Source organism: Adiantum capillus-veneris, chromosome 2 (genome assembly GCF_014529385.1).
Source record: "Adiantum capillus-veneris isolate H3 chromosome 2, ASM1452938v2, whole genome shotgun sequence".
Lineage (NCBI taxonomy): Eukaryota > Viridiplantae > Streptophyta > Polypodiopsida > Polypodiales > Pteridaceae > Adiantum > Adiantum capillus-veneris.
In genome coordinates this window covers 168,374,242-168,446,330 of record NC_140932.1, presented here as the reverse complement: position 1 = coordinate 168,446,330, position 72,089 = coordinate 168,374,242, and the positions used below count along the sequence as shown (strand labels likewise).

Sequence of the window (72,089 nt, the reverse complement as noted above, 5' to 3'; positions counted from 1 at the left end):
GTGAGTATAAAATGGCCCGGTAAAGAGAACTCGCTTCGTTGGTACCCACGACGGCGAGGCGGAAACAAGAAACGTGAATGGGAAAAGGAAAAGCTCCCATGGACGACCAAGTACCGGCCATCTCACGGTCCATTGACGAGGAAGTGGAGAATGTAGGTCACATTTTCATTCAAGTTGTTTAATTTAACATTGCATATGATAAGTTAGGAAAGAGCATATCCCTAACATGTAGGACAAATCCGACGGAAACCTCGGCATTTTAATTCAATTGTATATTAAAGTCTAAGTAGGAAAGAACGGTTGATGGATATACTGTTTGAAATAGGAAAGAATGTCTGCTAGGGAAAATTTAGCTCGGCATGTTCATTCTATTCCAATGTTGAACTAGTCCTGATCCCCCTACTGATCACAGGGGTCGGCTCGCGATGATTTCACAGTAGCTAGAGTTACTGCTTAGGGCCTCTACCCATGAGTTTCTTTCTATGCAGTGGGAACCCACGTCTTGCTTTCTATACAGTGGGAATGTCCATGTCGTGTTTTCTATGCGGTCGACATACCTAGTTGTATGGGCAGCTAGGCGACAACGGGAGGACTAAACTCTCGCTAGAGGGGGGATGTTGTACCTCCAAAACATTGGAATTTTAATGAATAAGTTTGAGTAGAATTTTTACTAGAATTACTGTCTTGGTGCCGCTTTGCAATATTGATCGAAGGGTTGTCTTAACGAACCTTGTGATTCGGAATCTAATCAAGGAACTTTTATGTTGAACAACCATTGTGGTAGTAATTAGGATACACAAGAAAGTGTGAGTGTGGGATGGAAAGTGGGGAATTAACTGAGGTTGTGAATGCCTATGAGAAGGGTGGTCCGATTGGTCGGGAACTCTCCGTCCCCATAGTGTTTAAATCGACACTAGTATTACTCATTGTCCCTAGAGTGGCGAAGTTTCAAGTGTACGTGCCTCTGAAACATGGGGAAAAAGGCACTCGGAATTCTCTCCTCTTGGAAGGTGGGTCTTAGGATCGCTAGATAAGTTAAACATGCTTCCCTGCGAGGTGGAGCTAGATCTCGTTGCTAGTAGGCTCGAACTCGACTCACTTTGTGATGAGAGATCGTCTACAAGATGAACCCTGAACCACTTTGTTTGCTTCCGCTATAGATCTAGTGGCCACCAGGTTTACCATCAGATCCACCGTTTGAGACGGGGGGGTGGGGACCTCACACCTGGTATCAGAGCCAAGGTTAGGTTAGAGTGAGAAATAAAGTCGTATAGTTTAATATTTAAAGGAACTAAGGGTATATAGGTATCTGATCCGAATTCCTTGCATTGGTTTTGCAGGAAGACCCGTGCTAGAATATAGAAAGTTCCATGTGTTTGAGCTTATTTACGAACAAGCTCGACGATCCCCAGTTTACCAATTCAGGCGAGATGTCATGGAGATGTTTCTAAAGGCTACTACACCGCACTCCACTCGCATCGATCAAGGATGGGGGCTTGACTGGACACTTGCAGGAGGGGTTTACTATATCAACGCTCGAAAGCTAGGATGCCTGGCTACCGATTTGAAGAAGATACATTGGGGAGAAGAATTGAGGGTGTTGCAGATATTCTACTTGCTACCTACATGAATGGACCTGACTGTCTCTGACAACACCAATCAAACCCTCAACGAGTGGCTTTTGGAGAAGGTCACCAATGTATCCCAACAAACATAGTTAGAACTTTTGGAGTACGTGGAAGGATGAACAGAGGGCAAGGGCATGAAGCTACCGCTAGAGTGAATGCCGCAGTGGTACAACCAACTGTAGGTGATGAAGCAGTGGAGAGAGCAACCTTGCATGCTGCAATTGACAACCCCAATGGTTGCGAGCAATACGAAGTCATTCATACGCCACGATCTCTCAGAGGTGAACAAGTTAACTTCCTTATAGATTGTGGTAGCACTCTTTCATTTCTTTCACCAGATAATGAGGAAGTAAAGCTAGACAAGTATCCAACAAGCAAGCTAGTTGTAGAGTTAGCAAAACGGCAAGGAGTAGTATTAAACACTCTTCTGCAGGAAAAATCGACTTTGATTTAGGGGGACACCCAACCTCTGCCCAATTTCGAACCCTACTCTTAGGATTCTTTGATGGGATACTAGGGATGGACTGGTTAAAGAAAAATAAGGCCCACATCCATTGTGCACAAGGGAACTTTACCTTTACAGATAACTTGGGTAATGAAGTCTTAATCCAGGGAGAAAATGGGAGACCTAGGGCTACTCTAGTTAAGGCCAGCAAACTTTTGAAGAGATTGAGAAAGGGGCAGCAAATTTATGCGATAAAGCTCAACAAGGTGGACCAATCAGATACCTCACTTTGACCAAATTGGTTGAGGGAGTATGATGATGTATTCCCTGAAGACCTCACCAATCTTCCTCCACATAGAGAGGTAGATCATGAGATTGAGACTATCCCTGGATGTGAATCTATCTCAAAAAGACCTTATAAAATGTCACTTCCAGAGGCCATCGAACTCAAGGAACAACTAAGGCAACTCATTGAGCAAGGATTCATTCGACCCAGTACTTCTCCTTGGGGTGCACCAGTTCTTTTTCAGAAGAAGAAGGATGGAACCTTAAGGCGATGCATAGATTACCGTGGACTAAACCAGAGAACTGTCAAAAATAAGTATCCAATTCCAAGCATTGACGACCTCTTGCACAGGCTCCATGGTGCCAAAATGTTTACAAAGATTGATCTAACGTAGTACCATATCAGGATCAAGGAATCAGATATTCCAAAGACAGCTTTCAAGACTAGGTATGGACCCTACGAATTCACAGTAATGTCTTTTGGTCTAACAAATGCTCCTGCAAGCTTCAATCGACTTATGCAGGATATTTTCAGACCTTATCTGGATGATTTTGTCCTGGTTTTCTTTGATGACATTTTGATCTATTCTAAGAACGAGGCAGATCATGAAGAACATGTTCGTAATGTATGATCTTTTTTTAGAACACCAACTTTACGCTAAAGCGAGCAAGTGTACCTTCTGCTCACCTAAGGTCATTATCTTGGATTTGTCATATCGGCCAAAGGGATTTCAATGGACCTAGATAAAGTCAAGGATATCATTGATTGGCCTCAACCATCTACCGTCAACGAAGTAAGAGGATTTCTTGGGATAACCGGATGGTACAGGATTTTTGTCAATGACTATGCACGTATTGCTGCGCCTTTAACGAAACTCCTGAAGAAAGGAATGAGGATCAAATGGAAGACCGAGCATGAGTTTAGTTTTGCTAAGCTAAAAGAATCCTTGGTCTCGGCTCCTATCTTAAAGCTTCTCGTTTTCAGTAAAGAATTTGAAGTAGCGACCGATGCTAGCAAGTTTGCCTTAGGCGGAGTTCTTACTCAAGAAGGAAGACCGGTGGCGTATACTTCACGAAAGTTGAGGGATCATGAGAAGAATTATCCTACTCATGATTTGGAACTATTAGCGGTTATCATGCGCTGAAGTTATGGAGACATTATCTTCTCGGGCGCAAGTTGCAGCTAGTAACAGACCACAAGAGCTTAAAATGGATTTTTATTCAACCTGTTCTCAATATGCGACAACGGTGATGGATAGAGCTTTTACAAGAATATGACCTTGACATAAAGTATAGACCAGGGAAGAAAAATACAGTTGTAGATGGACTTAGCCGAAAATCTTTTCTCGGAGCTATCTCTATTCCAAATAACCCTATCTGGGATAAAATCAAAGAAGCATCTTTGGTAGATCCAGAGTACCAATTTATAGCATCAATAGTCCAGAAAAATAAGATGCCTGAAGCTAAGGATTACTCTCTTATGGAAGGGTGTCTTTACTACAGACATAGACTCTGTGTACCCAGAGACCCAGCTCTAAAGAAGGCTATTCTGTATGAAGCACACGATAGCCCTACATCTGGACATCCAGGCTATGCTAAGACTCTTCATGCTGTCAGGAGGAGTTATTTTTGGTCTTGAATGAAAGGAGACATACTTCGCTATGTGAGGCAATGTCTTTCTTGTCAACGGATAAAAGCTGAAAGGATCAAGTTACCAGGGCAACTTCAACCTCTTGACATACCCCAGATGTCACGTGACATATCCCAACCCTATGTGTCCGTGGGCAAGCTACACCACAGCAGGGTTCAGTCAGTTTAGTCAAGTCTAGATTAGCAGTGATCTGGCACTTTTGTGAGTCTATTCGTAGACCGTACATGCCCAGTCACTTAGCATAGATGCATATCCGCCGGTTTCACACAGCATGATCATCTGAATTCCCATCAAAATCCATTAGCATCAGTTAGGGAAATTTTCCAGTGCATTTAGCCTATATTTCCTATTTATTGGTATTTTCACTTATTATTTTTAAGTGACTTTCCAACAAAAGTAGGTAGGCCAAATTTGCTAAGTTAATCTATAAGAAAACCCAAGTTAGCAAAAAGAGGCAGCAAGAGCTTCCCGCTCAACAGGCAACTTCTCAGCGGTACCCTCCCTCAGCATCAGATCCATCGCCATCACCACCCCTCCCTTGGCGTTTTTCATAGGATCAGTCTCGTCTTGAAGCTCCCCCTTCTGGCGACAGTTCCCCTTGAACATCAGCCCTATCCTCGATGTTTTCCCACGACAGAATCACCTCAGCCTTCAACATTTTTGTCATAGCCTTGCAGCGTTTTACTAACGCTAGGCCTTTGCATCAGATTAGCCGATTTCAGCCCTTCCAGAGCAGCGTTATTCAATAGGTGTTCCTCAGCTTGGGCATCGTTTTTAGCAGGTGCAATTCAGTATAAAAATGTAGCTTAGCAGACACAGCACTTCAGCGTTTTTGTCTCTAGCATGACCCCCGACACAAACAATCATTTTCAGCCAGTAAAGCAACAAGAAAAATAGTCATTTTCAGCCTCGAAACAGCCACCGAATTTAGCCCATAGAAGATCACAGTTTCCATCCACACGAAGTCGCCGTCGTCATCACCGTCGTCGTCATCGGCATAGTCCCATTGCATATGCATTGTACACCTTTGTGCAATCAAAGTTAGACCACTCTCGCCGACAAGAGTGGGGCCTTTGGAGGAGGGTTTTACAACCTCTCGGTGTCGTATCTCTTCTCTCTTCTTCTCTCAGTCTCATTCACTTGCACGCACAATATCCACTCACTTTGTTCCTGACCACAACACTCTACAAGACGGAAAGCTCTCTCTTTCCCTAAAGAACTAAACAGAACCTTGAGCAATAAAGATCACTAATCTTGAGAAAATACAACATTCATTCCGCTGCACCTAACATTGGTATCAGAGCTTTGGAAGTGTTCTGCATTACTCGAAGAAAGAACCACAAGAATTTTTTTGCTTGTTGCAATCGCACGAACCCAAGTTTACTTGGGCGTGGCGGATTCTTAATCGTGTTTTGTAAAAGTGTGACAGGAATCCCAAGAAAGAAGGGCTTGTCCAGCCTCCCCTTGTGTCTTTTTTTACTCATTGAGAGCGGACGGTGCACTTAGCACGGCCGACCAATCGATGTGAGGTGGGAAAAAGCAACCTTGGTGTGAGCGCAAGGCCGCCAAGGGGTGCGTCCGCAGAAAAGGGTAGAACTCGGGTGAAGAGAAGATCCTTCTCCAACGCGATTTGCAAGCGAAAGAAAACCTCAAGACCCTCAAGAACTCAAGAACCTCAAGAATCCAAGACCCTCAAGAATCAAGAACCTCAAGAACCCAAGTTCCTCGCGAGCTTAAGACCCCAAGATCATAGTGCATGGTCGTCACCCGAAGCGGAATGGATACTTCGCATACAGGTGATGAGCATGAGAGAGGCGACGGAGACTCGTCCCCACCCGAAGATGATTTCTTCAACCCTCCCCTTCGCCATCTACGCCAGACCCTGTGGAGTCAATGATGAAGCAAACGATGGCCATGATGGATAGACAAGAAGACAAGCGCCTTGCTTTAAAACGCGAGCGCTACGCAAGAAAATAAACAAAAGAACTAAGGAAGAAAGAAGCGGCAGCACAAAACGCAGCATTGGAGGCCAATCGTGCCGCTCATAGGTTGGCTTTGGAGATCGAGCGTGAAGTTCATAGATTGGCTTTGGAGGTCGAGCTTGAAGTTCGACGAGAGCTATGCACTCAAGAATTGATTGCCCAAGCCCTAGCCTCGAAGACCGAACCACCCAAAGATCGTGGGAGCTCGTCAAGTGGCGCAAGCCACGCCGCAGTTTCCAACCATCCAGTTATAGAAAAGTTGATTTTCAGTAAGTATGATGGTAAGATGGATGCTACTGTTATTCATTCTTGGTTGCATCAATTTAATGCTTATTTTGCGACAACTAAGAAGACAAGCAATAGCAAAGTTTTGATGGAAGCTATGTACCTTGCCGGTGATGTACCTTGCCGTGTGATGCCATTAATTAGTACCACACATGGCAAGAGGCACAGCTAGTTGCGCACCTAGAGGCAGCCGACGATTTCACTCCCCTCTCTTTTAGTTGGGCTGATTTCCAAGACAAGCTCAAGGCGCGGTTCATGCCACCTTAGTACCTTGCATGATTGAAGGACGATTGGCGTGCTCTCAAGCAAAGTGGTATGCCGGTTATGTCTTTTTCTAATCGTATTTTGCAGGTAGGTACCCAACTACGCATGTCGGATGATGAGCGCAAAGAGGCTTTACTCTTTGGATTGGACGAGTATATCAAGTACGATGTCAAGGTATTCGATCCAATCGATCTCAACAAGGAGGTAGCGATTGCTCTCGCACACGAGATGAAGCTCAACAAAAGTACCTCGCAGACTTCTCAGAACCCGCAGAACGGTAAGAATGGTAAGAATGATAACTCTTCTAACCAATCTACCAACAGTATCTCATCAAAGAATTCTTTCAATGAGTCTCAGGGTAAGGCTAACACAACTGCTAAACCTAAGCTTACTCCATATGAAAAGGTAGCACAAGGAATTGTAGGAGGATACATCACTTCAGAAGAACAAAGCACTTATTCTAAGGAAGGTCGTTGTTTTCATTGTCACATTAAGGGTCACATAAAACGAACATGTCCTAAGCTTGAATCAAATGAATCTAAAGAACCCACAGCACCCACTACATCTATCAATGCAATGAATGATAACACGGGTGTGCCCAAAGTTTCTCAGGACCCTCCCATTGATGATTCTCTCATTAAATGTTATGGTCGCACATTGGGGCACCTGTTTGTCATATTTTTTGACCCAGGTAGTATGCATGATGTGATCATATCCTCTCTTGTTGAGAGAGCCCGCCTCGAAGTTAGTCCGAGATCTCTGGCTTTCGTCCTAGTATGGACGCTCTCGTCATGAAGGAGTGCCTTGATGTGTTGTTTGCAATTCAACAGGCTGCCTTCACTAGAAGATGTGTTGTTTGCAATTCAACAGGCTGCCTTCACTAAAAGATTTGTTGTTTCTCCTATCTCAGGATGTGATATAATTTTAGGCATGAAATGGTTTTGTGAATTGAACCCTCTCATTGATTGGGAGGCTAACACTTTAACTCTCAATGACAAAAGTGATTCTCATACTGTCTTTCATGGAGAGGAGATTTTTCCTTCTCCATCTCTCATTTCTAATATGCAGGACAAGATTGAAAGGATTCGGGATAAGGAGATTCTCTCTGTCTCTCTTTCTCCACAGCATGACACACAGGACTTGCATGATTATGAGAAGCATGATAATTTCTATGAAAAAGACAAGCCTGATGAATTGCATGAAGATGATGTGATTGTTCACAAGGATGATGTGTTAGTTGATGATGTTCCTAGCGAAGCTAACCTCGTTGAAGATTTGATCAATCACCAAGAATCGATCTTGGATTTCGAGTCGAGGTCCACAAATCCCCCGCAAGAAGATTCGATAGATCCCGAAGAAGCGATCTTGGCTCTCGAGCCTTGGTCCAAAGAACCATCACAGGAAGTATTATGTGTTCGCATGATTGATACGCACGCATTGTTCGAGTGTTTCATTCGTGAAGGTTTCCTGTATTTTAGTCAGCATCGTTATGTGATTCCTTTTCCTAGACATGACATATTGTATGTTGAGCACGTTTCTCTCATCGATGAACACGAACGTATGTAGATTGTTCATGGAAAGGTGAAAAGTTTGTATGTAAGGAAGTCACATTCCATGTCTCTTCCTTGGCATGACACAGTTTTCGAAAGAGCACATGATTGTATGAGTACCACACATGGGCATTTCCATTGTGATTTGCCACAATTGATTGATTTCAATCAAACGGAAAAGATTTGAGCGCATTGTTTGCATGTGTTTGATGAACGGTTTTTCACTGCGTCTCTAGATTCATCTACATTGCATACACAGTCTTTAGAGAAGACTATTTTTTCCTTCACTTTACATGGAATGGGTATGTTCATGGTTTTGTGTTGGAGATGGTTTCAGGAATTTTCAGCCATGGAGATTCTTGAAGACGAAAGAAGCAGGACTCTAGACGAATTTGAAGCAAGAAAGGAGATTTAGAAGACTTTGTGTCTCTTTCGGCACGGCCCAAAGAAGCAAGCATTGCAGACCTTTATGAAGTTCAAGTACCACACGATCCACACAGCAGAGTGGGCCGGCGAAGAGTCCCTTCCAGGATTCCGGATGCTTTTGGCGATCTCCCTCGATGCCATACAATTCAGTACCAGTATCTCACTTTGAAAAGGAGGGGATGTCACATGACACATCCCAACCCTATGTGTCCGTGGACAAGCTACACCACAGTAGGGTTCAGTCAGTTCAGTCAAGTCTAGATTAGCAGTGATCTGGCACTTTTGTGAGTCTATTCATAGACCGTGCATGCCCAGTCACTTAGCATAGATGCATATCCTCCGGTTGCACACAGCATGATCATCGGAATTCCCATCAGAATCCATTAGCATCAGTTAGGAAAATTTTACAGTGCATTTAGCCTATTTTCCTATTTATTGGTATTTTCACTTATTATTTTTTAGTGACTTTCCAACAAGTAGGTAGGGAAATTTTTCTAAGTTAATATATAAGCAAACCCAAGTTAGCACTTTCTGGCAGAAGAGGCAGCAAGAGCTTCCTGCTCAACAGGCAACTTCTCAGTAGTACCCTCCTCAACATCAAATACATCGCCATCACCTCCCCTCCCTTGGCGTTTTTCATAGCATCAGCCTTGTCTTGAAGCTTCTCCCTTCTGGCGGGAGTTCCCCTTGCAGATCAGCCCTATCCTCAGTGTTTTCCCCCGACAAAATCACCTCAGCCTTCAACATTTTTGTCACAACCTTGCAGCGTTTTACTAACGCTAGGCCTTTGCATCAAATTAGCCGATTTAACCCCTTCCAGACCAGTGTTTTTCAGCAGGTTTTCCTCAGCTTGGGCAGCATTTTCAACAGGTGCAATTCAGTATAAAAACGTAGCTTAGCAGACACAGCACCCCCGACACAAACAATCATTTTCAGCCAGTAAAGCAACAAGAAAAATAGTCATTTTCAGCCTCGAAACAGCCACCGAATTCAGCCCATAGAAGATCACAGTTTCTAGCCACGAAGTCGTCGTCGTCGTCGTCGTCGTCGTCATCGGCATAGCCCCATTGCATCAGTCCATTGCATACGCATTGTAGACCTTTGTGCAATCAAAGTTGGACCACTCTCGCCGACGAGAGTGGGGCCTTCGGAGGAGGGTTTTACAACCTCTCGGTGTCGTATCTCTTCTCTCTCCTTCTCTAAGTTTCATTCACTTGCACACACAATATCCACTCACTTTATTCGTGACCACAACACTCTACAAGACGGAAATATCTCTCTTTACCTAAAGAACTAAACGGAACCTTGAGCAATAAAGATCACTAATCTTGAGAAAATACAACATTCATTCCACTGCACCTAACACTGGATGAAATGGGAATGCATCAGTATGGACGTTCTTAGAGGATTACCTTCTATAAGAGGTTATGACTCTGTTTTTGTGGTTGTTGATATGCTCACAAAAGTGGCTTATCTAATACCTGTAAAGACAACCTTTACTGCTTCGGATATTAGCCGGGTATTCATCAAGGAGATTTTTAAGTTACATGGTTTACCCAAGCGTATCGTCAGTGATAGAGATAGCAAGTTTACATCAAAATTTTGGACTTCGCTTTTCCAATCTATTGGGTCACAATTAGCCTTCAGTACAGCGCATCATCCGCAGACAGATGGGCAGACTGAAAGAGTTAATCAAGTTATTGAGGACATTCTCAGGGCCTATTGTTCGCAAGAGCCAAAGAAGTGGTTACAATATCTTCCTTTGGTAGAATATGCTTATAATTCTTCCGAACACAGAAGCATTGGAATGTCACCCTTTAAAGCTCTTTATGGACAGGACTGTTTAGCACCATTGAACTTCTCGAATCCAACCATCAGGATAGAAGCCTCTAGGAAGATGTTAGAAGATATGGAAGCTTAGACTAGAGCTTTTCGCCAAGACATTCGGGCAGCTCAGGATAGACAAAAGCACCTTGCAGATAAGAACCGTTCGGAAAGAACTTTCAAAGAAGGAGAAAGGTTTTTCTGCAAGTCCGACCGAAGAAAATCAACTTATCACTAGGCAGATACAAGAAGCTAAGCCCAAGGTATTGTGGACCATTCGAGATCGTTATGGTTGTGAGTGACCAGGCCTACAAGCTAAAGTTACCTACAAACTTGAAGGTTCATGATGTATTCCACGTCAGCTTACTCAAACCCTACATCCCTAATCCTGATCAACTCCTGGATTCAAATCAGATAGTCATGCCAGCACAAGGAGTTCTCGAGCTCCAACTGGACTATGTACTCGAAACAAGGGAAAGGAAGTTACGCAACAGAACAATCCCGTAGCATCTAGTAAAGTGGAAGGATTACCCAGAAGAAGATGCAACTTGGGAGGACGAACCAACGCTCATAAAAGATTACCCAAACACATTCTTGAAATGAGGACATCTCAAATTCTTCACGTTGGGGAGGTTGTAAAGTCTCTGACCCCGAACAGAAAGAGCACCATTGTACCATGGAATGAACATAATGAAAAAAGTTACTATTTTTGATAGTTTTTCAAATTCTGACAGTGCCATGATGTTTAGAATGTTCTAAAGCTTCAAAATGTGAATTGAAATAATTTTTGTGAAAATTTTTCAAAAATAGTAAGTTTTTGGTCACCCGATCCGTTTAGTTTTGACCGTCTCGAAAAACTACACCCGTACCCCGAATTTGAAAAAAATACATTTTCGGACCTCGAGGGTTGCTAAATATGATAGGTATTCGGATAGATACACCTTAGTTAGAACTTAGTATAGCAATTTACGACATTAAAATCCGACTCGTATGGCCCGTTTTAGCCTAAAACCAAAATTTCCTAAGGCTGTGCGTGGAGGCACCGGGGGTCGAGGCTGTGTGGGAACAGGTCCCAGGCCACTCAGAGCTTGCTTTAGTAGCTAGGGGGCGCCCTCTCTTCTTTTGGGAGTTGTGGGAGAGTTTCCATGCTTGAGAGTGAGTGTGAGAGTCAGTTACACTAGCTAACTGGAAACTTGGTAGGCATGTAACTGGACTTGCCATGCATAAGTGGAGTAGCTCTCAGATGCAAATAGCAAGCCAGGTCGATTTTCAGCATGGAGAGGCCTATTAAGAGTGTGCTCACACACACACACACACTTGTACACACACCTTAGGGAGATGCTGTCGGCACACATAGTTTTTGGAGAAGAAGCAAAGGAGGGAAGTGCTACCCAATTTTCATCTTGAGAACTCCATTGGATAAGAAATTCGAGTAGATTTTTCAACCCCTAATCACGATAATATCGATTTAATTTATGTTTTGCTTCAAATCTCTCCATCATTCTCTTGATTCCTCAACTATGATGCTTAATCATAGCTATATTTCTTAATAGCTGCTCTCTAATTCTCCATATCATTATTCTATTACATAATCATCATCCAATAGTTAATTATGCAAGCCATCAATCTCTCCTAATCATAGATAAATGCATGATTAGTAAGAAGAAATCTCCCGCTAGTCAGCATAGTAATTAATTGTCAAGCCAGTAATGATGTGGATTTGGTCAATTTCATTCTATCATAGATTAGGATGTAATTAAGGAATATTGATCCGTCATTAATCCACTAGGAAGGGAATATTCTCTCACCTATGCATATGATGATTTTACATTTCTCTACTTACTTTAGCAAGGTGATTAAGCATGTCTAATTCACCTCTCTAGTAATATAATTAGTAAAAATCTAAAATTCTTAATAACCTAAGCTAAGTATTTAAATTTTAGAGCCAGTTCCCATAGAACAAGTAAGGTGTTATCCCTAAAATTGCTATGTCTTAAAGAAAATATAACCCCTCGTACAAGAGTGATTGTTCAGTGATTCTAATCTGTCATCTTGATTGTTATGGTACTCTCGGACATTAGTTCTTTTCTCCAAGTTGTCAATTAATTAGTGAGTATAAAATGACCCCGGTTAAGAGAACTCGCTTCGGTGGTACCCACGACCGCGAGGCGGGAAGAAGCAACGTGAATGGTAAAGGAAAAGCTCCCATGGACGACCAAGTACCGGCCATCTCACGGGCCATTGACGAGGAAGTGGGAGGTAGGTCACATTTTCATTCAAGTTGTTTAATTTAACATTGCATATGATAAGTTAGGAAAGAGCATATCCCTAACATGTAGGACAAATCCGACGAAAACCTCGGCATTTTAATTCAATTGTATATTAAAGTCTAAGTAGGAAAGAACGGTTGATGGATATACTGTTTGAAATAGGAAAGAATGTCTGCTAGGAAAAATTTAGCTCGGCATGTTCTATTTCCAATGTTGAACTAGTCCTGATCGCGTTGATAGTAGGCTCGAACTCAACTCACTTTGTGATGAGAGATTGTCCGCTAGATGAACCCTGAACCACTTTGTTTGCTTCCACTATAGATCTAGTGGCCACCAGGTTTACCATCAGATCCGCCGTTTGAGACGGCGGGGTGGGGACCTCACAATATACTGCATATTCTAGTGGTATGGGACACTAGAATAGGTACTATATAGATGACGACATGCATAAATAACGTTGTTTGGTTTAATAATTTATTTATTTTTATTATGAGATGTTTCTAACACAAAATACTAATCACTATCTTTGACCAATATAGTTTGCAAATTCTTATCTTTGCAACTGGAGGATAGTGCTTCCCAACAAAGAGGTATGTAATGGAATTGATATTTTACTACTTATTGTAGCTGACATGTGGAAAAGACTTTAACAATCTATGCCTATGTAAACGGATATATATTTTATGTACATTCTATTATTCAAGTGCTCTTTTATAAGCTTTGGCCATTTATGACCGGTCGGCCAGTTTGTACTCACTTTGACCATTCAAGAAGTCTATTAAGTAAATACATGCAAGAGAGAAATGGTCACTCTTGCACCGGGGGAGATTGCACTCAGTATCTGCGTTATTCTTCATCTCTTATCTCTCGCCATATTGGTGTGGCACTCCACTCTAGGAGGTGTGTTGTACGCACCCTCTTGCTCTCTTTCCCTCATTGTTCGTATATAGCAACAATTAGTGAGCATAGGTTATTCGTCAGGTATAGAGTTTTATCAATTATGGCTTGCATTATGTTGTTTTCTTGCTATATTGCAGGGCCTTCCACGCCTTCGTTTGTAGCAAGTCTAGAGGTGCTCAAAGATCAAGACCACCGGGTAATAATCTGGTTTTTGATTTGTCAATGCCTATATATTAGGGTTTGACATAAGTTTGTTATTGAAATCTATTTGCGTTTTTTAAATCTATGTGCGCTATTGTAGTCCAATTGCGTTATTTTACTTCGTTTGTTGAAGTCCTTTTGCTGCTAACACTAAGCGGTTAGCCCTAAGCGTATAACCTTCAACGATCTAAATACGAAGAAGTCCGTCCTGAGCGGTAAGCGATTAAAGACCTAAGCGGTTACCTTTAAGCGGCGAGCCCTAGTAAATTGTTTGAATACCAATTAAACTTACACGACTAGCCCTAAATCGCTAAGTGACCAAATAACAAAACTAGACGAGCCGTGTGTAGGACTAAGCGGGTCCGGCTAAACAATTTAGTACATAAGCAACTAAGCGCTCTAATTAAGCAACGTCTAACCTTCATCGATCTAAATGCGAACCAATCCTAAGCGATGAAACCACTTATTACTTAAACGGTTAGTGTTAAAGGACTAAACCTAATTAATCGAATAGCCTACGATAAGTCTCAATTACAAAAATAGTAATATAATTTTTTAATTTCTAAATTTATTTATACAAAAATAATAAAAATAATTATAAAATAACATAAATCAAAATAAATCTTTCTTTTAATGATAAAATATCGTTATCTTTTTTAGTTGATGATGATTTTTAATTAATATTATTTACAAAATAACCAAAAAATTTGAATTAAAAAATGTGTATGCGTCATATATAGTGTGTTTATACTGCTTAATGTGCATTTTTATTTACTTGCGTGTATTTTTATGTCAATGTGTGTGTGTGTATTTGTGTATGCAACAAAAAAGAATGTTAAAGCACTCACATGCGGCCTATAATTTGAGCAAGAAACAATTGGCAAAATGTTCTCAAACCTGCAAACACACACACACACACACACACACACACTATGTTACACAAAACACAAAAGTAAACAAATCCACAAGGAAACTTGAAAAGAAGCTTACCTTGTTGATGGGGAGCAGCATAAAGGTGAAAATCTCAACTCCAACAAATCGTGAGGCAGCAGATCTGCAAAAAGTGAGGAGGAGGAGGGTAAGAGAGGAAGAGAAGAAAGGCGCAAAATACGCAAGAGAAACTTGCGGTTCTATTTTTGCAGGATTCATCTATGTAGATGTCAGTATGTGTATCGGTACAAGTGTCGGTATACGCACCGGTATAGACATCGACTCGCACATCGGTGTGCACTGTTTACACGTCAAAAATCTGAAATTAATTTAAGTGATCTCTTGTAGTGTGCTCAATCATTTATATCAATTAGTGCTAGATCAGATTGTTCCCTTTCAAAGGCCCTTGGTGCTTTCACACGGTCATGCTCAATAAGTGAAAATTGTATAATTGCATGTCCATTGTATTTGTACAAAGTATGGCCACTAGCTACAAATTGCTTTCTCTAAGGATGTATAGCTTTAGTGTATAGATTGATGCCTCTCAAGTCATGTTCAACAATTAATAGTTTTGACAAGATTTAATGTTATCATGGTCTAAAATGTCGAAGAATGATAGGCACGACATGCTTAGGTTGCAAGGTGAGGATACAAATAGGAGCATGTCTATACGAAGGAGAGAGATGAAATGTGAATTGTGAAAGGAGCATGCAAAGAACAATCTTAGCCTCCATCATTGCAAAGTTTTGTCCAACACAATTTCGAGGTCCAAAAGAGAAGGGCATTAAGGCCATTGGATTTTTGCAAGCTTTCGCTACTCCCTCTGAAAAACGCTCCGGCTTGAACTCATCAGCATCTTCTCCCCATATGGTCTTGTCATGGTGGATTGCAAGCACAGGTACCCACACCAATAACCCCTTTGAAATTTCAAGATCTCCAACCTTTATACTTGAGAAAGCCTCTCTTGCAAGAAGTGTGGCAGGCGTGTAAAGTCGTAGGGACTCCAATAGAATCATACCTAACTGCACATAAAAATACACTATGTTAGAAACTTTCTTGACCTCTATTAAAAACTTTGAGAAGCTTTGAGATACTCTTTCTTGAACCTGATAACACTCACCTGCTTCAAACAAAGTAGATATGTCCTCCAACTTACATCCCAAGTTATGTTTATACTCAATTAGCTCGATGAAACACAAGACTATTTTAGAAACACATTAGGTCATAACTTATAGGACCACAGCCATGTACTAGTACATGAGAAGAACTCTCTATGTATTTACTGTTATATATACAATATCAAATATCTATGACGTCCACTACTTTTGTTTTCGAGCTTTCAAAAATAGTTCCAAAGAACAATAGAGTCAGGCAGGCATCGTTGTCTTGATGCTTTTGCCCCAAGTCTTAAGTAGTTTTCTAATATAGCTGATGATCTCCTTAAAAGACCCACAATTCATCAAGTTTCTCTTTTCATTTTACAATATATAGTAAAATAGAACCCTTGGCCATATTTACAACCTTATGGTCAGAAGGCCAAGGGTTCACCTTAAAATATATAAGTGTGGCACGTGAGTTTGGTTGGAGGGGTTTTTATATTTCAAAGTGTTAAAAAATTGTATATACAAGAGGGAACGTGTAAAAGTGATTTTTTTATTTATTTTAAGTACAGGTTTATGGAATAAAAGGGGTCCTTTATTTCATAGTGTGTAGAGGGGTTTTATGAATATCTTTTGTCAAAGAAAACTTTCAATCCCTAGAGAATTCCCAGTGTACCTAATTATGTCATTCTATACCAACTTAGAGCAGACAAGTTTCCAGGATTTAACGTCAAGCATGTTAGATGTTTCATACCTTGCTTTAATGGGTACATCTCTCTCTCTCTCTCTCTCTCTCTCTCTCTCTCTCTCTCTCTCTCTCTCTCTCTCGGGGTCTAGGCTGTCTTCAAACAACTTATCCCTGATGAGCTTCCTAGGCAAAGCGAGACTGCAAAAGTTGTGCCCATCAAACAAAGCAGAGTTTCTGGAAATCCACAAAAAAGAAAGCATCCATACTCTGAGAAAACCAATACATATACAAGTCCAAGCCAGGGATGAAGTTTGGATTGCACCAAATAAAAGCATGAACTTTGTAACTTTAATCTTCCAATAAAAGATATATATATCATATAAACATCCCCACCAGGCAAGGCATGCAGTACAGGGCAATTCCGAAACAGGTGTTTAGTTGTTTCTAGTTGCAGACATCCTCTTCCTTGCTAAGTGCTCTCCAAGAGGGAGGCCCCCTGTCCAAATCCTCCAAAGGAAAACTTTATTCTTGAAAGCTAAGTAGACTCTCTCTCTCTCTCTCTCTCTCTCTCTCTCTCTCTCTCTCTCTCTCTCTCTCTCTCTCTCTCTCTCTCTCTCTCTCTCTCTCTCTCTGTGTGTGTGTGTGTGTGTGTGTGTGTGTGTGTGTGTGTGTGTGTGTGTGTGTGTGTGTGTGTGTGTGTGTGTGTGTGTGACAGTGCTTACCACTTTAAGCCTGCTAAGCATGTCGAAGTCGGGCATGTCGCCATGCTCGTGTAGGAAGAGCAGAGCCTCCTGGCGGGCACGATGCTGCCAAGTGGGGTTGGAGGCCAGGAGCATGAACGTCCATGTCAGCAACAGCCACGTCGTCTCGTGGCCGGTGAAGAAGAAAGTCTTGCATTCGTCCATTAGCTGCCGAGAGGTATACATCCGGCCCAGCTGCTGACGCCGACGACGCTGGCCGCACAGTGGAGGCGCAGCTTCTAGCTTGGCCGCTTCCATCTCTGCCAGCATCAGCCCTAACAGGTCCTGCCCATAATAATCATTCTTCTGTTGCCCATCCTCATCATCAATATGTCCTGCCATGGCTTGCAGTGCTGCTGCCCGGCGACCCTCTATGATTTCCATGAACAGCGACTCCACCTCCTCCTTCAACTTCCGTATCCTGCACATATAAAATATAGCATAGCATTCTCTATTCATCCAACCCCACACACACACACACACACACACACACACACACACACACACACACACACACACACACAGAACTTGTTTGAAAAAACGGTTCATGCGAAAGATCAAAATAGGACAATTAAAGCATTCAAACCCCGACGTATATATTACAAGAAGTTTTGGACAATTTCCCACATTGTGATTTATCTCAACATCATGAGCTTCTCTGAGGCTGAAGGTGTGAGGGAGGCGCCGGATACTTAGCTAGGTATGATTGGGGCAAGGGACCACCGGTCCAGTGTAGGGCCGGTGGTCCCCTACCCCCACTCGTACCTAACTAGGTATGCGGTCCTCGTCACTATATGGCACGGTTCTAGGCCAGAGGGGGGCCAGAGGGGATCTAGGGCTCAAATTTGAAAGCGCGAGGAAGCTTTAATCTCCGCCGTCGGATCATAAAGTGAACTAGGGGTGAAATGGAGATGCGTGAACTAGGGGTGAACTGAGGGTGAACTAGGGGCGGATAAGCTAGGGGTGGGTGAACTAGGGGTGCTTAAACTAGGGTGTGATCATGTGTCATGCCAACATGGACATCGACGCGCGCTAGCGTGGTGATAGAGCATTTGTGTGACAACCGAGACGTTCGAGGTTCGACCCACGCCCCGCGAGGCAGGTGAACTAGGCGGGGGTGAACTAGGAGTGAACTTGGGGCACCATTTTTGCCCCGAGTTCACCCCTAGTTCACCCCCAGTTCACTGCGTGATCCGACGGCCGAGATTAAAGCCACCTCACGTCCTCAAACTTGGGCCCTAGATCCCCTCTGGCCTAGAACCGTGCCATATAGTGACGAGGGTATGTATGCGGTGCCTCTTGAGCAAAAGCTCGTGATGTTATGCATTGTATGAAAAACAGTGAGAAAGACCGTTTTCCTACATGAGAAAATATTTAAATCTTCTTGTGATATAATTACGGAAGAACAACTCTCCTACTTCAGTTGTTTCCTAGCTGTGGGTATGACCAATTAGGGTATTAGGGGACAATGATTAGTTAAATGATGTATGACAACCTTCCCAAACCAAGGCACAAGAAGATTCATAAATTTTCATATGTAGGAAAACGGAGTCTTTTACAATGTTTTTCATACAATGCACAACGTCATGAGCTTCGGCTCGAGAGGCACTGCATACCTAGCTAGGTACGATTGGGGGTAGGGAGGTCGGGGACCCCCCCCCCCCCCCCCCCCCCCAAACAGGGCCAACGGTCCCCTGTCCCCAATCGTATTAAGCTAGGTATGCAGTGCCTCGATCCCTCACCGAAGCTCATGATGTTGAGGTAAGTCACATTGTAGGAATTATTGCGAGAATTTGTCCAAAACTTCTTGTGAGGGTCACACGCCCCAAATCTCTAGTGCCATCGCCTAGACATTTACTGGCCATCATGGATGTAATTGAAGCTCACTAATTTATCTAGTTGTAGTTGAAACTTTTTAATTGATCGCTCACAAAATACTACTAGGAAGTTCTCAAATTTATTAGGAAGCACTGATATAACATTTTTTTAGCTTCTAGTCCACAAACAGAAAAGGCTTATGTGAAGCTAAACTGAGTTTAATTGGAGTCAAGGCATCATGTACAACGTGTACAATGAGGGTGCCAAGTTGCAGAGTTCAATCTACATTAGAGACAAGACTACAATGTTTTACTAGATGCCTTTGCCTCTTTGTACAGAGGCATTTTCATGTTTGATTGTAGTCAGAAGCATCATGTGCAATGTTGAATGTGTAAGTTGCAGCATTCAATCCATATTGAAGCAGTGTTCGGGAAAAATGATTTCGGGAAAAATCATTTTTCCAAACATACAAATTTCCTTTCCTTGAGTTTGCCAAGATGAAGTTTTAGAAAATTAGTGGTATTTTTTGGGGTTTTACACTATTTTTCTCTATTTTGGGCCAGAATTTTTCCTTTTCCCCTTGCCATCAACCGGCATTATTGAAATTGAAAACGGCACGATATTAAGCTGAGACACATTTTTCCCGAACACTGCATCGAGGCATTATACAATGAGGATGTCAAGATCAATGCTTTTTTATGCTAGTTGGTGGACAATTAGTTTTTCAACCATGCACAAGCATAAAGCATGCAAAAAAATTTAACGGCATTAAATAGGTTAATACTCTGAGTTTGACAACTCTAAATTTAACGGCATTAAATAGGTTAATACTCTGAGTTTAATTGCCCAAGCACATGAGGCACCCTACCAACTAAATCTATCAAATCACATACATTAGACCTTGGCCATGAGAAAATCTTTGCTTGGGAATTTTATTCTAATGTATTTATTATTTTTACTATATTCATTCACATGTATTTACTATTTTTAGTGTGTTTACAACATTTCAAATTTGTGAAAACTTAAATCCACAAATTAATTATATATTAGTGTAAGTTTTTTATTTTGGTATAGAACATAACACAAATTAATAATTATGTGAGGATATCTTTACAAGTTTTAGGAAACAACCTCACCCCTAAGTGGGTTTGTGGTTATATTCAAACACTCTCCAAATTACATTACATTAAATGCAGTTATGAAAGCTATTGTGCATAAATGATTAATTTGCACAAAAATCAAAGAGTACATTCAAGCTAGCATGTTTATTGTCATGCCGTCACCACTAAGTAACACCCACATTTATTAAGGAGCGGTAAAGGGATCCACAATGGGGAAGTTCACGCACGAAAGCCAAGGTGATTGCAACCACACAAACTATTTAAAATCTAAACTCGGACACGAATTAAACCTCAAAAACCTGGGTAGCCTGCGTTAACTCACAATATAACCTCATAAAAACGTGAGGGGTTACACAACGTGCACGCGGGTGAGTTGGTCAGCCTTGTGACACAAAACCCGATGCGCGAGGTCATGGTTCAAATTTGGGTCGTGAGAGGGTAGTGGAGTTTCCATGCCGCCTTGATTTTTGCGCTCGCCAGGTTTAGTGTGCCTCGAGGTCGTCCTTCACTTTCCGCTTGTCGATCCCTTAACCCCCCCTAATAAATGCACGGTCCCACTTAGTGTCAAGGTTGTCCACTTGAGTCTTGAGCCAATTCAGTAATCTAGGTAAGGAAACTACAATGATGTATCATGTATTGCAAGAACATACTGGGTCTACCCGAGCGTTCATTAATTAATTATACGCTCAATCCCTACTCCCACTCTTCTCAAACTAAAGCCACAGTTTCCACCTCCGAATTTGCGTCGGTTCCCATGCACGACCTCTCCTGCTTCGCTAGTGCCACTCTTGTTCCCGTCCCAGATAGAATCCTAATTATCAACCTACTCTTAAGACTTTCTCACCCTAGTATCTGCAAAATTTAGTTAGGTTTTTCAAATTCTATAAAAACTTGGTAAGGTCCATGCACTCTAGCAATAGGTCCAAAAAGGGAGCTTGTTTTACATCCCAATAGAGGGAAGCTGATCCCATGGCTTCCCTCTCGCATGCACACCCATACACGTGAACTTGGAAAGGGTGTCCATGGTGCTCGCTTCCTTATCTTACTTGAAGGCAAATTGCATAGACATGACATTTGCTTCAAGTTAAAGAAGAAGATGATGCCCTGCTGTCACCATGCTTGCACTCAACTCAACAATCATCAATGTGGAGTCATGACGTTACAAGAGAGAGTGAGCAACCTCCTTCGCACCAATAGTATCGCCAATCCCTAAGGACTAAAGCATATGTGGACATTATCATACAAAAATTTAGTATCGAATGATACGAATACTCTTGTGCATCAAAGACATTCAAGACCAAAATTTTCTCTTGGATATGATCATACGGGACTAAAGCATATGTGGGCATTATCATACAAAAATTTAGTATCCAATGATACGAATACTCTTGTGCATCAAAGACATTCAAGACCATGAAAGACCAAAATTTTCTCTTAGATATGGTCATACTCCTATAGTATTAGAGAAGATAATTTGGTGATGTTCCATACAAACTATTTTAATAATAATAACTTTGGACATTAACCCAAATAGTCATGTGAATGAATTGTATATGGGAGTAGAATATCATAATGTTGGCTTGAAAGTTTTTGGTAGAATTCACAAACGCACTCTCTTTTTTACATGTGTCAAAGTATATGTTGTGTTACCAAGATTAGCATATATACATAATGTCTATAGAGAACCTATTGTTAAGTGAAACCGCAAGACCATACAAAGCTTCTATCCAAGAAAGTACTTGATAGCTATCCATAAATATTTTCTTCAACAAAGAAAATAACGTCCTGGAGGGGAGGTTTTATGTAATCATGTTAATGTATAATGTGAGTTTGAAAGGAGGGGCTTTGAAATGTAAAAAATTCAGGTAATTTAACAGAGATACATTAAAATAATGGGTTTTTATTCAATTTTGAAAAAAAAATCTAAAATAAAAAATCATTTTATTCATTCAAACATATTAAAAGAGAGATTATTTTAATACCCCATGAACGCACATTATATAGGGGGTATTGAATGATGAACCTCCGGAGATGACGTCATAGCCACATTAGAGCTAGGTGTAGACATACCAAATGTAAGTATGCTTTTAAGGTGACTTTGATTCACCAAGGGATCTAGGAAAGGGTTGAGACAAAGGAGACAATGGAGATGGCCTAGTTTAATTAAGCATTAGGTATGAAGGCTACCTTGTAAATTCTCTCAACATAAAAATCACTCCTTAAATTAGCCTATATCACATATGTTCAAGAGATTATTAATACCTTTGAATCATGCTTAATTTACACGATGGTGCACTCTTTCAAGAAACCTTACCCAATTTGATACATACACAAATAAAATAGATACAATCCTTTCCCATTAACCCACTTGATTTAGTACAAATTTGTGGAAATGATACCCTGATATTAAAGCTCTACATGATGAAAAACAACTATATCTTATAGAGTCTTCCTCTTTCAGAAAGATTACAATGAAGTCATAGCTTGATAATTTAAGGCTTACCCAAAGATAACTTTTAAGGTATATTCTATCTTCAAAATTTAATTAATAAATATATCTATTCACCCATTTTAAATAATTACAAGTCCTAAAAAGTATCGTATAAAAATACCAATTTTCAATTTTGATTCTTATCTGATATAAAGGGGAGATCAGATTGAATCTTTCATGGATGCTTTGATTCTAGAATAGTAACTTATAAATTGCATGGTGTACAATGAACAATTAGAAGCACTAAGATGACTAAAAAAGCCACAATTCATAGTATCGAAGATAACTACAATTTACATTCATAGTCATAGGAATCATGTGGTTGAATTAGCTTGGAATGGTAGTTTATCAAACCAAAAAAAGAAACATATCTCAAAAAATGCAAAATAACGTAGCATGGAAACTTAGAAAAAAATAAACTCTTACTAAAATAAAATTTTCTTATCATTAACTTGAAAATAGAAAAGGTAACAAATTTTGAAATGTACAGTGCTTAAAATCCAAGAAATTAATTACTTTAAAATACTACAAGCAAGTCAACTTGACGATCTCAATTGTGGGAGAAAAAGAGAATCAAATGTCAAGTTTATTTATGCTTTAACTTTGTTTAAGAGCAACAGTGAAACCATTTTGATAGAGCCACATGTCATTCAAAAATTTAATTTTCCTAGATTCAATTTTTGTTTCTAGCGTGTTTACTTCATTCACATTTTCTTTAGTATTCAATAACTTATCATTTATTTATTTGATGGTTCATGAGTCAAAATTTGTGTGTGTGTGTGTGTGTGTGTGTGTGTGTGTGTGTGTGTGTGTGAGAGAGAGAGAGAGAGAGAGAGGACCTAACACCAATTGAGGGCTACCCCTCCAAAAGAAACTATATTTATGACTCTTCTATATAAGACTAGAATTGAGTTCTCCAAGCTTGAAAGAGCATCAAATTCCTCTAGCATCTCATACTAATTATATTTAGAGTTTGATGACTCAATTGGGAAGCATCTCTCTCAAGGTGGATGAGGACATTACCACACTAATGCGGGAACTTTGCATGCTGGGTTCTCGTTTTCCATGTTTTTGAAGCTTCTTTAGACCGAAGGCTAGCCATTGATGATACAACTTTTGGAGGCACGCAGAGACACATTGAAGCTTTATGGTCTCTCAAAAGTCTTCATCTTCAAAAGCATAATTAAAGTGGCATAAAATTGAGGACCTTGCCAATGTCACCAAAGGTCCTATCATGGGAGAAAAAGGGTATTTGCCTTCCTCCATCCTTGAAATTCTTTAGATGACGAGCTCTCTTCCAAGCAATGTAAGAATGACGATGCCCTCTACACTTTCTTTGAAAGACAATTTACATATGTATGAATCACCGTCTGAGCTTTACCTTGGATGTCATGGAACTATCCTTGTCATCTACAAGAGAGAGTGCCAATCTTGCTCAAAAGAGTTTCCTTGTTTAGTAATTGGAGGATAATTTAATGATTCAAGGAGTCTCTTCCTACCACTGGATCACTAGAATTGACCGTGAGTCTCTTCCTACCACTGGATCACTAGAATTGACCGTGATTCTTGTAGATGTGGACTTATTTGCATCCCAAAGCACACAAAATCTATTGGAATTAGTGCCCAAGTTGGGGGGACATATCACTTATCCTAAATGAACAACCAAAGAGGTAGGAAGTGTTTCCATGTGCGTGAAGATCCCATTATTTGCATCCAAACTGGACACCTATGGCGAATCAAACTATGGTAATCTTTAGTAAGTGCTCATGGCAATACATGTGTCAGTCTCTCTCTCTCTCTCTCTCTCTCTCTCTCTCTCTCACACACACACACACACACACACACACTTTTTTGTAAATCAATTTGATTTAACTTTCTGTGGGAAACCACAAAGAGAGGAAAACCCACCAAAAAGATGTACAAGGAAAGTCTCTCTCTCTCTCACACACACACACACACACACACATTCAAGCCAGTTTTTCACCATCCGCACTCCTTTAGGTACAATTTCTTTAAGGGCCAAGAGGAGAAATGTACACACACACACACACACACACAAATTTATCAGAGCGCTTGAGCCTTGCATTCACCACTCGAAGCAAGCACGCTCCCTTAGCTGATTGCTCTCACAAAAGTAAGCATAGTTGTGACACAAAGCTGTAATTCTTTGAAACGAATTGGCACTGCAAGGTACATTTTCCATAGCTGAGCTGAATGGTTTATTGGCATGTGCCAGTAGCGCTATTAGGCCGAGAACTTTGGAAGACATTAACGTATTTTGTCCTTCAATGTAGCAGATATGAAACTTAGAAGCCATCTATTGTAAACCAATAAGATGCAGGGCTTGCACAAGTACTGTAGGCGATGGGGGGGAGAGAGAGAGAGAGAGAGAGAGAGAGAGAGAGAGAGAGATTGATTGATTGATTGCACAAACAACAAGGTGCATTGTTGAGATAAGAGAAATTCTCATCGGTTTCTCTACAATCAGCTCTTTTCCCGCATACTCTCACTTTGATTACTTACAAGAGTAGACTGATATTAAGTGCTCATAGGACTGCTGAGAGAAAGGGCTGCTTTTTTTATGAAAATGCGGCAGGTGCATGATAATGGGGCGTCGTCATGGTATCACAGCCTTAAATCTGGATCGATACGACACTATACATGTGAAGAAACCTGCATCAACATGACAATGTTAGAAACTATATCAAAAAGCAAAGAAAAAGTCGACCAAAACCAGTGAAGCCACCTTGTAAAGTGAAACTCGGCTTGGTGAGGGCCCCTGAAGTCAGGCTAGTTTGGATAACCAGCCGATCATCAAACTCATTCTACAGCATTGTATCGAAGCTCACAGCTTCCTTAATTCACATCTGGAAGCAGAATCTGCGCACCTCTCCAAGACTCTCCCTTATCTAATGTTATTGGAGAAAGAACTGTGCTGTAAGCGACTGATATGAAGGGCTTGTCTCCATCCGTGACTGGACTGGACACCACCAGGTTCTCAAACCCACGATTTTCAAAGAGTAAGGACCTTCGCAAACCCTGCAAAATTGTAAACAGCTGGGACATGGGCCTTATTCATTCATAACAGGCATTTCTTTAGAAACGCAGAACCAAACAAAGGAAAGAAACCTTAAAGCAAAGCAGCTCAGAGACAGCTCTCCATATTGATATCTTTCAATTCTCCAGAGACACTACTTGCTGGCCTGCCTGAGGCTTTTGTTAAGAGAGAAAATTTTTGCTACCCCTTCACAAGCTGCAGCAACCAATGATTGCCTTGCTTTGCATTGCAAGCTGTTGTCTCTTTCCTTATCAGCTAGACACAACTTTAGAACCACAGCATAAAAGGGGTTTTTATATGCCATCATCATGACACAGACTTTTACTAAGGTTTCTGCCATGTAAGCCTCAGATGTATATATTATATAAAGGAGCATGCAAACGCCCACAAACACATACATTATTATCACTGATGAAATGAAGTTAGCCTCTGTCCCGTTTCTGATGAAGCCTTGGCCCTGTTGTCAAAGAAAATCAGAGCCTCTTGATCTCGTACTTTGCCCTACGCTTGGAAGAGCTCAGTACTCTCGTCCTCTTTATCCTGTGGTATCCCCTTAAAATCTGAGATCAATCCTCCTTTAGTCTAACCCTTCTCTTCTTGTCTCTCCTCTACTGCCTTCGCTGTCTCCACCTTGTCCACTGGACTTTCTTCCTTTATCAAGCACTTCGCTGCAATATGATTGGTCTCTCTACAAGTGTAGCACTTTCACCACTTACTGATCCCACTCTGCCTTCTCTTCTGATGTCAAACAAGGAACTTCTTCACCTTCTTCCTACACTTCCTCAACTCTATCCAACGGCTTCTCCTTACTCCTCATCTACAAAAGCCAATGATCCCATGAGCAAAGCATAGCCGTCCTGTGCATGGGCCATCATCCCTTGTATGCTCGCGACCTTCTACTTCAAGCAATACCTTTCCGACTCCAGAAGCAGACCGCAACAGTATAGCTCCATCTCGAGAGAGACCATCTAAAATGAAGCGAGGGGAAGAAAAGAACTCCAAAACCTCTGGTTGTACAATAAAAGAGCGTCGGTCTTCTTCATCCCTGGGCGCTTCCAAACTGTGAGAGTATGTGCCTCATAAGCAGGTGCCAACCATAGGGCAGGCTGACGCAAACAACTGTTTGAATCCCACCCAAGTACCTGGTGCATGTCCATGAAGCAATAAAGTCAGCCACCACTGCCGCCCATTCCCCTTCGGAAAGAGGTAGCGTTTCTGATTTTGGAAGCTTCCCTGAAGTTGCCTCCTGAGAAAGCTGTGCCAAAGCTTTCGTTTCATCTCAAAAGTCCTAAAAAAGTATCCAACTTTACGTTCTGGCCTCCTTCCTTGAAATCTTTCTATGTCCCCCAAACCGTCAACTAATTGTACATGTTCGGTCTCAAAAGAAGGTCGCCTTCAAGGTTCAGTGGCAAAAGTAGCCCCAAAGGTTGGAGACATAACTCCTTATGCATCCTAGTACTCCCTAATCCCTCATGTGGGATATCCATAAGGGTATCCATGCATCTTGACATACCTCCATACATCCCTCCCATGGGTCTTGGCATCCCTGCTCCATCGGCACCAAACATCCCTGTGTTGTAAGGCCCAGAACCACTCTACCCATGCCATATGGTCCAAAGAGCACCAACACCAGTGTCATATGGTCCATATGCACCTCTACCTGCACCGTAAGGCCCAGAAGCACAGGGAGATGTCGCAAGGTAACTCTTGATCGCCATATCAAAAAACGTTGTATTCCTGTCCACAAAGCCTGCATGTTTGCATGTGCACATATGCATCATCTGCTGTTGCATTTGTTGCTGAATCTCCTCATGTATCTTCCTCTAACTAACAATTGAGTTGGATCCCTTCTTATTGCTGGAATACTTGGATGCTTTTACCTTCATCTTGGTCTATGACTTGGGGTTTACGAATCCTCTCCATTGCCAATAAAAACGACACCCCAAACTACTACCCATGAAAATCGACCTAATGGTACATTTAGCTATTGTAGAAGACATGGACATAAAGTGGTAGATGTTATTGGAGATGGCATGGTCGTCAAAAGAAGCAGATCGTGATGGCTCACCTCGAACTAGGATAACTTCTAACCTTGCCGCTCCCAATGCCTAGGCCGAGATCTTAGCGCTAGCACTGCCCTTTAGCCTCTTCATTTGCCCCTTTAGCACCTCCTATGTCAGTTCCTTTTGACTTGGAGTGTTGCCGGTTTCTTCTCAACCTAGGCAACCTTTCTCATTTGGTTGGAGTGTTATGCTTCAAAGGGTGGTAGCTCTTCTCCACCTCTCTCCGCCGGCTTCATAAGTAGCCAATGGGTATGATACGCTCATCTTTTGCACTTCCATTATCTACTTCCGCAATTTATTTTGCTATTTGGCCGTTATTTTCAGCTTCAACCTCCACTACGGTCATCTTCACTTGGTGTTGGACGGTCGGTCGTTTTTGAGCACCGGGTCCTTTCTAGCTTGGCGCTCATTTTGGTTCTCTAGATTTGTTAGGACTTTTTTGTTTTGTTTTCGGAGTCGGGTAGGGCATGCCCGACCGCTCCCCTCATACACCAAAAAAATATAGAAGAAGAACGACCAGGACTATGCACCCGGAAACCAAAGGTAGACACTTTTGTCACTAGTTTCCTCTGGACTACGAGAGGCCAGAATTATCTACACTCTTAGGGCCATGACTAATCCCTTGAGAGACCCATTTCGCCAACTTGATTTGGGCGTGACAACAACCAAGTACCTCTGTTCAGAGGCCCAGGTACTGCGAGACTTGCTTTGGTCTTCCCTTTGGAGTTGCCTCCTCCAGGTAACTTATCGCTCACCTCACTAAACTGCTTTTGAAACCCGACGGTTTTCCCCTAGGAAATGCCATACCCGTTGTTAGGTGCAGCGGAATGATTGTTTGCGCTTTGCTCAAGATGAGTGCTCCGAATTGTGCTCAAGGTTCCTTTTGTTCTTATGGAAGGTAGAGCCTTCCGTTCTTAGTGAGAGAATGCTATGATCACAACAAAGTGAATGGACACTGTGCATACAAATGTATGAGACTGAGAGATAGAGAGAGAAGAGAGATATGACACCAAAGACGTAAAACCCTCCTCCAAAGGCCCCACTCTCGTCGGCGAGAGTGGTCTACTTATTGATTGCACAATCTGGTACAAATGGTATGCATGTGACTGATGCAAGTCTAGGCTATGTCGACGATGACGACGGTGATGACAAAATCGACCTAAGGGCTGAAATCTGCAATCTTTCTACTACTGTCCAAAAACGCTATGGGCTGAAATCTGCAAATCTTCTATTTGCTGAATTCTGACTCTATGTCGGTGACAATGTTGATGGCGACGATGCGACGACGACGCGCTGAAAAATGAAAACGCTGATCCTAGGGCTGATTCTGTCGCGATAGATCTGCAAAACGCTGAGGTTGCTGGCAAATGCAAAAACGCTAGGGCTTAAAATGAAGTCAGCTTTTCATGAAAAATCCGCATACATTCGTGCTCATTCATGAGCGAAACGTGCTAAACATACAATATGTCATGCCTAGGAAAAGGGATCACATAAGGACGTTGACTAAAATATAGGAAACGATCATGAATGAAACATTCGAACAATGCGTGCGTATCAATCATGCGAACACAAAATACTTCCTGTGATGGTTCTTTGGACCTAGGCTCGGGAGCCAAGATCAGTTCTTCCTGAATGATCGAATCCTCCTGTGGGGGTTCTTTGGACCTCGACTCGAAAGCCAAGATCGGTTCTTCGTGATTGATCAAATCTACAACGAGGTTAGCTTCGCTAGAAAAAGCATCCACAAACACATCATCCTTGTGAACAATCACATCATCTTCATGCAACTCATCATGCTTGTGAGAAATCACATCTTTATCATTCAAATCATCATGCAAATCATGTCTATCATGCTTTGGAGAAGAAGAGACTGAGAGAGTCTCCTTTTCCTGATTCTCTTGCATCTGTGCAAAGATCAGAGCAGCTAGAGAGGAGGGATACAAGGCATATCACTAGGAAAGGTATTCTAAGTGATCAAGCAGGTTGTCCTAACTTATGGCTAAGTGACGAGGGGACCCCTAAGGACACAAGGAACTTAAAGCAAATGGCTGGCGTACAGAATCCCACATATAGCGCTGACTGTATGGATCTCCGCAATTCGCGCTGACTGTTCGTACGGCCTGCCGGAAATTGCACTGACAGCTTTTTGCAGACTTTGACGCCAAGTTGCTTTTGAACACTAACTGCTTTTGAGTTAGTGCTTTTGGGGCTTTGCTTTTGGGCATCCCTTACCTTCAAATAAGTGGGCAAGGCCTCACTTCTCAGAGCATTTGGACGCAGAGTCTGAGAGTGAGCACCTACCCACTCTCTTGTACTTTGAACACAGATTAATACAAAAAGAAATATGGAAAGGGGGTCTTTGGGACCAATACCTCTTGGCACGGAACTACGCCGGGCCGTGTCGACCTAATTGTGGATTGTAAATTGTCTCGAAGTGATCTCTGTTATGTCGAGGTAGAATCTTGACTTGATGTGTCCAAGTTTGTTACAGTGGTATCAGAGCGCGGCCAATTTCTCTTCTACCGGAAAATCCGATCCTTTACTTGCGGCACTTGTGGATTCCAACAGAAATCAATCGACTTCTTCTGCATCTGCGAATGCGGGAGGAGATCACGGAGAAGATTCTATGAGCAATCAGAGGAAGAGTACGGCCCACCTCGGCCTACTCAGTTCGAGATTGAAGAGATGGGACATCGACAATTGGTTGACGAGGCAACAAAGCAGATGATTAAAATTGCGAAGGATCCAAAATTTGCAAAATTTTGCCCCAGCAATCCCTCGCAGAAGTACACACCCAGTGGTGGCAGAAGGCCACAAAGCCACCCATCAAACCGGCACTCAAGAAACCTCCTTCTCCAAGGATGTTTACAAAGCAAGAATTAGAAGAGGTGGTTTACACACAGATTAGCCGACTTTTGGACGCAAACAAAAAATCCAAAAAGCACGATAAAAAGCATAAGAAAGGAATGGACTTCCCGGGTTGTTTGGGTCATCAATCTTCTTTTGCATCGGCGAGAAAGTAGAAGAAGCATGTACGATTTGAAGGACTACCCAGGTTCTTCTTCTTCTGACAGTCCTAGCTCTCCTGACTTGAGCGAAGAAGACAGAAAAGGCAAAAAGCGAAGCAAAAAGCAAAGCTTTGAAAAGGGCAAGAAAAAGGCGAAGAAGCATAAATTTCGCCCAGTTTCTGACAGTCCTATAGGGGACTCGTCCTCAGACAGTTTGGACTCCGACGATCACATGTTTTATGCAAAGAAGAAGCATTTCCATAAAGCCAACCAATATGACTTCCTCGAAGATAAAAGCAAGAAAGTAAGAGAATTCAAAGAAGGTGGACAATCAATTAAGTTTGACTCTTTTTCTGGATTTCGAGATGCTCCCAAGGGCTTTGGCCTTCATACAGCAGTTTGACATAGCTTTCTCTAGAGGGCATTACTCAGAGAACTCCAAGATTCGGAGGGCTACATCTTTCTTCAAGGGAAATGCTCGAACATGGTGGTCCACCCTTCTATTGAGAAAGGAAGCTCCAGTTAAATGGTTGAAGTTTAAGAGGCTTTTAATTTCTTCTTGGCTGACTCGGGAGTATGAACGAGATATACGAACTGCTTGAAATCATCTTCGAATGACCAAGGGAGATTCTTTGGACACTTATTGCGATAGATTTCGGAGCTCTTTTCTACCAGCCTCTTCATTTAAGAAGGTCTCGTTCAAAGAACAGATTGAGCGGTTTTGCTGCGAACTTCCTACACAGATCCGAGACTACTGCTTGGAACAAAAGTCAAATTCTATTCAAGAATTGATGGGTCATGCGAAACGGGGTTTTGCCACACATTCGAGCAATCTGACTTACCCCACTGATGAGATCGGAGAACCCAACAGACTTCTAATAATGTAAGTAGAAAGAGGAAGAGTTCCCAAGAAAAGAAAGACAAGGATTCACGACCCCGACTCACTCTTCGAGAGAGGGCCAACTACATCAAAGAGGGGAAGTGTTTTGGATGCGGGGAACATGGGCACGTCTCCACAAAGTGCCCTAAAAAGGCACAGCAAGAACAGAATGAAGACAGGTCAGAGAGTTCAAGAGCAACTGAGGAACATGGCAGAAAAGGCAAGATGAAAGCAGGACTGGTTCCAAATTGCATGGATACTCACCCAAGCACGATTGATGAAAGTAAAGAACTTTGCCGAGCTTGGGGCAAAGTGAAAGATCAAGAAGCTGTCACGAACTGCTGACGTGTCAAAGCCCTGAAGAATGGAGCCAACTTGCAGATGCCGGCCAAGGGGCCTATACCCTAAGAAGAACAAGTAACAGAAGAAGAAGTCCTACCAACTTATGGGGACCCCGTCCGAGGGGGCCCCAAGTGACATAACGGATTAAAATAAAGCAGGACCTACACACAAAGGCTTGCGCATGAGCTGATGACGTGGCAGTTGTACGAACACTGCAGATTTTTTGATGGCTGATGACGTGGCAGACTGTACGGATCTCCGCGTTTTGCGCTGACTGTTGACGTGGCAATTGTACGGATTTCCGTGATTTACGATGGCAGCTTTTTGGCATTGCTTTTGAACCAGAAGCTTTTTGAGTTTGAAGGCTTTTCATGTAAACTGCTTTTCATAGGCCAAAGGCCTTTAAATATGTGCTAAGGGCTCATTCTTTGGCATGCCTCCTAGAGAAGGTGCAGAGTCTGGAGTACCGGCTTGTACTGAGTTGATGCGATATAAAGAAATACTGAAAGGGGCACCAAGGTTTGGGGCCAATACTCTCTGGGGTGGAATTCCGCCACTCCATGTCGCGTGTCGTCTCTCTTTTTTTGTTCAGTTGTTATTTGTAGTGCTTAAAGTTGTTCAATCTGTTCTTTTCTATTGGCACACGGTGGCCGTCTTGTGACAACGGTATTAGAGCATCAGTCGTGTGCTTCTCTGAAAGCATCCCGGTCCTACCAAAGAGGAGACAAAGAAAACCAAAGACTGATGGAATTTTATTTTAAGTATCTTCGGCCCCCGACCCCGGGCTTATTTATTTGAAGTATCTTCGGCCCTCGACCCCGCACTTATTCGCCACTCCCACCCTTCATAAATCGCACATCAGGCGCGCTTCCGTCTTCACCGCTCATGTCTTACAGGGCATAAGCCAAAAACATCACTTGCAAGAGGACTTAAGATTTGTTTCGAGTCACTATTTTTCTCAAAAGCAGTGCCAAGCAGATGTTGATGTCTATGGCTACCAAGCTGCACACTTCCAAGGACTTGGCAAGCTTTCAAGAAAAACTTTGCCCAAAGTTATATGGTTTCTGACATCTTCCTTTGGAGTGCAACTTCTGGCAGAGTGGGATATCCTGAAATGCTTGCCATGGAAACCCTAGCAGATTATAACTTAAAATTCCTCCACATCTCTTTGTAGATGTCTCTTCACGAGCAGATGACCTTGGAGGTCCAGTGTGATTGCTATCTTGGGACTACCATCGCCGCCAAAGAAAACACTGTCTGTCCAAGAGCTGATGGACCATGCTGTGCTCGGCTACGACCTTATGGAATGAACCTAACCCTAATTTTTGGTGCAGGTTTTAGGATGGAAAGTCATTCGACTTTTTGAGCTCGACTGATGTTGAGAATGCTTTTTAAGTTTGAAAAATGTTTGAGAACTTGTTTGGTGATCTTGTTGGAATTTGTTTGAAATGGATGGTATCGGTTTTGAACCTGTTTTGGTGCCAATTTGAAATGTTCGACTTTGGTTTTACTACCATTGATTCATGATTTTACTCCCGGGTGGAGAAGTGAAAATACTGTTTTAGTATTGTTTGAACCTCGGAACGACGTAGGCCGATGCCTGGGGAGCGTTTCGTTCTATGTTTGAAAACCTCGGAACAACGTAGGCCGTTGTCTGGGGCAACGTTCCGTTGTATGCTAGAAAACCTTCGAACCAAGCAGGCTGGTGCCTGGGGAACGTGATGGGAACCATGAAACCGGCCTGTAACCTTACTAAAGGGCGGTAAAATTAGGCTTTCACCCAATCTATACGTGTTTAACTTTACCTGTACTTTATGACACAAAGTAATTTCACGAATAGCGTGACTGGAATCCACAACTTGGTAGCTATAGTGCTCCTAAGTAGACAATGACACCTTGTTGGCCCCAAAGCTTGGCGCCCCTTTTGGTATTTCTTTATTCCAATTGAACTTGGAGGAAAACCTGTAATCTTCTACAAGCTGTCCCACTTTTATTGGGCTGCAGATTTCCTACTCTAGTCAAATTTCGGCAGCATAACGACAATAGAAGGCTTCAGAGACAAAATCGCCATGTAGCAGGTGCCTTTCTACGCACATTAGAGCGCTTTTACAAACCTGGCGAGAAAATACAGCACGCTGAATTCTCTGTTTTAGCCTTTGAAATGCACTAGAACACCTATTTAGCAGTTCCCTAGCTTCCCCGAAGCTCCTTGGACTTTTAGGCATAAAAAAGGGTCAAAACCCTAAGCCTGCAAAAATTACAGCAACCTATAATTCTCTGTTTTGAGCTACGTTTTGCGTGCCGAACGCTACCCATGAAGTTAGCCATTGAGATCCTGCAGGTGTAGGCTACTTGCTCTTTGATTTAAATGAGATTTCTTGCGAGAAATCTCTCTAAATCAACTGTACTTGCTCTAGATTAGCAGTTAGCTAATCCGATACCTGTGCAAGAGGCTCTTGCCTCGGTAATCAAGCATAAATTTCGCCAGATGAATAGCCCTTGAGCTCGGCATCACGATTCTGTATTCAAAACGGGAGAGAGGTGCACGAGAGCGGAATCGTTGTGCTACATAAGACAGAGGAGAAGCCAACCTTTCCATTAAAGTTGTGATCACCTGCACACTCTACTCACACATACACAATAGCTCACAATGAACTTAAATCAACCTCTTCTCTTGTTGAAATCGATTTTGGGCGCTCCCCTTGCTGAGTGTCCGTGCAAATGGCTCACAGACTGCCAAGTGTCCATTTTGTCCATTTGGTTTAAATTCCTAGTACCCACCAACTTACGAAGTCTCGCCAAGGCCCAAATGACTAACTGAGCCTAGCCTCCCTTTTACTAGTCAGATTTCAGTGTTGATCGGCCCAGTCGTCTTGTGGCTGCCTAGCCTTGACTCTTGCGGGTGAAACTCTCGGCCATCAATCGTTTCACACTGGCCATGCAATGTTCGGGTATAGTGATTTCAAAAAGAGTCCCAAAAATTAAATAAAAATCAAAGGAAGGAAACCAACATATAAGTTAGTGTTTGTCACAATCTCGTGAAATCCCGTGCTGGGACTTTGCTTTTCTTCATCTCCCTGTAGACTAAGAGTTAGAGTGTTGTCTCTATCGGATTCATTGCAAGAACCCATGTGCTGCAGAAAAGGATCGGATCCTTCGGAGAAGAAGAATCGTCTGAGCTTTGATATCACTGTTACAGGCTTGGACACTCCAAGCGAGAAATCAGTCGCAACACACAAATAAAAATTGCAAATAACAGAACTTGGATAGAGAGAGACAGAAGAGGAGAGTCCACATGGAACATCGGAGTTCCATCCCTAGAGCCTTACTTGTGCCCCACAATTCAGCAAAAGGCAGACTAAGCATCTTTAAAATACTATTTTGCCTATAAAGCCGAGCCAAGATGTCAAAGAGCAATGAAGTCCAAGAGAAAAATGCCCAATAGGGGTGATGGAAACACAGATAAGGTGGCTAGCAATGAATTACACTACTATTCTAACTCCATTTCTAGGGGATGGGCGATACACCCACAAGAAACAGGACCCTAGAACACTAGCACACCACATTGCCATGAGTAAAATCACTTATACAACAATTCTGTCTCTTCAAGGTGTTCTTACATCCAATGGTATGCCCCAAATGGCATAACTGATACACTAAACAGATTTCGGTATAATAGCTGCCTGATCTGCATTGTGTACCTTGCACAAACTCACACTGGTCTAAAAAGCCTAAACTTTGTACATATCATAGCTTATGAAAGCTTGAGCTCTATTTCTGACCATCATAAACAGAAACACACAAGCTTTGATAATTAAACATACACTTCAAGCAAATGGAGATCACTGATATTGACGAGAGTTATCTACGTTGAGTGAAAACAAATTTTTCAATGCTTTGATTCAATAAAACAATGCAATAATATATCTGTTCAGGATTTTCATATGTAACATGGATACACTATCTAATAAGCAACTCTTTTGCTTTGCCCAATCTAAAGACAAAGCATAAGAATTTGCAATACATCCAACAAAAGGTACATGAGTCAATCCGTACTGAAGCCTTGACAGTACCACAAACATCAAACTCTTACCTCATCTGTTATTCGCATCTTATTTGGAGGATTGGAGTAGACTTTATGTACTCCATTGGTGACAGAAATAATTTCCCCAGGTTTCTCCGTAAACCAGTGCATCTGATCTTCATTTGAGTTGCCTTCACTGTGTTTTTGCACCTCACTTATGCCGTTCGGTGTCTCGGACTGTTTAGATTTATCCTGCTGAAATGGGACCACAAACCTTTTCAGCTTCTCAAAGAAAGACCCATTTTGATTGCCTTGAGCAGCCTTTAGAGCAGCTTCACTTGGACTAAAATACTCGCAACCATCCAATCCCACACAACAAACTGCTTGCGAAGACCTGATTGCGAATGCTGTTGAGACAGAAGCAGTAAACCTCAAAGGTCTTCTCCTTATTAGTGAGCGTAAGAGCAGATGCAAGTCCTTGATTAGTAAGGGTAATAATGTTATGTAGCTTGAAGTGACAGTCATCTCGATTTCATTGGCACACCTTAGAGTCACCTGCATGGCTTCAACCATGTACCTTTTGTAAATCACTAACCCAGAGAGGAAGAGAACACAGTAGAAACCCTCAGACTGCAAGAATAATGGCAACACACACGCAATGAAACAATTTTAAGTTGAGACATAGAACAACTCTAGTATTTGCATCCTATGAGCAGCTTTGAGATTCACATGATAGTCTTTGCCACTTAATAACAATATAAAGTCAGCAGCAATAATTCATATTATTTTATTTTATTTTTTTGTGTTGAAAAGATCCTTCTATGAGTTTTGAAATTGTCTAATGTGCTACATCTCCCCTAGCAAGAAGGTACACAGTACAAAAGAAAAAAAGGGGAGAATCTTGTTAAAGCGAGCCTCAATGTATTTGACATAATTTATTTGAGTTGCATAGGGCAACTTTCTGTGGGAAATATATAAGGGCCTTGGGCCTCTTACTTTGTATCTAACTGATCAGAGTTGATTGGAGCTCTCTCTCTCTCTCTCTCTCTCTCTCTCTCTCTCTCTCTCTCCTCTCTCTCTCTCTCTCTTCTCTCTCTCTCTCTCTCTCTCTCTCGTGCATGTCCCGGTGCCGAATGTGTGTCACATCTATGCTTCCGCACGCTATTCTGACATGGTATCAGAAGTCTTCGGCTTGTGATCCTCAACGATGGAGGAGGTCATTTGTGAAGCAGACGATGATAACACAGGCTTGGATCAGCTCTATCAGACAAGACCACAGGTCACCCCGAAGAGGAATTTGGAATTGCAGCCGACTAGCTCTATTGATGCCCCTCTAATAGCGTTTTGATAATGCTGACCCTCTAGCAACCTTGCGCTTTTATTAACGCTGCTCCTCTCATATTCAGCCTATCGATTTTTAATTAAAAGGATGCCTCCCTATCTCATAGCTTTTAAACACTAGTCCTGTAATTGGACAATCAACTTGATTGTCCTCTAATTGGACAATCTAGTGTCTTGTAAACACAAGCTTTTGCCTAACTTTGTGGTGTATGAAAAAAAAAAAGCCTAAAGCGAGGAAACCAGCATGAAAGTCTACCTTAATCCTCGAATTATGTTGCCAAGTTATGTTCCGGCCAATTTTGCGATGGTAGATAGGCAAATTAAAGCACTCAACCTGCACCAACTTTCACTAGTAATGGAAAGTTGGGCTAGCAAGAGAAAAATGCTCCATCATTGGGTGGGCTAGCCCATCAAGGGCTCAAAAAACGCTTCGTTTAAGAACTATAGCGGCCATTGAGCCCCCCAACTCCTAAAACTGCATGCGGGTTTGAATTGCACTAGCAGTCAAAGACTGAAGATTTTCGAAGATTCAATGCTTTTCCAGAGTTCTATCACATCAGAAGTCATTCCTTTAACCGAGGCTCTCATTTTAAATGAGAGGGAATGTCATGATTGTGACTATGTTACAGTATTACATCTACTCCTAGTTGCAGATACACAAAGTGCTATGCCAAGGAGAACCCCTACGCTTGGATGGTCACGACCCTTCGCTCAAGAGACATGCCTCTTCGCCAAAAGCCACAATCCTTCGACGACTTGTCACAACCCTTTGCTCTACTGTTGCGACTCTTCGTCCAATGATTGCAGCTCTTTGCCGAAAGGATGTGTCTTTACGTCTAAAGTCATGTCTCTTCACCATGAGACCTGTCTTTTCATTTGTGTCTCTTCGTCTCCTATATAAGGAGCCTATTGTGCTCAGTTTTTATTCATTCATTCAAGCATTCAATCAATCAATCAATACACATTCAGTCTCTTGAGTCTCAGTTCGATCTTAAGTATGAAGTTTTAGTCTTAAATATAGGATTAGCACCACTAATCCTCACACTCTGGCAACAGAGCAAGGGGGCCCTTGAGGATGGTTGGGACCTGACATCCGGTGCTGTCCCTCTCTCTCTCTCTCTCTCTCTCTCTCTCTCTCTCTCTCTCTCTCTCTCTCTCTCTCTCTCTCTCTCTCTCTCTCTTCATTGTGTTCGGTTCAGTTTCTCTTTCCAAGTGAAGTAAAGTAACCTTGTGTTTGTGTGGAGTACTAGATCCGAGCTATATCCTTAACATTTCCACTGCACATTACAAGTGTTTCTTTATATTTCTTCAACATGGTACAACTCCCATGGCTCTGCTCTGCATCTCCCGCGGGTAGACTGCTAGAGTGAGAACCCATGGGTCTTATTTAAAGGCCCTAGGCCCAAAAGCAGTTTACATGAAAAGCATTCAAATTCTAAAAGCATCTGGTCTCAAAAGGGTGGAGTCCAAAAAACTGTCAGCACGTTTCACATAAATCCATACCGCCACGTCAGTAGCCTGTCAGCGAGAATTGTGGCAGTCCATACAGTGCTGCGTCACCATGTTAGCACGAATTGCAGCAATCCGTACAGTGTTAGTTAGCATGTCAGCGCAAATTGCGGGCTATCCGTACAAGTCTGCCACATCATTGGCTTCATACGCAATTGACTTTGTGTGTGTGTGGGTGGGTCTGGCTTAATTTTAACTGTCTTTGGGTCGATTGGGCCCCATCAGACGGGGTTCCCATAAGTTGGTAGACTTTTATTTATTTGCCCCGTTGTTAGGTGCAGCGGAATGAATGTTTGCGCTTTGCTCAAGATGAGTGCTCCGAACTGTGCTCAAGGTTCCTTTTGTTCTTATGGAAGGGAGAGCCTTCCATTCTTAATGAGAGAATGCTATGATCATAAACAAAGTGAATGGACACTGTGCGTGCAAGTGTATGAGACTGAGAGATAGAGAGAGAAGAGAGATACACACCAGAGACCTTGTAAAACCCTCCTCCGAAGGCCCCACTCTCGTCGGCGAGAGTGGTCTACTTATGATTCCACAATCTGGTACAAATGGAATGCATGGGACTGATGCAAGTTTAGGCTATGTCAACGATGACGATGGGGATGACGAAGTCAACCTAATGGCTGAATTCTGTAATCTTCCTACTGTCTGCTGTCCAAAAACGCTATGGGCTGAAATCTGCGACTAAGGCAAAAACGCTGTTTTTGGGGCTGTTTTTTGTGGGTCTTTGACGCTGAAAATCTGCAGGTTTAGGGTTGAAAACTGATGATCTTCAAGGCTGAAAATTGAGGTCTTTCTTGGGCTGAATCTGCTACTTCTTCATGGGCTGAATCTGCTACCTTTCGGGGCTGATCTTGATGGTCTTTTAGGGCTGCAATCACTGCATGTGCCGGATCTGCAAGGCTGAGGCTGAAACCAAAAACGTTGGGCTGTTGTAAACCAAAAACACTAGTGATGCTGGTTTTTCCAAAAACACTAGCTTCTCTGTGACCTCCGGCGATGAAAGACGATGCTGATGCAAGCGCTAGTGACTGAGGATGGCGATGTTCCTTGTTGAAAAACGCTAGGACAATGGGGCCCGGGGGATCTTGCTTGAGGGAGTCGCCCCCAACGGTTCTTGCTTGAGAAGTTGCCTGTTGAGCGGTGGAGCTCCTGCTACCTCTTCTACCATTTAGTGTCAACTTTGGTTTGCTTATATATTTTCTTGCCCAATTTGCCCTACCTACTTTTGTTGGAAAGTCACTTAAATTAATAAGTGAAAAATGCAAAAAATAGATAAAATAGGGTAAATGCACTGGAAAATTTCCCTGATGGAATCTGATGGATTCTAATGGGAATACTGATGATCATGCTGTGTGCAACCAACGGATATGCATCTATACTAAGTGACGGGGCATGCACGGTCTACGAATAGACTCACAAAAGTACCAGATCACTTCTAATCTAGACTGATTGAACCCTGATCATGCTCTAGCTTGTCCACGGACACATAGGGCTGGATGTGTCACATGACATCCCCTCCTTTTCAAAGTGAGGTACTGGTACCGAACTGTATGGCGTCGAGGAGATCGCCAACAACATCCGGAATCCTGGAAGGGACTCTTCACCGGCCCACTCTGATGTGTGGGTCGTGCGGTACTTGAACTTCATAAAGGTCTGCAACGCTTGCTTCTTTGGGCCGCGCCGAAAGCGACACAAAGTTTTTTGAGTTTCCTTCGATGCTTCAACTTCGTCGAGAGTCATGCTTCTTTCTTCTTCAAGAATCTCCGTGGCTGAAAATCCCTGAAACCATTTCCAACACACAACCATGAACATATCTATTCCATGTAAAGTGAGTGGAAAAAATCGTGTCTTCCTCAAAGACTGTGCATGCAATGTAGATAAACAAATAGATGGAGTGACAAACCGTTCATCAAACACATGCAAACAATGAGATCGAATCTTTCTCTTTTGATCTAGAGCAATCAACGGTGCCAATTCACAACGGAAATGCCCATGCTTCGTGCTCATACTTTCATGTGCTCGTTCTACGAATGTGTCATGCCAAGGAAGAGACATGGAATGTGACTTCCTTGAATGCATACTTTTCAGCTTTTCATGAACAATCCGCATACATTCGTGCTCATTCATGAGTCAACGTGCTCAACGTACAATATGTCATGCCTAGGAAAAGGGATCACATAAAGACGCTGACTAAAATATAGGAAACGATCACGAATGAAACACTCGAACAATGCGTGCGTATCAATCATGCGAATACATAATACTTCCTGTGAGGGTTCTTTGGACCTAGGCTCGAGAGCCAAGATCGGTTCTTCCTGAATGATCGAATAGTCCTGTGGGGGTTCTTTGGACCTCGACTCGAAAGCCAAGATCGGTTCTTCGTGATTGATCGAATCTACAACGAGGTTAGCTTCGCTAGAAAAAGCATCCACTAACACATCATCCTTGTGAACAATCACATCAGCTTCATGCAACTCATCATGCTTGTGAGAAATCACATCTTGATCATGCAAATCATCATGCTTGTGAGAAATCACAACTTGATCATGCAAATCATCATGCTTATCATTGTCAATCAAATCATCATCATGCAAATCATTGTCATTCAAATCATCATGCTTCTCACAATCATGCAAATCCTGTGTGTCATGCTTTGGAGAAGAAGAGACTGAGAGAGTCTCCTTTTCTTGAATCTCTTGCATCTGTGCCTGAGCTTGAGAAACGAGTCGCAAGAACTCTTCCCTGTATTGGTTGCTCTTTCCTTTGACGGCGGCTGCAATTCTTTCTTGGTGTCTGCGCTCTATTTCTGCTCTTCTTTCTGCATGTCTGCGTTCCATTTCTGCCATTCTTTCTGCATTTCTTGCTTCACGTTCTAACTTCCTTTCCATAAACATCTTGTGGAAAGCCTCCATAGGAGTTAGTGCAATCCTTGACATAGATGGGGAAGGTCAGAAAAACCTCCTGGTGGGGAAAATTCTTCTTCGCCTCTCTCATGCTCATCACCTCCAAGCAAAGTATCTATTCCGCTTCGAGTGATGACCATTCTGAAGTCGTCGGTTCTTGTGGGTTCTTGTGGTCTTGGGTTCTTAAGTTCACGAGGAACTTGGGTTCTTGGGGATCTTGGGTTCTTAAGTTCACGAGGAACTTGGGTTCTTGGGTTCTTGAGGGTCTTGGGTTCTTGAGGTTTTCTTTCGCTTGCAAACCGCGTTTGAGAAGGATCTTCTCTTCACCCGAGTTCTACTCCTTTCCGTGGGCGCACCCCTTTGCGGCCTTGCGCTCACACCAAGGTTGCTTTTTCCCACCTCACATCGATTGGCCGGCCGCTAAGTGCACGGTCCGCTCTCAATGAGTGAAAAGAGGCACAAGGGGAGGCTGGACAAGCCCTTCTTTCCTGGATTCCTGTCACCCTTAAAAAACACGATTAGGAATCGACACGTCCAAGAGAACTTGGGTTCGTGCGATCGCAACAAGCAAAAAAAATTCTTGTGATTCTTGTGGTTCTTTCCTTGAGTTATTCAGAACACTACCAAAGCTCTGATACCAATGTTAGGTGCAACGAATGAAATGTTTGCGCTTTGCTCAAGATGAGTACTCCGAACTGTGCTCAAGGTTCCTTTTGTTCTTATGGAAGAGAGAGCCTTCCGTTCTTAATGAGAGAATGCTATGATCACAAACAAAGTCAATGGACACTGTGCGTGCAAGTGTATGAGATTGAGAGATAGAGAAAGAAGAGAGATACGACACCAGAGACGTAAAACCCTCCTCCGAAGGCCCCACTCTCGTCGGCGAGAGTGGTCTACTTATGATTGCACAACCTGGAACAAATGGAATGCATGGAACTGATGCAAGTTTAGGCTATGTCGACGATGACAACGGGGATGACGAAGTCGACCTAATGGCTGAAATCTGCAATCTTCTTACTACTATCCAAAAACGCTATGGGCTGAAATCTGCGACTGAGCCAAAAACGTTGTTTTTGGGGCTGTTTTCTGTGGGTCTTTGACGCTGAAAATCTGCAGGTTTAGGGTTGAAAACTGAGGTCTTTCTGGGGCTGAATCTGCTACTTCTTCATGGGCTGAATCTGCTACCTTTCGGGGCTGATCTTGATGGTCTTTTAGGGCTGCAATCACTGCATGTGCCGGATCTGCAAGGCTGAGGCTGAAACCAAAAACGCTAGGCTGTTGTAAACCAAAAACGCTAGTGATGCTGGTCTTTTAAAAAACGCTAGCTTCTCTGTGACCTCCGGCGATGAAAGACGATGCTGATACAAGCGCTAGTGACTGAGGATGGCTGGCGATGTTCCTTGTTGAAAAATGCTAGGACAATGGGGGATCTTGCTTGAGGGAGTCGCCCCCAAGGGTTCTTGCTTGAGAAGTTGCTTGTTGAGCGGTGGAGCTCCTGCTGCCTCTTCTGCCATTTAGTGCTAACTTTGGTTTGCTTATATATTTTCTTACCCAATTTGCCCTACCTACTTTTGTTGGAAAGTCACTTAAATTAATAAGTGAAAAATGCCAAAAATAGGTAAAATAGGCTAAATTCCCCTGATGGAATCTGATGGATTCTGGTGGGAATACTGATGATCATGTTGTGTGCAACCAGAGGATATGCATCTATACTAAGTGACTGGGCATGCACGGTCTACGAATAGACTCACAAAAGTGCTAGATCACTTCTAATCTAGACTGATTGGACTAATTGAACCCTGATCATGTTGTAGCTTGTCACGTGACACCCGTACTCGGCAGGACCTGTAAGTTGGTGTCACGAGGACGTGGCAATTGCTAACTTGAGTTGTTGATTTCTTTCCGATGATTTTTGTTTAATTTTTGGGACCCTCTTTTTGAAGTTGCAAATGGCCGGAATTGTATGGCCAGTGTGAAACGGTTGATGGTCGAGAGTTTCACCCGCAATCAGGAAGGGCCACCACGAGTTGGTCGGGCCGATCGGCACTAGAATCCAAGCAGTAAAAGGGTGTCCAGGCTCAGTTCAAAGTTATTTAGGCCCCCGCTACACTTGTCAATGGGTACTAGGAAACTAACTCAAAAGAAGCATAAGGGACACATGGGGCTCCAGATACATCTGCCAAAAGCATCAACAAGAGGGGGCGCTCATTTCAAGAGAGGGGGCTTATTTGACTTGATTTTTGTGCTACAGTGTGCGTGAGTAGTGGGTGCAGGTGCTCACAGCTTTAATGAAAAGCTTGTCTTCTCCCTTTCTCTATGTAGCGCGACGATTTGCTCTTGCGCATCTCTCTCTCTCCACTTTGCACATATGGTAATGCCCCTCTAGTTGGGCTTCTCAGATGAACATGTACAATTATGGGGGTTTTGTGCGTGTTTGCCAAGGCAAGAGCCTTCTGTACAAGAACCGGATTAGCTAATTGCTAATCCCCTTCAGGTACGCACAGTTCCATTGCCAAGGAATGCGAAAACAAAGAATTTTCTCGCGTGAAAACTTGTCCGATTTACAGGGGAACTGTCCCATTGCGTGCGCGAGCAACTGAGACACGTGTAAGCGTGCTCACTCCGCTCGAAACGGTCCAAAACAGATAATTACAGCCTGCTGTGTTTTTCTACAGGTGTAGGGTTTCACACCTAAACTGCAGGGAATCGCCTGGGGAGCCTCGGAAAGGCCTTGGGATGCGTGTATAAGGTAGTAGGCACCTAACAGTGGCAAAACAGAAAATCACAAGATGCTGAAATTGACCTGCAGCTCACTAGAAAGCTTCCCATAGGGGAAAGTGTCCTTGACGTGTACTTTTGACCTACAGGGAGTTTTGCGCCGTTATGCTGGCGAAATCGGATCAAAAACCTGCAATTACAACCATGGACAGGTTTGGACAGCTTAGTGAGGGTTAGATAAAAGCGTTTGGATCGTTTATTTGCCAAGAGAGCCTCTGGAAAGCATTGGGTGCCTGTACAAGAAAATTTAGAGAGATTTCGCGCGAGGAATTCGTCTAATTCAAGGGACAAGTGACCCTACAAGTGCGAGAGCTCGAGGGCTATCCACAGAAGTGATCGGCATGCAGATCGGAGCGCAAAACAGAGAATTCAGAGAGCTGTAATTTCTCGACAGGTTTTGTAAAGTGCTCTAAAGTGTGTGGAAAGTCACAGTGGACTTGGGATTTTGTCCGTGGAGACTTCTATTGTGGTTATGCTGCCGAAATCGGGTTAGAGTAGAGCAATTTCAGCCCGATAAAAGTGGGACAGCTTGTAGAAGTTTACAGGTTTTTCTCAAGTATAATAAGAATAAAGAAATACCGAAAGGGGCACCAATATTTGGGGCAAACAGGGTGTCGTTGTCTACTTGGTAGAGCTCTAGCTACCAAGCCGTGGTTTGTCTTGAAGTGTTGAATTCCAGTGAGAAGCTTATTCGTGAAGTTCCTTTGTGTCGTAAAGTCTAAAGTAAAGTTACGGGTGAAAGCCAAAGTCTACCGCCCTACGGGCCGGTTTCAGTTGGTGAAAACTTCTTCTGCTTCTTCTTAGGGTTTAGGCCCCTCCACTTAGATCTGCAAGTTGGCTCCGTTCTTCAGTGGCTTGACACATCAACAGTTTGTAACATCCCCCCTTCTTGAAAGAAGAGTAATCGTTCGCGGTTACAATATATCTGCAAAACAACTCAAGTTAGCTCAAAAATTTCCGAGAGACAATCAATTTTCTCATTCCAGAACAGAGCACTTGATATCCTGGGTCATTGGCTTCCCTGAAAAATCTCATCCAATAAGGAGTATGTTCTCATTCCAGATTGGAGCTCTTGATATTCTCGCATAGCAAAATTAGCCATCACACCCAATCTCAAACAGGTGTGTCGATGCACTAAAATTACATAGCTAGGCAATCTCACCCAATTAGGAATATTCAATGGTTGGTAAATCACAATGCAACACAAATGCTCACATATGCATGTTACAAGATTTTGAATAACACCCCCGAGACAAACGGTCTACGATATGAAGCTACTCAATGACTACCTCATCAGTCCCCCCCGCAAATAACATAAAAAGGTCCGGGCCATGAGCTCAAAGGATTGATACAACCAAACGCTCCCCAGAACGTAGCTTGTATAATCGACCTGTACAACGTAGAGGACGGTACTATTTCAAATACCTGTTAACACAGAACACAATTGCGTCCAGCAACTAGAATGTCACTGTGCACACGAGACCGACACCTTTTAGGCCCCAAAATTGGCGCCCCTTCTTTATTAATCAACAGTTGACGATCCGTACACTTAGGCCAAACTCTCACAAAGCTGTCCAAACCTGGCAAGGGCTGAAAACGTAGGTTTTTGACTTGATTGTCGCAACACAACGGCCCAAAAACCCTTGTAGGTCAAAAAACACCTGTCTAGGACGGATTCCCTCGCAATTTAGGAGCTTTTTTGTGAGCTCACAGAAATTCAGTGTGCTGTAATTCTCTCCTTTTCTGCTGTCGGGTGCCCAAAACCCTGTATACGCATCCCAAGGCTCTCACAAAGCTCCCCTGGTGTTCCCTTGCAATGTAGGTGCGAAACCCTAAACCTGCAGAAAAACAAGCAGGCTGTAATTCTCTATTTTGGATCATTTTTAGCGGAGCGGCCTACACGTATCCCAAGGGCTCCCGCACACAATGGGACAATTCCCCTGTGAATTGGACGAGTTTTCACGCGAGAGAACTCTCCAAACTCGCAATCTTCGCGATGGAACTGTGCATACCTGTGGGGGTTACTAGTTAGCTAATCCGGTTCCTGTTCAAAAGGCTCTTGCCTTGGCAAACGCGCATAAACCCCCAGAACTATACATATTCATCTGAGTAGCCCAACTAGTGAGGCATTACCATATGTGCCAAAGGGGGAGAGAGAGATGCACGAGAGCAAATCATCGCGCTACATGAGACAGAGGAGAAGGCAAGCTTTCCATTAAAGCTGTCAACCTGCACCCACTACTCACACACACACTTTAGGTCACTGAATGAACAAAAATCAGCCCCCTCTCTCTCTTGGGCGCCCCCTCCAGCTGAGGTGCCCTGCAGGTTGCTCTACAACTGCCAAGTGTCCAATTTGCCCCTTTGAGTTAATTCCTTAGTTCCCACTCACTTATAAAGTTGTAGGTGACTTTCCGAGTGGCCCAGATTTCATTTGGGGCACACAGAGTTCCATACTCATCAGAATTCAGTGCTAACAGATCCGACCAGTCCCAGACTAACCGACCTAGACTCCCGATGTGAGAAACCTGTTCGGCCGCAATCGTTTCACACTGGCCATGCAATGTCCACTTGCACCTTTTCAAGGGTTTCGGGGAAAACAGGTAAAAATATAAATAAATAAAAAATAAGTAGCACATATTTAGAGAAGGAAACAGGAAAAATACACCTCCTGTTGACAGCCTGTGTCGCTTGGAGGTTTCAGCATACAACCAAAAGCTCCCCAGACATCCCGTCTTCGTCATTTCGAGGTTATCAAGCATACAACGAAACGCTCCCCAAACATCCCCTTTGCGTCGTTCCAAGGTTTAGACAATACCAAAACAACATTTTTCACTACTCCAATTGGGAGTAAATCACCAAGCATTGAACAATTGAAATCATCACCAAGACACGTTAAAAATAGATACCGTTTATTTCAAACAAAATCACCAAATAAGTTCTCAAACAAAATTCAAAAAACTGCTAAATCAAAATGAAAACGCATTCTCAATGCCAATCGAACTCGAAAAGACGACTGGCTTTCCATTTTGAGACTTGCACCAAAAATTAGAGCTAGGTTTGTTAGGTGCAGCGGAATGAATGTTTGAACTTAGCTCAAGATGAGTGCTCCGAACTGTGCTCAAGGATTCCTTTTACTTACGGAAGGGAGAGCCTTCCGTTCCTTTAGTGAGAGAGTGCAATGATCACAAACAAAGTGAATGGACACTGTGCGTGAAAGTGTATGAGACTGAGAGATAGAGAGAGAAGAGAAATACGACACCAGGGACGTTGTAAAACCCTCCTCCAAAGGCCCCACTCTCTATGGCGAGAGCGGTCTACTTATGATTGCACAAATCTCTACAATGCTTTGACTTGCTGACGATGTCGACGACGATGACGACGACGACGAGACAGGCTGAAATCTGAAAACGCTAAGGGCTGAAATCTGCAAATCTTCTATCTGCTGAATTCTGACTCTGTGTTGGTGACGATGTTGATGGGCGACGATGCAACGACCAAGCGCTGAAAACGCAGATGCTAAAATCTGCGTTTCCGGGCTGAAACTGACCGTGCAGCGAGTGTCACGTGACACATCCCAACCCTATGTGTCCGTGGACAAGCTACACCATAACAGGGTTTCCGTCAAAGTCCAGTCAAGTTAGATTAGAAGTGATCTGGCACTTTTGTGAGTCTATTCGTAGACTGTGCATGCCGAGTCACTTAGAGTAGATGCATATCCTCTGATTGCATAAGCATAAGCATAAGCATTTCCATCAGATTCCATCAAAGTCAGTTTGGGGATTTTTCAGATGACTTTAGCCTATTTTTTCCCTATATTTAACATTTTTCACTTATTTATTAAGTGACTTTTGTTGGGTACTCAGTAGGGCAAATTGGGTAAGTTAATTTATAAGCAAACCCAAGTTAGCACAAATTGACAGATGAGCCAAGGAGCACAGCATGCTACCAAGCAACACGTGTTCCCTCCCTCTCTCAGCAAGACCCTCTCCAAGCATCTTGGTGAGACCCATTTCCCCCGCATCATCCTCAACTTGGGATCGCCCATTTCTCTGGTTGCCTTAGCGTTTTTCCTCCCATGCAGAGATCGCCAGCAAGCAGTGAGAGCTAGCGTTTTCGCCTTGGTCAGATCAGCGTTTTTAGCAACTACTAACGCCAGACAAACCTCAGCCAATTCAGCGTTTTCATCAAGCAATTTGCAGCAGATCACCATAGCCGGGTAAGGAGTTATTAAGCACTTGAAAACCTGCAAATTTCAGCAAGAAAAACTCTGCTGTCCCAGCGTTTTTCAGCAAGGAACTTTCCCCCAAAAACGCAGCTAAAGAGCAGATGACAGCAGCGTTTTTCATCATCTTTTCAACCCCGACAAAACAGTCATTTTTTCAGCCATTAAAACAGCGAGAAACAGTCATTTTCAGCCACCAAGAAAGTCACAGATTTCAGCCTAAGTCGCCGTCGTCGTCATCGACATAGTCCCATTGCATCAATCCATTGCATTCGCATTGTACGTTTTTGTGCAATCAAGTAGACCACTCTCGCCGACGAGAGTGGGGCCTTCGGAGGAGGGTTTTACAACCTCTCCGTGTCGTATCTCTTCTCTCTCCTTCTCTCAGTCTCATTCACTTGCACGCACAATATCCACTCACTTTGTTCGTGATCATAGCACTCTCCATAAGACAGAAAGCTCTCTCTTTCCCTAAGAACTAAAAGGAACCTCGAGCAATAAAGATCACTAATCTTGAGAAAATACAACATTCATTCCGCTGCACCTTACATTGGTATGAGAGCTTTGGAAGTGTTCTGCATTACTCAAGGAAAAGAACCACAATAATTTTTTTGCTTGTTGCGATCGCACGAACCCAAGTTTACTTGGGCATGGCGATTCCTAATCGTGTTTTGTTGAAGAGTGACAGGAATCCCAAGAAAGAAGGGCTTGTCCAGCCTCCCCTTGTGTCTCTTTTCACTCATTGAGAGCGGACCGTGCACTTAGCGGCCGGCCAATCGACGTGAGGTGGGAAAAATCAACCTTGGGTGAAGAGAAGATCCTTCTCAACACGATTTGCAAGCTCAAGAACCCCTCAAGAACCTCAAGATCCTCAAGAACCCAAGATTCTCCCGAATCAAGGACCTCAAGAACCTCAAGACCCTCAAGAACCAAGTTCCTCGAGAGCTTAAGACCCCAAGATCATAGTGCATGGTCGTCACCCGAAGCGGCATGGATACTTCTCATTCAGGTGATGAGTACGAGAGAGGCGACGAAGGATTCTCCCCACCAGGAGATTTTTCCAACCCTCCCCCTTCGCCATCTACACCAGACCCTATGGAGGCAATGGTCAAGCAGATGATGGCCATGATGGATAGACAGGAAGACAAGCGCCTTGCCTTAGAACGCGAGCGCCTTGCTCAGGACCGTGAGCGCGATGACAAAATTGCAAGAATGACCACAGATCAAGCAGCCAAGGACCGCGAGCGCGACGAAAGAAACGCAAGATTTGCCGCACAACAAGAAGAAAATCGGCTTGCTCTCAAACGAGAACGCGCTGAACGAAATGAACGAAAAGCAGAAAAGGAGGCCGAGCGTAAAGCTCAAAGGGAGCTTCGCAATCAAGAATTTATTGCCCAACTCCTCGCCTCGAAGACTGAACCACCCAAAGATCGTGGGAGTTCGTCAAGTGGCACAAGCCACGATGCGGATTCACACAATCCAGTCACAGAGAAGTTGACTTTCAGTAAGTATGACGGTAAGATGGATGCTACTGTTATTCATTCTTGGTTGCATCAATTTAATGCTTATTTTGCGACAACTAAGAAAACAGGCAATAGCAAAGTTTTGACGGCAGCTATGTACCTTGTCGCTGATGCCATAAATTGGTACCAGGCATGGCAAGAGGCACAGCTAGCCGCGCACCTAGAGGCAGCCGACGATCTCACGCCCCTCTCTTTTAGTTGGGTTGATTTCCAAGACAAGCTCAAGGCGCGGTTTATGCCACCTCAGTATCTTGCACGATTGAAGGACGATTGGCGAGCTCTCAAGCAAAATGGTATGCCGGTTATGTCTTTCTCTAATCGTGTTTTGCAGCTTGGCACTCAATTACGCAAATCGGATGCGAAACGCAAGGAGGCATTTCTTTACGGATTGGACGAGTATCAAGTATGATGTCGAGGTACTCGATCCCATCGATCTCAACAAAGCGGTAGCAATTGCTCTCGCCCACGAGATGAAGCACAACAAAGGAAAGCCTAAGGAAAACAAGACTTCTCAAGGAACCCCGCAGAAGTCTCAGAACACACAGAATGGTAAGAACAAAGAAAGAACGGTAAGAATGGTAATTCTTCTAGCCCTTCTTCCTCTAATTCCTCGGAAAAGAACTTTAACAATGAATCTAAGGGTAAAGCTAAAGCACCTGCAAAACCTAAGCTAACCCATGATGAAAAAGCTTCACAAGGAATTATAGGAGGATACATCACAGCTGAAGAACAAGTGATTTATGCTAAAGAAGGTAGATGTTTTCAATGTCACATTAAGGGTCACATTAAGAAAAACTGTCCTAAGACAGTCCCACCTAAAGAACCAAAGGCACCCGCAACTACCACAAACTCTATCACAACACAACCTGCATCTTCTCATGACTCTGACACACACATTGATGAATCTCTCATGAAGTGTTATGGTCATGTAAAAGGACAGCGTTTTACCATATTGTTTGATCCAGGCAGTATGCATGATGTCCCCCTCTTGTTGAGAGAGCCCGCCTAGAGGTTAGTCAGAAATCTCCTATCGAGGTTTCTGGCTTCGCTCCTGGTATGGACTCTCTCATCACGAAGGAGTGCCTTGATGTGATGTTTACCGTTCAACAAGCTTCTTTTCGTAGGAAATTTCTTGTGTCTCCTCTCTCTCAGGATGTGATATGATTTTAGGCATGAAATGGTTTCGTGAACTGAACCCTCTCGTTGATTGGGAGGCTCTAACTCTCACTTTGCATGCCAAAACAGATTCCCCCCTCATCATTCGTGCTAAGGAGGGCTTGCATTCTTTGCCTCTCATCTCGCATGTGCAGGTAAAGCGTGAATTACGACGAGGAGCACAAGCGGCATTCATATATGCCGCCCCAGATTCCCAGAGCATTCAGGCTCCAGGTAAGTATTCGGAGTTGTTTACGAAATTTAAACATCTCTTTTTGCAAGATGATCTTCCACCTCGTCTCCCACCGAAGCGGCCGGAGGACCACCGCATCGAGCTTATGGAGGGAGCGTAGCCGGTCAGTAAGACTCCCTACCGTTTGAACAAGTCACAGGAGGAAGAGTTAGAGCGACAACTCACGGAGTTGGTGGCTAGAGGATTCATACGTCCTAGTGTAAGTCCTTTTGCTGCCCCTATTTTGTTCGTTCGCAAGAAGGAAGGTTCGTCTCGTTTGTGTGTTGATTACAGCCCATTAAACAAGATGACCGTCAAGAACAAGTTTCCGATGCCTCGCATTGAGTATATCTTGGATAGGCTCAATGGGGCAAAGGTTTTCAGCAAGGTCGATCTCAAAAGTGGGTACCATCAGGTACGGGTACTCAAAGGCGACATTTTCAAGACCGCCTTTCGCACCGAGCGAGGGCAATGGGAGTATATTGTTATGCCTTTTTGATTGACAGGAGCCGTGGGTACATTCAATCGTCTCATGGTAGGTCGTTTCGGCGACATGGTAGGTGTATGTGTGTTCATCTTTTTAGATGATATTCTCATTTTTTCTGCATCGTGGGAACAACATGAAATGGATGTTGAAAGGGTATTAACTCGTTTGGATGAGTGTCAGTTGTACATTGTAGCTAAGAAGTCTGAATTTTTTCTTACTGAAGTCACTTATCTGGGTTATATCATTTCTACAGAAGGCGTCAAGCTAGACCCCGCGAAGGTGGAACAGGTTCGTAATTGGGATTTGCCCAAAACTGCATATGATGTGCGTTCTTTTCTTGGTTTATGTCAAGCATATAGTTCGCACATAGAGAATTTTGCACGCATTGCTGCACCTACTGACTGATGTTTTGAAAGGGGTAAAGACTCGTCGTCAACGCGTCGACTTGCCCGAGGCAGCCATTGAGGCTTTCGCAACTCTCAAGGTTGCGGTGACAGAAGCACCGTGTCTTATCTTAGCCTCTTGGGATGATCCCTTTGAGGTATGGACGGATGCGAGCAATGTCGCCATAGGCGCTGTGCTCCAGCAGCATGGTCGTCCTGTAGCTTTCCTTAGCGGGAAGCTCAATAGTGCGGAAAAGAATTATTCAGTTTATGATAAAGAACTTTTGTCTGTCATTCACTCTCTTAAGCATTGGAAGCATTTTTTGTATGGTAGAGAGTTTACAGTGCGCACAGATCATCAAGCCCTCAGGTGGCTACAGTCTATGCCTAGTGCACATTGGAGTGATCGCCAAGCGCGGTGGTCACACAATTTTTTGAGCAATTTGGCGGTTTGATTGAGTATGTGCCTGGAAAAGCTAACCCTGTTGCAAATGCGTTGAGTCGCAAAGGACAGATTTTGGCTCTTGAGTCAAGAACCATATTTTGTATACAGGGTGAGTCTTTTGACAGCATGAAGAATCAGTATGCAGATTCGGAGTTTGATAAGTATTGGTTGCAGGCTCTTGCTTCCCAAGGGCCCAGCAACAATCTCATTCGTCAGCATCTATGTGTGTTGCCCTCTCTCAGGCCAGTCATATTGCATGATGCACATGACTCTCTCACGGGTGGGCACAGGGGTATGAACACATTGGAAAAGATTGAACGATTTTTCTATTGGCCTAAAATGCGAAAAGATGTGTTTAGTTATGTCACACATTGCACTATATGTCAAAAAGTAAAAGCTCCTTGGGGTAAGCAGCAAGGCCTCTTGCTTCCGCTGCCTATTCCCAAGTGACCTTTTCAAGATATCTCTATGGATTTTGTGACTAACTTACCACCAAGTCAGCATTCAAGGAACACTCAATGTTTAACTATTGTTGATCGTTTCAGCAAATTCTGCATGTTGATTCCTTGTAAGGCCACAGTTACTGCACAAGATGTTGCACGATTGTTCATAAAGCATTGGTACCCCCTCTGTGGTTTGCCAAAGTCCATTGTTTCAGATAGGGATGTTAAGTTTACGTCCAACTTTTGGCGTGCACTCTTTGAAAATTTTGGCACAAAGTTAAATTTTTCATCCGCTTTTCATCCACAGTCAGATGGTCAAACGAAAATTTATAATCAATTGGCTTTTGATGTGTTGAAGTCTTATGTTCATGATCAGCAGTCTCAATGGGAGCTCTATCTCCCATTGGTACAGGCTATTCTCAATGATTCATTCTCTTCTGCTATTGGTCGAACTCCGTATGAGGCAGCTTTTGGCCGCCGATTCCAGTCATTGTTGACTCGATCGGTCAGTCAAATGCCTGATGCCAATGCTGAGAGTCAGTCATTGGATGAGATTTCTGAGAGTGTGAAGCTTCGGCTAAGCAAGGCTCAAGAATCTTATTCTCGATAGGCTAACAAGCATCGTCAGGAGGTCTCGATCAAGGAAGGAGATTGGGTGTATCTACGAATTATGAAACAACGTCTCAAGCAAGTTGGAAAGAAATGTCCTAAGTTATCTTTTCGTATGTATAGTCCATTTCCAGTCATCAAAAAGATTAATGAGGTTCAATGAAATTGAAGTTGCCTAACTCATGGTCAATGCACAACGTTTTCCATGTTTCTTGGTTGAAAGTGTTTCACGGAACACCTCCAAAGGACGTTTCGGAAGAAGAAGAACCGGAGATCATCGATGAAGTAGAAGTCATGGAGCCGGAGCAAGTCTTGTTGCATCGGTTTCGTCATGGTTCGAAGAAACAAGTACGACAATATTTTTTGAAGTTCAAAGATCGAGGAACCCATGAAGCGGTGTGGGTAGACGAAGAGTTCTTCAAGGATTATCCAGAGTTGTTGGCAGACTACAAGGAAGCCATGCAGCTCGGTACCAGTACCTCACTTTAAAAAGGAGGGGATTTCACGTGACACATCCCAACCCTATGTGTCCGTGGACAAGCTACACCATAACAGGGTTTCCGTCAAAGTCCAGTCAAGTTAGATTAGAAGTGATCTGGCACTTTTGTGAGTCTATTCGTAGACCGTGCATGCCCAGTCACTTAGAGTAGATGCATATCCTCTGGTTGCATAAGCATAAGCATAAGCATTTCCATCAGAGTCGGTTTGGGGATTTTTCAGATGACTTTAGCCTATTTTTTCCCTATATTTAACATTTTTCACTTATTTATTAAGTGACTTTTGTTGGGTACTCAGTAGGGCAAATTGGGTAAGTTAATTTATAAGCAAACCCAAGTTAGCACAAATTGGCAGATGAGCCAAGGAGCACAGCAGGCTACCAAGCAACATGTGTTCCCTCCCTCTCTCAGCAAGACCCTCTCCAAGCATCTTGGTGAGGCCCATTTCCCCCATCATCCTCAACTTGGGATCGCCCATTTCTCTGGTTGCCTTAGCGTTTTTCCTCCCATGCAGAGATCGCCAGCAAGCAGTGAGAGCTAGCGTTTTCGCCTTGGTCAGATCAACGTTTTTAGCAACTACTAACGCCATACAAACCTCAGCCAATTCAACGTTTTCATCAAGCAATTTGCAGCAGATCACCATAGCCGGTAAGGAGTTATTAAGCACTTGAAAACCTGCAAATTTCAGCAAGAAAAACTCTGCTGTCCCAGCGTTTTTCAGCAAGGAATTTTCCCCCAAAACGCAGCCAAAGAGCAGATGACAGCAGCGTTTTTCATCATCTTTTCGACCCCGACAAAACAGTCATTTTTTCAGCCATTAAAACAGCGAGAAACAGTCATTTTTAGCCACCAAGAAAGTCACAGATTTCAGCCTAAGTCGCCGTCGTCATCACCGTCGTCGTCATCGGCATAGTCCCATTGCATCAGTCCATTGCATTCGCATTGTACATTTTTGTGCAATCAAGTAGACCACTCTCGCCGACGAGAGTGGGGCCTTCGGAGGAGGGTTTTACAACCTCTCCGTGTCGTATCTCTTCTCTCTCCTTCTCTCAGTCTCATTCACTTGCACGCACAATATCCACTCACTTTGTTCGTGATCATAGCACTCTCCATAAGCCAGAAAGCTCTCTCTTTCCCTAAGAACTAAAAGGAACCTTGAGCAATAAAGATCACTAATCTTGAGAAAATACAACATTCATTCCGCTGCACCTTACAGCGAGGAACTACTGCGGGAAGGTGAGGTCTACGAGGTTCGGGACTTGATCTGCGCGGTGTCTAAGGGCTAAAAACTGAAAATGCTTATGGTTCTTGATGTTCCGTCGCGGTAAATCTGCAAAACGCTGGGACTGATCTGCAAATAAAAAACGCTAGGGCTGAAAATGGCTCTGTTGTCGCCGGATGGCCTGGAACTGCAAAACGCTAGGTCTCTTGTTGAGTCTTCTGTCGCCAGGGATCTGCAAGTGCAAAAACGCTGGCTGATCTGGTCCAAAACGCTAGGTGGTTGCTGTGGAGCAAAAACGCTAGGCTTGGGGTTCTGCTGAGAAGCTGCCTATTGAGCGTGTGCTCATGCTGCCTCTTCTTCCAAAAAGTGCTAGTCTAGGTTTGCTTATATACAAACTTACTCGATTTTCCCTACCTACTTTCCAACAAAAGTCACTTAAAAATAATAAGTGAAAAATGTCAAAAATAGGTAAAATAGGCTAAAATCACTTCCCCCGATGGATTCTGATGGGAATGCTTGTGATCATGCTGTGTGCAACCAGAGGATATGCATCTACACTAAGTGACTGGACATGCACAGTCCGCGAACAAACTCACAAAAGTGCCAGATCACTTGCTAATCTCGACTGACTGGACTGAACTGAACTCTTGCTATGTTGTAGCTTGTCCACGGGCACATAGGGTTGGATGTGTCACGTGACATCCCCTCCTTTTCAAAGTGAGGTACTGGTACCGAACTGTATGGCGTCGAGGGAGATTGCCAATAGTATCCGGAATCCTGGAAGAGACTCTTCGCAGGCCCACTCTGATGTGTGGGTCATGCGGTACTTGAACTTCATAAAGGTCTGCAACGCTTGCTTCTTTGGGCCGCGCCGAAAGCGACAAAGTCTTTTGTGGCTCCTTCGATGCTTCAACTTCGTCGAGTGTCATGCTTTTTTCTTCTTCAAGAATCTCCATGGCTGAAAATTCTTGAACCCATTTCCAACACAAAACCATGAACATACCTATTCCATGTAAAGTGAGTGGAAAAAATCTTGTCTTCCTCAAAGACTGTGCATGCAATGTAGATAAACAAATAGACAGAGTGCCAAACCGTTCACCACACACACGCAAACAATGAGATCGAATCTGTCTCTTTTGATCTAAAGCAATCAACTGTGGCAATTCACAACGGAAATGCTGATGCTTGGTGCTCATACTTTTATGTGCTCTTTCTATGAATGTGTCATGCCAAGGAAGAGACATGGAATGTGACTTCCTTACATACATACGTTTCAGCTTTTCATGAAAAATCTGCATACATCCTTGCTCATCCATGAGTGAAACGTGCTCAACATACAATATGTCATGCTTAGAAAAAGGGATCACATAAAGATGCTGACGAAAATATAGGAAACGATCGCGAATGAAACACTCGAACAATGCATGTTGACCAATCATGCGAACACATAGTACTTCCTGTGAGGGTTCTTTGGACCTAGGCTCGAGAGCCAAGATCGGTTCTTCTTGAAGAGGTTCTTGGGACCTAGGCTCGAGAGCCAAGATCGGTTCTTCGTGACTGATCGAATTTGCAACGAGGTTAGCTTCGCTAGAAAAAGTATCAACTAACACATCATCCTTGTGAACAATCACATCATCTTCATGCAAATCATCATGCTTGTCATTGTCATCCAAATCATCATGCTTATCATTGTCATTCAAATCATCATCATGCAAATCATGTGTGTCATGGTTTGGAGAAGAAGAGACTGAGAGAGTCTCCTTCTCCTGATTCTGTGCAAAGTGCGCCTGCACTTGAGAAAATAGTCGCAACATCTCTTCCATGTGTCGGTCGTTCATTGCCTTTCTTGCTTTCTTCTCGCGATCAAATTCGGCTTGTCTTTCTTTGTTTTCTGCTTGTCTTCCGTCGCACTCACGATCCAATTTGGTTTGCTTACTTTGGCTTCCAAGCGTGCTTGCTCGCGCTCACGCGCTATGGCTGCCATTCTTTCTTCGTGTTCGCGCTTCATTTCTGCTTTTCTTTCTGCTCTTCTTGCTTCGCGTTCTAACTTCCTGTCCATAAACATCTGCTCCAACTCCTCCATAGGAGTTAGTGCAATCCTTGGTGTAGATGGGGAAGAGGGAGGGTCGGAAAACCCTCCTAGAGGGAAAAAATTCTTCTTCGCCTCTCTCATGCTCATCACCTCCCAGCGAAGTATCCATTCCGCTTCGAGTGATGACCATCCACTGAAGTCTTGGGTTCTTGTGGGTTCTTGTGGTCTTGGGTTCTTAAGTTCACGGGGAACTTGGGTTCTTGGGAGTCTTGGGTGCTTGGGTGCTTGAGTGTCTTGAGGTTCTTGCGGTTCTTGAGGTTCTTGGGTGCTTCTTTCGCATGCAATCTGTGTTAGAGAAGGATCTTCTCTTCACCCGAGTTCTGCTCTTTTCCGCGGGCGCACCCCTTGGCGGCCTTGCGCTCACACCAAGGTTGCTTTTTCCAACCTTATATCGATTGGCCGGCCGCTAAGTGCACGGTCCGCTCTCGATGAGTGAAAAGAGGCACAAGGGGAGGCTGGACAAGCCCTTCTTTCTTGGGATTCTTGTCACTCTTCAAAAACACGATTAGGAATCGACACGCCCAAGCGAACTTGGGTTCGTGCGACCGCAACAAGCAAAAAAAAAATTCTTGTGATTCTTGTGGTTCTTTCCTTGAGTGATACATAACACTGTCAAAGCTCTGATACCAATGTTAGGTATAGCGGAATGAATGTTTGAACTTTGCTCAATATGAGTGCTCCGAACTGTGCTTATAGATTCCTTTTACTTACGGAAGGGAGAGCCTTCCGTTCCTTTAGTGAGAGAGTGCAATGATCACAAACAAAGTGAATGGACACTATGCGTGAAAGTGTATGAGACTGAGAGATAGAGAGCGAAGAGAAATACGACACTAGGGACGTTGTAAAACCCTCCTCCGAAGGCCCCACTCTCTATGGCGAGAGCGGTCTACTTATGATTGCACAAATCTCTACAATGCTTGGACTTGCCGACGATGAGGACGACGACGAGACGGGCTGAAATCTGAAAACGCTAAGGGCTGAAATCTGCAAATCTTCTATCTGTTGAATTCTGACTCTATGTTGGTGATGATGTCGATGGCGACGATGCAACAACGACGTTGTGAAAACGCAGATGCTGAAATCTGCATTTTCCGGGCTGACACTGTAAACCTTGCGGAAACTGACCGTGCGGCAAGGAACTGATGCGGGAAGGTGAGATCTGCGAGGTTCGGGACTTGATCTGCGGTGTCTAAGGGCTAAAAACTGAAAACGCTTATGGTTCTTGATGTTCCGTCGCAGTAAATCTGCAAAACGCTGGGGCTGATCTACAAATAAAAAATGCTAGGGCTGAAAATGGCTCTGCTGTCACCGGATGGCCTGCAACTGCAAAACGCTAGGTCTCTTGTTGAGTCTTCTATCGCCAGGGATCTGGAAGTGCAAAAACGCTGGCTGATCCGGTCCAAAACACTAGGTGGTTGCTGTGGAGCAAAAACGCTAGGCTTGGGGTTCTGCTGAGAAGTTGCCTGTTGAGCGTGTGCTCCTGCTGCCTCTTTTGCCAGAAAGTGCTAGTCTAGGTTTGCTTATATACAAACTTACTCGATTTGCCCTACCTACTTTCCAACAAAAGTCACTTAAAAATAATAAGTGAAAAATGTCAAAAATAGGTAAAATAGGCTAAAATCACTAGAAAATTCCCCTGAAGGATTCTAACGGATTCTGATGGGAATGCTTATGATCATGCTGTGTGCAACCAGAGGATATGCATCTACACTAAGTGACTGGACATGCACGGTCTGCGAACAAACTCACAAAAGTGCCAGATCACTCGCTAATCTAGACTGACTGGACTGAACTGAACCTTGCTATGCTGTAGCTTGTCCACGGACACATAGGGTTGGATGTGTCACGTGACAAGGTTTCTTCCTAAATTTATAGCCAACTGTAACAAACTGCTGAGGTGTCGACCTACTGAAGAACGGAGCTACCGGCCGAGGGGCCTAAACCCTAAGAAGAACAAGTAACAGAAGAAGTCCTACCGACTTATGGGGACGCCATTCGATGGAGCCCCAAGTGACAGGATTAAAATAAAGCAGGACCTGCACACACATACACGCAAAAATTGATGACGTGGCATATTTTTGAAGATTGCGCTGGCATGATGACGTGGCAAGCTGTACGGATTTCCGCGTTTTGCGCTAGCTGATGACGTGCCAGGCTGTACGGATTTCCGTGATTTACGCTCTTTTTGGCTTTGCTTTTGGACCAGATGCTTTTGAGTTTGAAGGCTTTTTACTATAAACTGCTTTTGGGCCTAGGGCCTTTAAATATGAGGTTAGGGCTCATTCTCTTGCATGCTTCCTGGAGAAGGTGCAGAGTCTGGAGTACCGGCTTGTACTTTGATGATGCAATATAAAGAAATACCGAAAGGGGCGCCAAGGTTTGGGGCCAATACTCTCTGGGGTGGAATTTCGCCACTCCGTGTCGCGTGTCGTCTCTCTTTCAGTTCAGTTGTTATTGAAGTGCTAAAAGTCTGTTCAGTCTGCTCTTTTCTATTGGCACGTGGTGCCCGTCTTGTGACACCAACCGCAGCATGGTCCAAAAGCTCTTGAATGATCGAAACTAGCTTGATCAGACAATGTTCTTGTAGCGGTGATGATAGTCCCAAGATATAGCAATCACACTAGGCCTCCAAGGTTATCGGCTTGAGAAGAGCACCTGCTGAGAGATGTCAAGAAATTTCAAGTTGTAATCTGCTAGGGTTTTCGTGGCAAGCATTTCAGGCTACCCCACTCTGCTAGAAGCTGCACTCCGAAGGAAAATGTTTGAAGGCATGTAACTTCGGCCAAAAGTTTTCTTGAAGCTTGCCAAGTCCTTGAAGTGTAGGCTTGGTAGCTATAGATATCCACCACTTCATGGCACTGCCTCTAAGAAAAACAGTGGCTCAAAACAAAAATCTTTGATCCTTCTCTTGCAAGTGATCTTGGGTTCTTCATGGCTTATGCCCCATAAGCCAGAGCCATGAAGACGGAACTGCGCCTGATGCACGATGGACTACGGAACCGGCTCGGATCTACATTCGCTAGCCTCTCCGTTGCAGTCCGGTACTTCGGCAGCCCATCGAGCCTCTCCTCGGCCATTTCCTCGCCGGCATCGAGTGCTTCCATTGCTGTCCATCATCGGCATCGTCAAGATCTGCGTTTTCAGCCCTTCATTTCTGTCACATCGGGAGCACAAATCAGCCCCAGATCTACCCCTTGGTGGCCATCAGCAATTCTACATCGAGACGGATCGAAAGGTGCACCAAATCAACCCCGGAGGTGCTTCATCTTGAAGAGTTACTGAGGCGACATTCTCCATTCGAGTCAGTAGAGTCTGCACTTGAGGTATGCATGTGTGTACATTCCATTTACGCAATCTAAAGCAAATACCACATTGACAGCCGTGTGGGGGGCCCTTAAGAGGGTTGGTTGGGACCCAAGTGGGTCTCTCTCTCTCTCTCTCTCTCTCTCTCTCTCTCTCTCTCTCTCTCTCTCTCTCTCTCTCTTCAGGGAAAGAGGAAGGAAACATCATTCTAGCTAAAAGCAATCACTAACGCAAGCAAAAGAAGTAAAAGATAGGTGGAAGTGTAAAACCTAGATCTTCATCATTTCAATTCCGCTGCACCTGACATTTAAGTTGCAAGAGGTTTTTCTCTTTTAAAACTCTAACCCCTTAGGCTCCATCGGCCATCTTCTAGGTTCAATTTCTCTTGTCCCCTTGGCCATTCCTTTCCAGTTGGATATGCCACATCATCACTTTGTGACAGGAACAATAAAAAGTGTTTAATATGTATTTTCGGGGACAGGCAAATAGTTCAAGTATAATACAGAATGTATTTATCGGTTATTTACTATACACGGTTGTACCATTCAAATGATGGTAGTAAGTTTTGGTGTCATTGGCCTTTTGGTATATCAATAGAATATTCATTCTCTCTCTCTCTCTCTCTCTCTCTCTCTCTCTCTCTCTCTCTCTCTCTCTCTCTCTCTCTCTCTCTCTCTCTCTCGTCCAGCTGCTACGGAGAGACAAGCCCAGATGATGGCTGACATCTACCACATTTTATATCCCCTATTAGCACAGGATGGAGCTAGCCAGCTTGATGCATCTACATTAATGCACTACCCTCAGCATATAGACATGCACATATCCCTAGTACTAGAGCTCCATCCCCCTCCACATAGATCCCATCATACACCAGGGACCAGTTTGGACTGTTTTGTCTTTCCCGATAGATGGAGGACACACACATATATACTTGATTTGACTAATAGGCCGACTTTGGCCTCATATAGACGATAAAATATCTCTCTCTCTCTCTCTCTCTCTCTCTCTCTCTCTCTCTCTCTCTCTCTCTCTCATACACAATGTACACCTGAACGTGCTCCTTTGGATCGACTGCCACCGACTGTACTGACCAATTGTTATTGCAAAGGCTAATGTGAGGATCAAGAGAGTGAGCTAAAGAGGGAGCCATGCCACCAGTTACAAAAAACTGCTGAGGAGTAGCCCCATGTACACTTCTATCAATGCCGTTGACGGAGCTTTCTGACACATCAGTATACAACATTTCTTCGCAGCTACCATGCCAAAGGCGGCAGCTGTAAGATGTGATCCGTGCCTCTGCCAATAGTAGGCGTACTGAGGTACCTGATGCCAGTTTGAGCTCTGCCACAGTCCTACCAGCAACATCCGAAAATTGCAGATTCTCTGAGCCAAATTTGTCCTGCAACTTTGGAGCTTGAAGTGGCTTCACCTCTTCGAGGCCCCTTGCGGAGCAATCGACCTGTAAACATATCCTGCTTGGCCTTGACTGAAGACCAAAAGGCTGATGCCATAATGATTTTGCATAGAGCTTGCTCTGTCTGCTTTCTAATCTTCGAGTAACCTTCACAAACGAGCAGGCAGGCGGCTTTAACGAGGACGCCATTGCCTCCATGCAAGCTTCAAAAGTATCTGGATCACCAAAACGTTGTACAAGGAAAGGCAGAGTGTAATTGGTTCATATTCTTTAGCAAGAAAACTTTGCAGAGTGGATCTTATGTCAGTATGGTGGACAAAAAATTGAGCTCCGTGCTCGGAGTGCTCAGTGAAAAATTAAGCTAAAAATATTAAAGTTTAGCTTTGAAATTACCCAACATTGAGTCTGAGTCTTTTCAAAAGCCCCAGTAGTCTAGTAGAGCTTGAGTGTCAAAGGCATCTTCTAGAATAGCCTCTAATCATAAGCTTTGATTGGCACTCTCGTCTGTGGACAATCTTGGTTGATGATTCGCCAGAACCAAGAAAAATATACTTTTTTGACTTTGGTCCCTAGGCCAAGCTAACGTCTCATCGACTTTGGAGCACCGCAAAACAATTTATAGCGGAGAAGAATTCAACATGCACATAATAATGCTCACCAAGCTTTTGGAAAAGTGAATCTAATTTTTAGAATAGACAACCAAAGTGATGGTGTGTAAATGAGCAATTTAATTTCAAAATCAAGGTATTGATGTGTTTCTTGAAAATCATAGTTATGAAAATTGAGTAAACTTATTGCAAAGACAAGTTATAAAAAATTGAGTAAACTTATGGTAATAACAAGTTATTATTGATAGATTTAGGATGGATTAGTGAGAGCAGCACAATGATTAGAAATGCATCACCGCGGAACACTTGAGACCCAAAGTTTTTTGAGTTGGACTATTCTAAAAACCATGTATAGCCAAGTAAGAATGACTCTTTTTATACCAAGCATGTGGAGCTTGCTTTGAGCCATACAAAATCTTCTTAAGCATGCACACCTTGTTTTGTTCCTTTTTGAACAAAACCTCGAGGCTATGCTACTTGCACTTCCTCATGCAAATCATCATTCAAAAATGTAGTCTTTATGTCTATTTGATGTACATTTCAACCATTATGAGCCGCCAATGCTCAAATGCTACTAATGGTTGTCATACGACAAGTGGGAGCAAAAGTCTCATCAAAATCAATGCTCCCTTGAGCACACCCTTTTGTCATGATTTAGCCTTATAGTGATCAACACTACCATCATGCTTACTTTTTTACTTAAAGATCCACTTATAGCAATGGCTTTTTTGCTAGGGGTAAGTCACACAAAGACCATGTGCCATTCTTCACAATAGCATCATACTCAAATTGCATTGCATCCAACCAATTTTCCATTTTTTGTGCTTCGTCAAATGACAGGTTCTTCCTCCCTCTAGCCTACTCATTTTTATCCCTATCATCATCAATTACATCTTGTAAATATGCATTGAAAACTGGCTGATTTGTAACATCATTTACAACCTACATAGGCTCCACATGTGCTTCATTAGGACTTATATTCATACTCCCACCATTGAATAGATGCAACAACGTATGGTATGCATTTTGTGAGCTCATATATGTCTCCTTGGTACATGCTAACAACGATTGAACTGCATTGTCCACAAAAAATAGATTTCAACTAATCACGTTATGCTTTGTTTGTGAATGATATAACCTGTAACTTTTGCTTTCTGGACTATAACCAACAAAAATACATTTCCAAGCCTTATCATCCAATTTTTAGCATTGTTCCTGAGTCACCAAAGCATAAGCCAAGTAAACAAAGACACGCAAGTGTCCAATAGATGATTTCTTGCCATGCCAGGCATGGAGTGATCGATGGCAATGCTTTAGTGGGACTCCTGTGTAGTACATAAATAGTGCACATGATAGCCTCAAGCCAAAATAGATGTGGCAAAGCTTGGCTCTTGATTATGCATCATGTCATCTCCATAAATGAAATGTTTTCCCTCTTATCAACACCATTTTGTTGAGGAGCATAATGCTTTGTACATAGGCGTTTATCCCATGACTTGCAAGAAATGCATTGAATTATTTAGCATATATTCTCCCCTCGATCAAGACGAAGGATGCCCACACTACAATAAAATACATTTACAGCCATAAACAAAAATTTATTTAAGCATGCAAACACTTTTGCCTTTTCCTTAAGCAAATACATCCATGCATGTATGGAGTAATCATCAATAAAACTCATGAAATAAAAATGATTTGTAAAAGACGAACTATGCATCGGGCCAAAAATGTCATTATGGACAAGCTAAAATTTGTGAGTAGCCCGCACAAAACTATCCTTAGGAAGGATTGCTCATACATGTTTCAATGGTGGCTCCAGAGGGGGCAGCAAAGCAACCATCTCAGATTTTTGCAAACGCGGTAAACTTCCAACTTTCATATGTAAGCATTGAGCTTGTAGAACATAGAAAATAAAGTACTAGATACACAATAGTATCACCAAAATTGGGATCATGCACATTACATTGGTCATTCACAAAATTGACAACAAGACCAAGTTTTCCAAGTGTAGATTCAGACAAAAGGGTCTTTTTTATCCCAGATGCATACAAAGCATCCAAGAGCTACCACCTGCATTAGTAAGCACAATATTCCCAACTCCCTTGATGGGATAAGAGGCATTATTGCACACATGACAATATTTTTCACCGAAAACTGTCGCAAGAGAAGTGAACAAATCACGATGAGGTTTAATGTGCTTACTTACACCATTGCAGAGTAAGTATATAATCCATAATTTTGCGATACATGCATCATAAACACATAGGTCATATTAACATTGCACACAAAAAAGCCCGTTTTACATCTTGCAAAAGATTTTCTAAATCTGCATTGGAAGAAGCGCTTGCCTTTTTCTTTCAAACCTTTGTAGCCTTATGCTTTAAAACATTGCTTGATGAAATGATCATTTATCCTACGGTAATGTTTCAACTTCTTCTTGCCTCTATTGCCAAACTTCTCATACCTATTTCTGTTTGAAGAAACAACATATGTGGGGGCAGGCTATTACCAGTAGAAGCTTTGGAAGTGGAAACAACAACATTTTCTTATGGTGTGCAGACACAAATGACTATTAAATAATACGTTGCTTAGTCATATTTTAATTGAATTGGGCCCCTTGCATCAACATAGAGACAAGGACATCGAAATTCACATCATCAAGTTTCCTCTCTATCACAAGCCTAAAGGTGAAGGCAAAAGTCTGATAAGAATCTGACAAAGCATCAAGAATTGTATGCACAAGAGAACTATCAGGAACATGTCACCAATGGAAATTAAGTTTCATTGGGAGCTTTAGTCTCTACAAGAAATACATCCATGTCATCCTCCTCATACATAACCTTGGACTACATGTCTTTATGTAGGTAAGCCATTTGGTCAAATTTGACCCTGCATATAGAAAAGCTAGTCTATCCCATGCTTGCTTTTTTGTTTATGATGAAAAAATGTATAGAGTAATGGAATGTTGAAGAGAACATGCAATAAATGCACAAGAATTTGCACATCCTTATCATCTCAATGTTCCTTTTTAGCATTAAACAACACAACTAAGTAGAAGAACTTCTAGAACCCGCACGATCATTTGTAGAATGTGTATCCATAGAACCTGGTCTTACATCATAACCTTGCACAATGTTCCAAACACCCTTTGCAATAAGAACACGTTTCATCATGCATGCCAAAAGTGGGTAGTTGTCTCCATTTGATTTTTCCTCAGCAAAAAGCATGCGAAAAACATCATTGTTGTTAGCCCCCTTGTTAAACATGGCTAGTGTGTTGCGTGTAGAGGAAAAACTACACAAAAATAACATGTGCTATATAACTTTGAAAATGACATGCCTTCTACCACAATCTTGATAGTAAATCATAGGAGCATTTCTTCTTTCAATGGTTGTGAGCTTGATAGGTATGAAAACCCACTAGCCTTCTATTTAGGCTGTGGGTTTTTGCAACTAGAGCTCACGCGCCACCAACCATTTGCTATAAATGTTGGACTTACACACTTAGGCCTTACTAGCAAGGTTGGTCCTTAGTAGGTGCTAGTATGTACCATCCTTCCTCCATAGGCTTGAAGAGCTACCATCATTGTAGGGAGTAATTGGAACTATTTCTTGCTCCTCTCCTTGCTCTTTGGGTTGCGTCAACTTTATAGGAATAAAATTTCCACTCAAAGAAGGAGGTTGATGTCCTAAAATAGCTTGAGGTCTCTTTATCCCTGCAATAGGCTTTGGCATTTGATAAAATAGTAGGTGGATACCTATATGCCAATTGTCCTTGTGGTCTCATGGAAAATATTGCACATTCCTATCATATTTAGGCCTATATTAGCTCTCATGCATATCATGACTAGTCCATTTTCCCCTTATTGTCTCTAAAGACTTGCTATCATCTGATTTCTCTTCTTGATCATCTCCTTGTAGTTAGCCATGGGAGGGGTTATTGTCGGCCCCTTTTGGGTAGGTATGGAAATTACCACGTCAAGCATACATGCTTCTAATGCAGTGTGTTTCATGATACAAAAACTTGTGTAAAGCTTCTTGTTTAGACGGCATTTTTTTGTGTGTGCATAAAAGTCATACACTCTTTTTGCTATTAATACTTGGTTAAAACCATTTAGATGATCGTAAAGATCCCAAGTCCCATTGTATTTCTTTAACCCTCAGGGGATTCACTCTATATACAAAAATGGGTGCCACCTGCGAGCGGACAACTTTGATAAAACCCCTATATATGACTCATATTAGGGAATATGACCCCCTTTTTATGCTTATACGACAATCAATGAATACATTATCATACCTCTATCTTACATATAAAATTTAGGTCTCGCATGATCTAACTAAGTAAAATTAGTCAAAGAGTGTGTAGCATAGTGACTGGCAACGTACTAAGAAACCACTTCTGTTGATAACTAGATGTACCCTCAACATGTCTTAGTTTGACTTTCAATCTATGTGCCCGATCAGCATGCATTTCTGGCTACTCCTCCAATTATGACCCATCCAAAGCTGGTGAAGATCAACCCTTGACCTGCTACAAATTAGCCCTTATCTAGACCGGCTTGATGCAAAATTGATGTGTGACTTGAAAAAAAAACTTCCCTTAAATTCATATGAGTTCTAGTGCACAACGGTGACCAATCGTTACCAGTCATTAACCCGGGTCAGGTCCCCCCCCCCCCAAAATGAATATGATACCCCCTCCCTTATTTTTAAGCTTGGGAGATAAAGTATTGGGACCTGCCCCTAACTTATACGCTTATGTAACTTGTATTAAAAAAAAAACCTCCCCTGCACTTACGTGGTGTGGTAAGTTTTCCATGGTGAATCCCCTAGGCTTTCACCAGTTTAAATATTTGCAAGTTTAACTCTTCTTGCATGGTCTAGTTTGATTCTCTAATGGTTTAAAGTTCACATCCCCATATCTTTGAATAAGGTGGTATTGAGTTGTGAGATTTGTGTGACCCTTGGTTGGTTTGATTGTCACCTTGTTTTTTCTTATTGAAGTTATTTTTTTCCTCCATCAATCTAGTATTTTGGGATAAAATCCCCACTTTCATCTATTTTCATAAAATTTTGGGTGATCCCCTTTCATTGTTCATGCTCCCAAACGATGAGTTTGTTTTGAATCCACTTCCTTTTTCTTGTTTGACATCTAGTGCTTAATAGAGTAGACCTTATATTTAGTATGTTTAACCTCATCCTCTACCATCTTGATGAAGTTGTTGTAAAACTTATCAGGAACTACAATAACATATGTATCTCCTTTTGTTTAAAGACATAAACACTTGATATCTTGAAGTGACCCTAATTTGGGATGTGTGGTCCATAAATATCAATTGTTTTAGCCTGCTCCCAATCCCAATAGTAAAACTAAATGTTTTGGTCATTAGTCTTAAGCCTTACCATGATTCTAGATTTGGTTAAGACCAACTCTCAACTTTCAAGCTCCAACTAAGATGTCTTCTCTAGTATTTTCTCCAAGGAAACTACCTTATTATCCATGACCACCAACAAACACTATGTCATGATCATCGATTCTAGCACAATATTCTCCAATTAGATATAGATAGATTTGAGCTCCATGCTCATTTTTCATATAGTGGGCGAGTATAAAGCTCATACTAATGCTCCCGTGGTGCTGGGATTGAGAAGATGTAGAGGCCATCTCCAAAATAGAGTCGAGATACCTCTTTAGGAATAGAGTAAAGTCTGACTTCTCGGGTGATATACTCTTCCTTGGATGCGGTACTTTCCAAATCCTTATTTGAAGCTCAATGACCCAATACTTACTAAATCTAAGGTTCATCAATGTAACACAATAGAATGGATTTATTCCTAACTTGATGTTTGTGTTTAACTTGGTTTGCAATTAGTTTAGGCCTTGATGTTCTCCTTGGACCAGAAATGAAATCCAATTCTTGTTTGGTGTTCCAGCTATTCCTCTCCTAGCTTTCAATTTTCTCCTTCCTATTGGTGGAAAAATCTACAAACCAACAATTTTCTCAATAGTCTCTAACCTCTATTCAATGTTGCCCATGTTCACGTGCAGCTATACTTGCAATGAATTTTTGTTGAAACTTAATAGCATCAAATTTTAACTTCTAGCTACATCCAACCAAAAACTTGTAGATGATAGGATTTTTGAGGTGTGATTTAAGCAATACTTCTCCAGAGATGAATGACATTTTTTGGAGTATTGCTTTGAGGCGAGCTTTAAAAAAAAAAAACTACCTACATGCTTCACGGAGAGAGAGAGAGAGAGAGAGAGAGAGAGAGAGAGAGAGAGAGAGAGAGAGAGAGAGAGAGAGAGTACAATCAAAAAGACTATATGCTTGTGCATGCAAAACATGATTACAATCCAATGGTCTTGTGATGGTCCCCAAAAAACCTATTCACCACCATAAGCCAACCATACCATGGGGAATACGAACTCCAATGGTGCCAACGATAGAGATTACAAAAAAATGGTAAGTATGTTAAACTTAAGTTTTAACTCTTTTAGGATTACTTTAACCATGCCAATTGGGGAAATTTTTAAGCACAAAATGTTTCAAAGACAGCAAACAACTAGGCTACTTACAAGATGAACATCCATTTATAATAGAAACCATTACATTCCTATTTACTTGCACTACATAAAGCATCACTTTATATGGTGCGCTGCTACATTTCATTCCATAGTACTTGCAGTAATAAGGCATTACTTTATATGGTGAAGCTACAACATTGCATAGGCTATTACTTGAAGTACATAAGGCAGCACTTTATATGGTGCAGCCGCATTCATCTTTTGGAAGGCCCGGTGTTTGTAGTTATACTGCCCTCTATAGGCAAGAGAGAGTTCACCAGGCATCCTAGCTACTCCTTGAGTCTCCCATCATCTTCTTCTATGATAATTCCAACTTTCTTCCAACAGTTGATAGCAAATTGCCCCTTCTTGTATCAAGTTTAGCAACAAGCGCATGTTGATTTTATTGTGGCATCGATAAGGCGATATAGATATGTCGTTGCCTTGAGAGTCGCTAGAAACCATTTCTTTTCCATAATGTGGCCCCTCCATTGGGAATGGGACCCTTTGCATCCCAAGATGACTTGATGTTGTTCTCAAGATCGTCAGACATTGTGGGACTAGTAGACAAGCCCTATGATAGCTTTTGGGAGATTGCACAAAAAACCTGAAGCGAATACCAATTTTATAGCATTTGGGAGACCATTAATTAATATTCAATAAATTATTAGATTGAAGTGACACCCTAAACAGCAAGTTACCCTTTGTAAATCACATCAACAAAACAATTGCAAAAGTGTGCACCATGATGTGTTAATTGAATGGGCATATCTAAAACTAGTAGTAGGGTCGCCTTCCTAATCTTGCTTGCCAAAAATTAGAAACGAAAAATGCTACATATCTATGGCTGGATAGGTTCTGGCCCGGCTAAGTGCATTAAATATATTAGCATCAGATAGAAAAAGCTGATGGATAAACATGTTCTCATTTTGACTAAGCCCTAGTACAAAAAAAGACGTGTTTGCATGCAAGATATGATTTGTGGTTTCTCACCCGATCCATGAGTCCGGGCATGTGCACGATGGCTCCTTGCAAACACTGTACAATCCAACATGACCATCTTCGTCGTGGGACTCTACTTTGAAGACCTCATGAAAACCATCTACCCCACACATCTCCTCTACCACCTTTGCCTTCATCGCTAGCGCACGACTGATCTTGCAAGCATCATCTCTAGAAATGTTTGACCAATACCATACGTGCACACCATCCCACATTGTGTCTCATGCACTACCTTGAGGAGTGGCTGTAACATGTGACCTGATAGGTGTGTTCCTCTGGTTTTGAGCAGCAGCAACTGGCGTATGGGTATAGTTTCCTTCATTGCTAAACTCCACTTGACACCCCCTTCAAACAATAGTTGAACCTCTCTTGAACCTCTGCATTGATTAGGTTGGTTCCAACATGCACGTGCCAAATTTGTGGTGGCCATTGAGATTGTGGATCTGTGTTTTGATCCACTATGTAGCAATGTAACACATGATCTGGACAAAACCAAAACCACTGGTGCACCACACCTTGGGATGCTTTTGGTATCCCTCAAAAGATGGGGCCGGTATAGCAAGATTTGAACCTGCAATATTCTGCCCACACCTACGTCCTCCTCTTGGTGTGCCATTACATGTGACTGCTACCTTGTGGCGTTTTGACGTTTGAGGAGTATAGGGCAATTTTAGGGAAAGTTTGAGGGCTTGAATTTTCCTTGTAAGAAATGGTAGAGAGAGAATACTTTTTCATTTTTGAAAAATTGAGCAAGGAATTTTAAATCTCAAAATTTGGGGGAAACTTTTTATAATTTTAGTGGATGCACGTGATGTACTTTTGGGGGCCCCAATGTAGTGTCATTTTCAAATCTCTTGGGAATGTGTGCCTTCCCCAAAATTCCTCTCCCAATGCATCATTTTTCTCTTTTGGTCCAAATTTCAAATTTCCTCTATTCATTCAGTCCTTTCTCTACACTTTTCTTTGCATCTTTCCTTGCACCATATCCAAATCATCATCTTGCCCACATTTCCATGAATCCTGCTAAAAGAGGTATCTATCATCTCCATGTCGAGTTGGAAGATGAATATTGCTCTCTGCAAAAAAGAAATAGGCTTTGTGAAACTCCTTCTTCTTCCACAGAAGCATTGAGTTTAGAATAAAAGAAGCACATTGATCCATGGACATATGGTAGTTTGTATCCCATAGAAAGAAGATTTAGGGTTTCTAGGAAGAAATGCATCAATGGTTTTTTTGCAAAGCTCTACTTTTGGACAAAGATGAAGTTCAAGTTTAGAACAAAACAAGCACATTGATCTATGGACAGATGGTAGATTGTATCCCATAAAGAAGATTTAGGGTTTCTAGGAAGAAATGCATCAATGGTTT

At 42.7% G+C, this 72,089-nt stretch overlaps 1 protein-coding gene and 1 pseudogene across 2 annotated transcripts; both read right to left on the bottom strand.

Moving 5' to 3' along the window:
• Window positions 1–15,231: 15,231 nt before the first annotated feature.
• On the bottom strand, window positions 15,232–19,012 carry LOC147464042 (cytokinin hydroxylase-like). Its single transcript, XM_086492519.1, has 3 exons — window positions 18,990–19,012; window positions 17,152–17,590; window positions 15,232–15,663 (listed from the first exon to the last, which is right to left on the bottom strand). The coding sequence occupies exons 1-3, from the start codon at window positions 19,010–19,012 to the stop codon at window positions 15,232–15,234; spliced, it is 894 nt and encodes a 297-aa protein (XP_086348645.1).
• A 6,011-nt stretch (window positions 19,013–25,023) lies between these two features.
• Window positions 25,024–62,857, bottom strand: LOC147464041 (protein NDH-DEPENDENT CYCLIC ELECTRON FLOW 5-like; annotated as a pseudogene). The gene is made up of 5 exons (XR_015185569.1): window positions 62,176–62,857; window positions 36,044–36,529; window positions 25,488–25,638; window positions 25,346–25,378; window positions 25,024–25,272 (listed from the first exon to the last, which is right to left on the bottom strand). The product of XR_015185569.1 is annotated as a protein NDH-DEPENDENT CYCLIC ELECTRON FLOW 5-like (transcript).
• Between the last annotated feature and the right edge of the window lie 9,232 nt (window positions 62,858–72,089).

What these genes read in the sequence shown, in the direction of transcription:
- LOC147464042 (XM_086492519.1), bottom strand. Translation starts at nt 19,012, where the DNA reads ATGGCACTAGAGATTTGGGGCGT. An exon ending in GCACTAGAGATTTGGGGCGT is followed by an intron (nt 17,591 to 18,989) that starts GTGACCCTCACA and finishes TTATATGTGCAG; the next exon opens with GATACGGAAGTTGAAGGAGG. An exon ending in TGCTTAGCAGGCTTAAAGTG is followed by an intron (nt 15,664 to 17,151) that starts GTAAGCACTGTC and finishes TTTTATGTGCAG; the next exon opens with TTAGGTATGATTCTATTGGA.